Source organism: Alligator mississippiensis, chromosome 3, assembly GCF_030867095.1.
Source record: "Alligator mississippiensis isolate rAllMis1 chromosome 3, rAllMis1, whole genome shotgun sequence".
NCBI classification, from domain to species: Eukaryota; Metazoa; Chordata; order Crocodylia; family Alligatoridae; genus Alligator; species Alligator mississippiensis.
Window position 1 is genome coordinate 83,355,938 of NC_081826.1, and position 72,089 is coordinate 83,428,026.

Here is a 72,089-nt window from a genome sequence, read left to right on the forward strand (position 1 = left end):
ATCTACTGCATAGCAAAGCATCTCCATGTAACCATGTGCAGGAGCTATTGCACAGTAAATTAGTCTACTTCACAGTTAATTAGTACCTGTAAATACAAGTACTAGATTGGCACAGTAGTACTCGTATAGATGCTGACTGGGAGCAAATTGTATAGATGCTGACCGGGAGTAAATTAGCACTGCAATGGGGTTACTATCTGCCAGCTCCACTGGCAAAACAGCTCCAAGCCAGCTGATTGGGGCAGGAGGCTGGGAAACAGCTTCTTGGAAGGGGACTCTTTCCATATCCCCTGTCCCGATTGGCTGACCAGGGCACAGGGCTGGGAAGCAGCTGTCCCAGAGGTGGGGCAATCCATCCCCCTGTCCCCCAGAGCCCAGGCCTGACCCCTGTGCTCCTTGCCAACATGGGGATGGCACCCAGAGGAGCCTAGTGCTCCCCCTGGCTTCTGTAGTGGGGCAGAGCTTCTGTCCTGAACTTGTGCTCTGTTATGGGTGTAAATTTATTTTGTGCACCAAACTTCTGTTCAATTATGGATATAGACAGGTTTCTGATCACTTATCAAAAGGCTAATATCTGTACCTGGCCCAAAACACTGGTGTAGTAAGAAGGTCTACATCTCCACATGACTTATTTAGCTAGTTACAGTATGTCTACATAGCTTCTATTGAGTTCTTGGGAAGGGGGACATGCCCTATCTCTTCACTCCTATTTACATGTGCCAAAACCCAGAAACATGGTAGGGGAGCTGTCACAGTCAAAGCCACATGTAGTCCTGATCCTACAAAACCATGGAACAAGCTATGTTGATAGCTACCAACTCCATCTTCTTTATGCTTTGTGCCTGTTAGTGAGATACAAAAACAAATCATCTCACATCTTTCTCCAATGCATTTCCAATAAGTCAGTTTGACGGAACTCCCCAGTGATATTGAAGAAATGGAAGGATATACTATAACTATCCCTGATATTCTTCTAGCTGCACGGGTAGGAACATTGTATAGAGCAAAGTTTATTGGAATGCATATTATACTGAAATAGGGTGGCTATCACCCTCTTTTAGTTTGGGAGAAAGTATGTGCAGGGTGAATTTAGCATGTCCCAGGACATTTGCTGTCTGTTACAGTAATTGAATAATACAGGCATACTCAGCAAGAAACATTTTGTCTGATTTGTCCAAATATAATTACAAAAATATAGACCACTCTTTAGCATACATCATTTTCTCTCTGGGACCGTACCGTATGGCAGGGTAAATGAGTTCTTTTTTGGCCATTGTGTGTCGATATAGCATAGTAATCATATGCCATGTATTTTTGCTTAAGATATTAGAATGAAATTGAAGTTCCTTTCCTGGTTTTGTCAAATACTTGTCAGGTGACACAGGACATGTCACTTTGGGCCAGATCCACATAGATGCTCATGGGAGGGGGCTAACTTGCTTTGATTTCCATGGGAACAAACAGGAGTTTGGTGCCTGGACTATGGATCTGGACTTTATCTCAGGGCACAGACAAAAGTTATATTTGTTGTGAGATTAGACCCTTGAAAATGCTCTACAGCCATGCCCTTACAGAAGAGCATGGCTGCAGAGAATTTTAAAAGCCCCAATTGTGCAACAAATTAACCCGCATTAATTATATGGGAGTTCAGATAAAGGCACTCCAAAGTAGAGCACCCTTATGAACTTCTGTCTGATTGGGTGGCTAGTTTGATGCAGCCCAGCCCCACTTCCAAAACTGTCTGATGATGGGAGGGGGGAGAAAAGGGTGAAGGGAGCTTGGTCTAGGATTTCCCTCCATTCTTCCCCCCCTCCCATTGTGCAGACAGCACGAGTGCTGGGAGGAGAGGCTAGGGCAAGGGGAGAGAAGATCCTCATGCAATCATGCAGCTCCTCAGCTGGATCAGTGCCAAAATAGAGTTTGATCTCCCAACCTCCCAACCCAACAGTAAATGCCTGTTGGGTCAAGAGGGTCTGTCTTTATCATGGTGCTTTCTATAAAACACCATGAGTTAGACTGGGAAGTTGCATGTCTGTCAGAGTTCTCAATGTCTCAGTTTCCTATGTGCAACATAGGGATATTAACAATTTCCTACCTCACCAGAGTGCTACTAGAACACATTAATAAATATGTGGAGGTACACAGATAACTTAGTGAGGAGCACCAAAAACTGCTTATACATGAGTTAATAACGTCCACTTTTAGTAACACAGTTATGATATTCTTTATTGCCTAAATGATCATGTAATGTTGCTGTGAACTGTTATATAGCAGATCCTTCTCCCTCCCTATCCCAGGGAAGTATTAAATCCAGCTACACTTATTTGATGTAGAGAAGGAACAAAATACCAGTATCTGTAATGTGCTTGGTGATCCTCAGTTGGGAGATACTGTGGGTGTATCTGCACATGCGCTTTACTGTGGAATTGACCAATTAGCTCCGCAGTAATGCATCACGGTCAACATGTGCACCAGTATTAGGATGCAGTAAATTAATTAACTCTGTCATAAGATAGCACTGTCATAAAACAGTACTATCTTACAGCAGAGCAATGAAGTGTGATGAAACACACATGTAGATGGTGACAGGGGCTGACTGCGGCATGAGGGTGCTAAAGTGTGGATAATGTCTGCTGCCTAGCCACACACCTCCTCAGATTCTGCACCCTCATGCCCCAAACAGCCCCTCTGCTGCCTGATGTCACCTGGGGCTGATCCCTCTGAGCCTGCTGCCAGCCTGGGGCTGCTTCACTCAAACTGCTATAGTCCCAGGTGCATGTATAGATGCTGTGCCCAAGAGCAATTGACTCCAGCTCAAACAGCTCCAGGGTGCAGTGCATCACATGCACTCCCCAACAGGGAGTTTGGCCCCTCAAAAGGGGGTTCAGCACTCTCACAAGGCGTTTGGCCCCCCAACAAGGGGTTCATCCCCCACACAAGTGCTGCAGCCCCCGCAACAGGGGCCAAATAGCCCCCGCAGGGGTTACCACCACAGCCAGAGCGTCTCTATGGAGGACCCAGCCTCCGGTTGCCCCCGCTTTTTTATACTTCACTTTTTTTAGACCCCTGGATATCCAGCGCGGGGAACATTTTTTTTGTTCCTGCACATGCCTGTTGCCTCGCCTCAAAGGGGTTTGAGGTGGGGCAAGAGGCATGTGAGTGCTCATGTGGATGCGCCCGTTGAGATTTAAACAAGAGCTCACTAAATAGGGAACCATCTATAGCTAACCAGCAGGGTAATACTGGTGAATAGGGTATGGTCTTACATTCCATACATCTTTGAGGCCTACACACCTAGTTTAGGATGGGGCTATATGTTTTACACATCATATTAACTGTAGAAAATGTTACTCACAACCTTATTAAATGGTTTGGGTAAGGTTGGAGCAGTATGGGTACAGTGGAAATTCTAAAGCTCCTTACAAAAACAAATCCTCTACATTTCATACATCCTAAATCTGTAGCTGATGTCTATGAATTTTTTCACTGCCACAGAGATCATTCCATCTTTGCTCAGAACTAGACAATCAAAATGATACTGATCAGGAAGACAATATACAAGGGTTTTTTATTATTTTTTCTCTCACTCTGTTTTGTCTCTTTATCATCTCAGTTTTGTCAATATTGGCATTCAATGGCCATTCTGAAAATTATTAGCTGCTTCAAAGCTTTATTTGATTTACAGCTAATGCAATGCCAATAATGTAACTGACAATTGCTTTGAGTATTCATTTCTCTACCAATTCACAGACAATCAGATTCATTCCCACCTCAAGACCCAGTTATCATCACTCACCTTAGCCTATCAAAACAGTCAATCTACATAATGGGAAAATGTAAAAATCCCACAGTTAGAAAAGAGCTCCTTCTACTTGAAAGCTACAAGGACTATTCTATCAGCATACCTTGCAGACTTCAGTTGTGTATATTCACAGCTAGGGTCAAATAAAAGTTTGTTGAGCTCCTACTTTGTTTAAACCATTTGGAAAACATTTTTTTAAAGCTTAGGGTGTCTTTTTCTTTATATTTTTACTAGATGGATTGGGGCTGTTTGTTTAGATTTAAAACAATTGTAGATTAAACAAAACAATCTGTACTTTCATATACTGTTAGCCATTAGAAGGGATTCTTGATATGAAATAAAAAATGCTCTCTTCTCTGAGTCAAATGGTAGAAAGTCCAGATAAAATGACACTATAACCTAGAAAGAAAGTTCTTTTCTTGTCTCTGGGACTCAAGGAAAAAATCCTGTAAATGAATAGTGCATTATATTTGTAAAAATAACCAGGTATAATTTTACACTAATAATTTTAAAGGCAAGGCATCATTGTTACTATTAGCCAACACGTATTTGGAAGCATAATCCAAAGAAAACCCATCTCGGTCATTTCCTTTACATTATTCTTCCTTGGACAGATCCTTTCAAGCAGTGATGGGGATGGCACTGAGCACTAAAAACCAAAAGCTATGTTCACACAGGGAATTTCCAAGACTTCAGAGAGCCTTGCAACTCAGCACTGATCTGGAATGGTATCTAGGTTGTAGCCATATTGGTCTAGAGGAAAAGGCAATCAGGACTCATAGTAGAGATGATATCTTTTATTAGAGCAACAAGATTTCACTAGAGTCTGCTTTCCTGCCATCTAGGCATCCTGACTTACATCTGATTGCTACATCAGGTCTCTTAAAAAAGGCAAATGGGGGCAAATGGACTTCATATGGGTGCCTATACATAAGCAGAGAGTCTGCTCCAACCCACTGAAATTCCAGCACATTGGAGCAGACTCAATTCCTTGAATATGCTGGGCTCATCAAACAAGGCTTAGTTCAAGTACCTCCGCTGCCATTCTTAAGTACCGGGTCACTGATACATGAGACACAGCAGTGCATTCATAATTAAAGCCTTGCCCTCCCCACCCCTGGAGCACATGTAAGAGTGCCCACAGCTGTCATATTTTGGCTTCTCAGACCACCAGATTGCACCTACTTTATTTCAATATTGCAGGTGCCGCTATCTACATTAACTCAAAATGAATGTTCCCCATGCCCCTTGTAACTTCATAGTCCTCTTTTTAACTTTCCCCCTTTTATCTTTTTACATACTTTAAAATTGCTAGTAAAAAATACCTCAATATATAACAGATGCATGCAAGCACACTGCATTAAATTTATTGCAGAAATAGAACACGCTCAAAAATGACATTTTTTCCTATGCTCATGTGGTGAACACCTGCAGCTTTTTAACAAGGCATGTGGCTGCAGGAAAAAAAATATTGCCTGCTTTTCTTGTATTTGTTCTCTTTTATGAGTGTTTTTGAATCAAAATCATCTTTGGATACCTGTTTCATCTCATTATAGATGTATGTGAATATTCACCAAGGAGCTTACTGTATAAGACTGTTAACATCACAACAAATGTATGCTAAATATATCTTAAAGAAAGAACACTACATTAGGCTGTCCGTGGATGCACAATATAACTTTTTTTTTTCAAATGAAGTACCACGACTATAATAGCCTGCTCTGTCCTTGCAATACAACTGATTAATATAGGAAGATGCACTATTTTTTAGCAAATAGCACAATGTTCCATTGACCTACAATTCTTATTTCAGGTCAGACAGGCAGAGCTATTGAAGTCAATGAGAATCTTTCAACTGGTTTCAATGGTCTTTGAATTGCATAGTAAGAGAGGAAAATCCTGGAGACTTAACAGGATCCTAGGCCTACAGCCTCAAAGGTATTTAGGCTCCCAACTCCCATTGATATCAATGAGAGATAATAAAGCATCTAAATATCTTTAAAATCCTGGACTCTCACTTTTAATCACAAAATTTTAGAAATTTCAAGGATTTCCATTTCTGAAGGTATCTGAACATAAAGGACCACGTGCTACCATCATTTATACCACTGCAAATGTTGAATAATGCCCCTAATTTCTGAAGTTTGCCCAAATTTACACTTATACAAACAACAACAGAACACAAAGGTAAATATATTATCTGGCCAGAAACACAGATATTCTGTAACCATGGATTACTTTCTTATGCTTTTTTCATCTAGCTGTGAAATTGGGTAAAATGAGCTGAATTCAAAACAGATGTTAAATTTTACCTAAGGCTTTTCTGTGTAAGTTTGGTAGCCCAACATGTAACCACTAGACAACCACAGCATCAGTTGAGAACACTGAAGATTAATGAATGCTCTCAAGACTTATCTAAAATTCGGTCAATAGAAAAATATTTAGGACAGGCATTTCTACAGTTGTGACAGCTGCATGTTCAAGGGCCTTTAAAATTGCACTTACAAGTTTAGCGCATTTTGTTGTACAAAATCCTGGGTAGAATTTTAGTTCTTTTAAGAACTAAAAAGAGACAAATATCAAAAGTATTTATCCCTAAACTCTGGGGAACAGGAGAAATAGCTCTGAAACTGGATATGACCCATTACTGATTTTGATTGGCAAACCATTTACAACTGTGGAGGAGTGAACTGAAGATCAGGTTGAGTGAAACAAAATTAGTTCTATTCCTGAATCTACCACAAACAAATTGCATCTCTGGGCAAGAGTTGACATCCCTAGTGCCACACTTTCCCCATCTGTATAGACTTCATATTGTACTTTCAGGTCTATGGATGAAAAGAACAGCAGAAGTGCAAAATATTATTTACTATATATTTAAAAAACCCTTCTGATTTTGGCATTTATATTTTAAGTTAGCCTTGGACTTGGAAGGTGGATTTGCAGCTGCTGACAATTTACAGCTGCATGCAACATGAATCAGTATATATTGAGTGGAAGGGGCAGGATGATGATTCATGTATAGGAGAGGATTTACTGGGGCAATTTGGCTTCCATGTTCCACTCTAGCAAATGCAAAGCGGCCACAATGGACTTGATGTAGGAGTCACTTGGTGAAATCCTCTGGCCTGTGTTCTGCAAAAGGTCAAAGTAGATGATCATAGTGGTCCCTTCAAGCTTTAGACCCTGTGAATAAACTTGGCTTAACTGGCTAGTTAAGCCAGGTTAATGATTGCTTTGTGTCTCAAGAGCAGTACAAAGCAGCTGGAGTCTTCTAGAGAATTTGATCCTTCATTTTGCTGCTGCTGTCATCTTTATTAGTATAATGATAATGAGCTAATTACGTAGGTTCAGACAGAGCAAACAGTCCACCTCCAGTCTCTGTTCACTTCAACAAGGGCTCTTTGCAAGGAATAACTAGTCTATATAATTTGATTGTGACTGGACAATTCATGTGATTTAATTATTATTAATTTAGTGATAACATAACAGCTCTATTACCACTGTGGCACTGTCTCAAATGATAACTTTGTTTCTATCTTTGGGAAGCAAATAAGACTATAGTAGAATTAACATAATGTATAGATGTGAAAATAACAAGCAGGATTCTGATCCCCTGCCTGTATCTAAAATGGAAGTAAAGATTTAGGTCTCAACTCCATCTGATGAGGCTTGAAGGAAGGATGTGTACCAACAGCAACCTTTTAAATGGTTAACATGTTCATGATTTACATTTTGGATAGTTATGTCAAGCTTTTCATCAACTCTTGAAGCTGAAAAATAACTTTAGCTTTATGCACTAGTTTCACATATATTAGTTTGCTAATGGGACTGTAAGGATATGGAGCTATGAGGTAGGTTAATAAAGACGCATAACTGCAGTATTTCATTAAATTCATATACTATTTCAAGTCTATTTCTCTCTAATTTATCAAGTCTTGCTGGTGCTGCCAAATATATTGGGGGTTTGCTGACATGGATGGGAAACAGCTTGCTGAAGATCAGTCTAGCACAGAAGTAAGTAGCTGCATATACAGCTACGTGGATGACTAATGAAAATGAAGATTGTAAGTATATAAATGCTGCTGCTGCAAATCCAGAGGCCATTTTTCAAAATTTGGATCCGATGTTGACTTCACAATTTCTTACTGGGAAAAAAAATCAGTTTTACCATACAAAGCTTCAAGAACAATGAATTAATGAGATAGGTATATTCTTGCTCCCTTTTCTGCAGGATATTCAGATTTGATTTTCTTTTCATATCTGTAGATTCTTAAAAAGCCACCATGTGTTCAAATATGTACACTTAACTACTCTTGTTGGGATGATGCATCTGGAGTCTAAAAACTACTAAACAGCTTCTACAGTAGCATTCACTTATAATAAAAATATAAGCAATGTGTGAATACCCGCCTCCCTCCCAAAGATAGAACAGGAACAAAACTTTTTCCTTATTTGATGTTTCTTTCTTAGCAGGTAGTTAATAAAATTTAATGTTTTCCCCCCAAATTATAACCCAAAGAGAAGTTAAAATGAATACATTTATTTATTTAAAGAACACCTTTCACACTGTGGAGAGACCTTTAACAACTTTAATATGTTAATAACATTACTGTAATATATCCATATATTGCAGTAATGTTATATGTGTACTTATATATAATTATATATATATATATATATATATAATTTCAGTGATGTTATTAATATATGTATATGTGTGCATGTGTAAAAGTCATATATATATTACAGTGAGGCTATAAATGTATCCGTGCAGACTAACATTTAATTGTGGACAGCACTTATGTGCCTGGCAAATTGTTCTGCCTCTTTGTCCATCCCATCTTTCTTTTGTGTCACTTGTAGTCTGTTTTCATATCCTGCTAATTATATTGTCTTCTCACCAGTAAAAGACTTTGATTTCATTGCTGACAGAGGAATCTGAAGGAGAAAAACAATGTGAGGAGGTGAATTGAATCAACCACATGTAAACCATCTGTAGCAATTAGTGATAACACCAGTAGTTTTAGAAACTTGTGTTTTTGCTTCATCTGGCTGGGGCTCTTAAGCCTGACAGCAGTTACAGATCCATTTGTTAAAAACCACTTTTCTAACCATATTGTAAAATAGTTAAATCTCTGTTATCTAAAGCAGATCCTGAAATGCAGGAGTTTTTTTTTTTCTCCCTCTTTTTTGCTTTCCCAGCCTAAATAACCTTCCTGCTGTATCAGCCAGAAAGAGGTCAGACTCTGAAATGCTAGCAGTGCTTTGTGTCCTGCAGGTGGAAATACTGCATAGAAATGGAAAAACACAGATGGGAGATGCACGTTCTCTCAGCTGAAAAATGTAAACCTATAGTCACTGTGTTTCTTGGTGTCTTACTGAACAAACTTCAATTATATTCATGTTAAAGAAGAGAAAAAAATATATAGACTGAATGCCAGGGAAAGAAAAGAACCCAAAGGAAAAAACTCCCCACAAAGAACATGTTACATCTGGATTTTAGAAAAGCACCAAAAAAGCACATCTGGGTCAATAATTAGAACTTTATTATGATTGTGGGAGGAAAATGTTTGAAACAATAGAACCAGAAGAAAAGCTTAAGGGAACTGAACTACATATGTACCTGAAGCTGTGAGCCTCTTACAAAAATCACCACATAAGGAAAAGAAATATGAATAATATGAGGGCAGTCGTATGAGGGCTGCTATGGTCTCTACTCTGTACAGCAGAATACACGGACAGAGACTGATGAAAATGGGGTTCAATCACACTGGTTCATATGCTCTTAAGATTTATTTGGTCTGAATAAGCAGAACCACTAGTTCTTCTCTTGAGATCTGGCAAGCTTCTTAGTCCCAGGCTCTCTGGGCATTTGTAGACAACATGCAATTGTCATCTACAAACAAGTTTCTAAGATGTGGTAACTTAATGAGGATTAAATACCTTGTCATGTACAAATGCCCTCTGTTACCTGTTAATGGTAATAAAACCCCAAAGCCCAGCTGTCTGATGACTTCTCCCTAATAGTTTAAGCCATAACTCTAAAGTTGCAGGAACTCTGAGTTTACATTGAAGGGATACATCAATGGAAATAAATAGGCACATACTTTGTAAACAGAGGTCCAAAAGATATTAACTCTTTACTTTGACACTGATTTAGACAAAATAAAAATTGCCTACATTCAATTCTCCTGCTCAGTTTCCTCACTATTCATAAGGACAGAGTGTTCTGAGGATAAAGTCTCTAAAGCCCAGCATCTTTCTCTAATAGTTCATGTCTTCTTTCAACTCATGGAGTTTCTTTCCTCCAGATCAATTTCCTTTGTTTCAAACTGTCAGATGAGTCACAGTCAATCTCTTATGCTATTAAAGCATGTCCTTCTTTTTATCCTCCTGGCCAAACTTCCTAAATATATACACCTCCCTCTGAGTTTTCACTTTAACCTGGCTTTTTTGAAGAAAAAAAAACACTAGGCCTCAGCCTTCTCAAGAAACGTGGTTGAACAGGTTTCTATAGGCTTCAGCCATCCCAGCATCCCAAAGTACTCACTCCACCTCAGTGGTAGTCATCAAAATTTCATGACAGTCCATGGTTCTGGGTCTTGAAGACATACATGACTATTTCCCACTTCCAGTGAGGGCGTTTGGAAAGAAGATCAGGTAAGAAAGCAACATATGATTTAACGGGGAAATAGTTATGTATGATATTCTAGAAAATAATGCAGAAATCTCTTGTGTCTTTCCCTGTAATAAACCATTCTGCCCTTAAAGAAGGGCCGGACTTGTACAACTCATAGATTCTGGACGCAAACAAAAAAAAAAGTATCTCTTTCTTCTGTGTTCACACTTCGTCTTTGTTTTCACATATCTCTCTTATTTCCTTATATCTTTTTATGCATAAAAAGCTGGCTACTGTGATATTTATATTAGTTCATATTCATAAGTAAAAGGAGCTCTACTGTCAGAAATATTTTTGAATCTTCTAATTCAGTGGTCCTTGTATTAGGAAAATATTTGAGAATATGTATTTTATATTCAGAAATATTTACAATGGCAGTAATAGAGGTAAACTAGGAATTAAGTTAGGAAGTGAGGGTACAGGCAGCATGCCAAATGCAAACAGAGAAAAAGAGTCCTCTTAACTTGTTTCTGTACTCTTCAATAGATAATCCTTTAAGTAGTCTGCTATAGCAGCAATAGCAAAGTAGATCAGGTAGGATACCTGTGGCCTCATATGAAAGACAGGCAGTGGGAGTACGGCATGCAATACCATCACAGATGATGATGTATTTTCAGGTAGCTTCCTGTAAACCATATAGGTTTGAAAAGGATATAAAAACACATAACCAAATGAAATGGACTGCAATCAATCTACACAAGAAACTTACTCAGGTACACTGCAATATCTTCTTCTGACCAGATGCAAGCACAAGAATATTCTACCCAAGAGACTCCAGGTGACAAATCCACTCTGTATGGTGTACCTCACAGCCTATTCTGAAAAGCTCTGCTTCTTTGTCTCTGAGAAACTGAGGAACCACCTTATCACAGATCTATGCAGCCAACTGGAAAGGATCACCAGACTTGCAGAACTAAAAACAATACAGAACTGCCCAGATATAACAGCCATTTACCAGGAGGAGATCTTTTCATCCAGCCATGAAGACTATCACAAACACCGTCATATCTTAAAGATGATAAACAAAACAAAAGTTTCTCAATTTGCATGCTCCAACAACAGCCCTCCTATCAATGGTAATATCATGTTAACCTTTTTTTATACCCTACTACACTACTCAATAAGATACAGCTATATGGAGACCTCAAGGCTTTTTGTGCCCCTTAAAACTAAGGAAATATTTTCATGACCAGGAGCTATGCAATGATCAACTCACCACAGACCACACCCATACACAGCACAAGAAGAAGGATAGTTCCTGGACTCCACCTGAGAGCTGCAGCCTAACTCTGGACCCATTTCTACCTTTGTGCCCACTCTGCCCAAAAAACAATGATACCTGTGTTACAACCTCAGCCCTGCAAAATGAAGAACCATATTCAGCCTTAAAAAAAAAACTGATATTATCACACAACTGCCTGATAAGGCGGGTCCCACTGTTGTCATGGACAAAACAATATACAGACAGAAAGCCGAGACAATAAAACCAAGCCTGAGAACAAGGGCAGCAGATTCCCTCTGGTTGCCAGCTGCGACCACCAGCTTGAATACTTTGGATAATTTATTAATGATTTCCAACGTCTCCTGGAAAATGACAGCTGTCTCAAGGTAGCTGCAGGGGATAAACCCATCCTGGTTTATATACAGCCTCCCAGCTTCAAATGGCATCTCTCAAGCAACAGGCTAATTCACACGGAGGTACCTATTCTCACTGAGGCACTAGGCTTTGCAATGGACCAAGATGCAAGCTGTGTCCCCTCATCAGAACAGACCACATTATCACTGAATCAAGCAGCACAGATCATAACATCCAAGGTTCATTCACCTGTACCTCTACCAACGTCATACACACCATCACCTGCTTACAGTGCTCCTCTGCTCTCTACATTGGACAGACCTGGCAATCCCTAGATTGTAAGGATGAATGAACGCTGATCTGACAGCAGCTCCAGAAAAAACACGCAAGCCTGTGACAGAACTCTTTAACCTCCCTAGAGGTCCCATCACTGACCTTGGAGTAGCTGTCCTTAGACCACAACATTTTAGAAACAAACTTGAATGGGAAACTGGAGAACAAAAAACCACTCACAATCTGAATTAAGTGTGGTCTAAACAGGGACTATAGATTCTTATCCCATTATCTGAATTAGCTTTTGTGAACCCTTGTGCTTATCTGTTTATTACTTGTTTGCTTCCCCAAACCAGTGTTTCTCAACCCGTGGTATGCATACCCCCAGGGGTATGCAAGACGCGGGCAGGAGTATGCGGGTACTGCGTTTTCGTCTTTGCCTGCTTGGGCTGGAAGCTATAATGTGCTTTTGTATTCGGATCATACTCTCTATTTAATATACTGCATTGTGCATGTCCTTTCACAGCTTCTAATGAAAGGAGCTTGGGCTCATGAAAGCTCATGTTATACCTCTTTGATTTAGTTAGCTTATAAAGTGCAAATGGACTATGCCAGCTGTCAGATGTGGTTCAGCCAGCTCTCTTCCTGCACACCATTCCAAGGGGGTAGGGACCAAGTCATCAAAATGCCTCGTCTCTGAGGAAATGTGTCTCTTGAATATACACAGTCAGTTCCAACTAAATACACACGCTGTTTAAACACGAATTACCCACTTGGTTCCACAGTGTTCCTTAATTTGTTTCAAATATAATTTATTAACCCTTTCATAAAACCTAAAGAAAATAAATTTATAACAGTGCCTCTTATCAGTCTCACAGTCAGGGGCAGGGCAGAATCCAAGATAATTTCTCAACTCGGGAGCAGTGCAGGACCACTGTAGTCAGTTCTGTCATACCACCTCCGGAGCAAAGTAGCATCTTAGGCACAGCAGCAGCTTAAGCTAGAGGCTGTCTTCCCATTCTTCCAGCACCACTCCTGGCTGCCCCTTTTGGGCTGCCTAGAATCTGGCCCACCGTATTCTGCTGAGACTTTTAGATGATAACAGAGAGGACAGAAAAGTCCATCCACTCTCACCCACATCATTATGTGGCTACGTTTACTTTCTGTGCTGTGACTTTTTCTAAGCCAAGGGTAGCACTCTTGATATAACTGGCAGACTACATTGCCTTGGGATCATTAGAACTAGTAGGACATTTTTCACTGAAAATGTGGTTTTTGATATCTTTAAAAATTCTACCAGGAAATAAGCTGAGGAATTATTTTCCTACAGTTGGGCTAAGTATCCCCATTGAAGTGAAACTTAATGAGAGTTAAGAATGACATAAAATACTGGTAGTGTAAGGGTGATGTGGCTGTGATGGTCCAGAAAGTATGCAGGAGGAAAGGATTTCTTAGGGCAATATCTTTTATTGGACTGACTATGAAGCTGGGGGAGAGATAGACAAGCTTTTGAGCATAAGACATTCTTCATCAGGTCTCAGTCCTTGCCTTTACAAAAATTGTGCACATTTTTGCTAGTTTTTCTTATGCTATTTAGATCATTTCTATAATATTACAGCAGGCAGGAAGGATTCCCTGGGAGGCAAGTCTAAGGGAAGCAAGAAAAGCAGTCCAAGAGATCTCCCTGTACTTAAAGGAGACCTCATTAAGGGTACAGGCGCAAGCTATTCTGATGCAACAGAAGAATGGGAAGTGCAACAGGAGACCTGCCTAACTAGACAGCAATCTCTTCAATGAACTGAAACTCAAAAAGGAATCCTACAAATAGTGGAAACTTGGTCTTATTACTAGGGAAGAGTATAAAAGTATCACATGGCTTGTAGGGAGAAAATTAGGAAAGCCAAGGTATGATTTGAGACGCAACTGGCAAGGGACATAAAGGGCAATAAAAAGGGATTCTACAAGTATGTCAAGAGTAAGAGGAAGACCAAAAAAAACATAGATCTCTTATAGAATGCAGAAGGCAATCTAGTTATGGATGATGCAGACAAGGCTGAAGTACTTAATGCTTTTATTTTATTCCTAAATTCCTAATTATTTAGTACTTTATTTTAGTCCTAACAAATAAGGGTAGCTATGAGATAATGGGTACAGTTGGTAGCCAAGATATGGAAGGAGATGAACAATCTGAGTAGTGAAAGGATAGGTTAGAGGTTACTTAGAGAAGCTAGATGCTTTCAAGTCAGAAGGTCCAGGTGGGATGGACCCCAGGGTGCTGAAGGAATTGTTTTAGGTAATTTCAGAGCAATTGGCTATCTTCTTTGAAAATTCATGGAGGTCAGGTGAAGTCCTGGATGATTGGAAAAGGGAAAATATAGTGGCCATCTTTAAGAAAAGAAAGAAGGAGAACCCAGAGAATTACAGATCGGTCAACCCGAGTCTGATGACCTGGAAAGATCCTGAGCAGGTCCTTAAGCAATCCATTTTGAAACACCTAGAGCAGAAGGAAGAGACAGCTGACTGAGCAGTGAGGAACAGGTGGCTGAAAAGGAATAGCGCCAAAACTATGGAAGAAAGGTAGTACGAGCTTGAAGGCAGTGATGATGGTGCCTGTTTGGCCACAGAGTGTTGAGCCTGTTTGTAAGGAGGCAGGCTCAGGAGAAGCAAGCCTGTTGATTGGCTAATGGGGAAACCCATGTGCCAGGCCCTGAGAGACAAGGGTCAGGGGACTGGAGTGGGTGGAGTTAGTAAGTATATAGGCTTAGCTTCAGGGCCAAAAAGCCACTCTAGCCTGAATGTTATGGAGAGAAGAGCTCCCTGGAGAGCTAGATGAAGTAATGATTCACAAAAGGATAGGGTACCCCAGGAAGATGGTGGGAACTGGCTGGTAGGAATCAGGGAGGATCCACTCTATGGTAAGGGTATGTAGACAGGTTAGTTGTTTAGTTAAATGTTTATGTTGAATGTTTTACTTCTCTGAGGCTTGGGAATGGCTAATGGGAAGGTGGAAAGCCATGAAGGGTTACCTAAGTGGGGAGAGGGGGCGCTGTTGTTTGTTTTGTTTTGTAGAGGCTGGCAGCCCTGTAAAATTGTGGTGGGTGCTGGTGAGGCATGGGCCATTTTACCTACTGGGCCCAGGGACAGATTACCAGTAAAGGATAGCCTGAGAGGGACCAATGAAGAATGGTGATGGTGGATGTCAAGGAAGGCCTCCAGTCTTCAGACCTGCAGGCTTCATGGTCTGGGAGTGCAAGGTGGGATGAGGGGGCCAGAGCAGAGGGAGAGATAAGGACACACAGGGGTTTGGCTAAGGCCAAGTGGAGGGAAAGACACCATGTTTAGGGGACACAGTCAGAAGATCAGGCCAGACAGACGCTATCCATGATGAAGAAGGTAGAGTAAGGCATTGAAGGTCTCATCCTGGTCTCTGAGGGCTGCCTCCCTAATTAATATTAATATTCAACAAGGCTGTGTCAGGCAGGATCAGGAGGGTACTGTGGGGAGACTGGGTCAGGGTAAGCGGGCAGGTTTGTTTCGGTTGCCAGGGGGCACCATGGCTCCCCTCTGAGATGAGTTCTATAAGAACACCTGTATATGAAACTAGATAGATAGATATACTTTGTTTTAGCATAGTTTTAGGGTTACCTTAAATATTTCATATCGTCCCTACACATACAGAAAGTATGTGTAGGCCAGTATGAAATGAGTTAATAAAGTGTGTTTAATGTACTTCTACATTATTTTCATAGGGCATTTAATTTATCATGGTTGGGATTATCATTTGAGCTCTGTTAAGTGTTTTAAAATTAGACAGTTGATCTTGTGTGACTTGTTATCATTAAAGGATTTAGTAATAGTTTCCCCCCACTCCCTTTTTCCTTTCTGTGAGATAGTTAACAATTTACTCTGTGCTGTGCTGCTTGTGTGTGTGACAGAGTGTAACATTGGAAGAGGTTGGAACAGATGGCCCTGTTGACTGTGATTTTTTTCAATTTTGGAAGGACAGCCTTGGTAACTTAGCTAGTTAAGGAACTGTCCCAATTTCAATAAAATCCAAAACACCTTGCAATGCTGCCTGGCTCCCTTCTGTAGCATCAATAGCCCTCTTGTGCTACTTAAGTAGCAGTCACCATTTTCCTTCCAAATATGCCATCAAGTCAAAGGATTTTGCCCCTAAGGATTCCATTTTTACTTTTACAGTATTTTTTTCTTTAAGGATTCTCTCTCTTGTGCTCAGGGAACTCTTAAAAACCCTTTCCTAAGATAAGCAACTGGAACTGGATTAGAAAGAGCCATGCAGCAGCACTACAAATTTATAAAGATTATTTATAAAGATTCTTTTGGGGGTTAGATTACTTTCTGAGCTTTTGGGGGTTAGATTACTTTCTGTCTTGAAATCCCTTTAGCTTTATTTGTAGGCCCTGTCATGCCATGCACAGTACATTCCCAAAATAAGAAGCATCCTTGTCCCAAGCTGCTTACAGTGCGAACAGAAGAAAACAGATAAATGGTAGGAGAAGGGAACCATAATGGCTCCTTTCTCAAAGAGGAACTGAGACAAAGAAAAACTAAGTGATGTGCCCAGAGTCATGTAGGAAGTCTAGGGCAGAACCAGGGTCTTCACAACAAAATCACCCTCTTATTGTTCCTATAAATGTCAGATAAATTGCAATTGTGAAAGCAGAGTCTCCAATTCTACAACTGAATTGTGTTAGCTTCTTCTCCATATGCCATATTTCAAAGCAGAATTTAGTTAAATTATCCGTAACAACTGAAGCCGTGATCCAGGCAGGCATGAAGGGATCTAAATACCTTTGTGGATTTGGGCCTCGGTTCTCCAAACCCACCTGTATGTCTTATTCATGTTTTCTTTCCAAAGGAAAACTTCCGTTGTAAATTGTTGGAGCTGTCAGAAGTTGATTGGAATTATGCTTGACGAATATGGGAAGAGAGGGAAAAGAGTATTCAGTTCAGAACAAACTTCTCTTGTAAAACCCATCATAATTTGCAAGCAAAAAGGACATCTTCATTTTCTAAATGGGGCCTTTTAAAATGATAGGCAATAATGGGAGAATAAGTCCATTATTCATTTATAAGGGAATTAGCATAACAAAGCTGCTTAATGTGAGAGTTCAGAAAGCTCTGATTAATAAATTAATCCTTACATTTTACAATAGATCTCATTTTTTGTGAATAATTTCTATATGAAACTATTTTAATAATCCCATTTAATAATGTTTTTCTTTGGATACCTTAACTCTTTATGTGCTGTTAAATCAGATACCAATCCTCTGTTATACGGGCACATAGTGGCATTAACTTCAAAGTCAGTGCTGTCAGTCCAGTACACAGACTGGGGAAATGAACTCTACAATGTCCATGCAGCAAACAAAAGCAACTCCTACTGTGCTAAATGGCTAAGCAAGAATAATCTAAGTCAAACTGAACACTCATAAAGGGCAAAAGATGAATTATGGATCCCCAGTTTTATATAAAATCATCTGAGTATATAATGATTTTTTTTTCTTGTCTTGAAATCCCTTTCATTAAATGATCTTCTTCCAGTTTGCCTTCTAATGTGGGCAGGCTGCCTCTTCAACTCACCTCCCCGTTCTTAAAGTCTGCACTGTAATTAAAAAAGCTTTGCTTTTCTGAACAAGAGCTGTTCCAGATGAGGCACCTTCAGTCCCAAGCCACTGCCCTGCTGTCTTCTGAAGAAAAGCAAGGCATCTTTCTCAATCCCTTTCCTTTAAAAGACTTTTTACTTCCTGCCTTCCTTTTTTTAGCTTTAGCTTCAGTGAATCAGTCTTTTTTTTTTTTTTTTACTGAATAACCCATAAAGTGGTTTTATTCAGGTGTATGTTATTGGTAGTATTGTTCCTAAATAGATATAAGTAATACAGTTTGATAGATGCCATCAGTCTATATTAACAATCACACAATACTGCTTTTTCTTTCCTACAGCAAGATATTAATGAAACCAGCACTTCTCTGAGTTTTTGCTTTTCATGCTCTGCATGTTCTTCAGTCTGGTTCTACTCATGGGCTAAGTACAGACAGTCAAAAAGCCTGAGGCTAAATCAATTCAATCTTCACAGGTAAGTCTAAGCTGCATATATTGAACCAATAAGCAAGTGAACAAACATTCACATTTGATTCTGGAAATGCAGTCACATGCCTGTAGTGACCCAGCCCAGAAGCTGGGGGAGTGCTAAAGCATGTCTCCCTGCTCCGCTGGAGCGGACAGCTTAGGTCAAGGCTAGCCAACCCACCCTGTAAGCGGGGGTTTGAAGAGGAAGTGCAAAGCATCTTGGGATGCTGGGGGACTGTCAGTTAACTTGGCTCTGGAGGGGATCAGGGACAGAAGTTCAATAAACTGATTAACCTAAATCAGTTAAGTCTGATACTACATCCATCCAGGTTTATCTTATACTAGTTTCAGTCATTTTGAAAGAGATTTCTTTCTTTCTCATTTTTATCTTTAGTGCACTAAACTTCTGCTGTGTTATGGACCTGGACTGGTTTCCAATCACTTATACCATTTTATGTGTAATTTCTGTCCCTTGCTAGTTGACAAATTGTCGTGATTCGCTCTGAAAAGTTAGAAGTGGGTGTTTATGCTGGGATTCTTTTAACAAAGTTGGTCACAGCAGGGTGAAGAATGATGAATCCTTTACAGAATAATCCCTATGTACAATGCAACTAAACTTTGCTTCATTTTCAAAGCCTCTGGAAAAAAAGTTAATTATATAGTAATATAACACGGTAGAGGAAGAGCATTACTGATGACATTACTAGGCTCACTTTGAACAATATGAATGCCACTTTCCCTTAGATTATTAAAATGTTCATACAATGGTTTGGTTTCAGGAAATGGAAAGACTTCTGACAAACATCCATTGACCTTGCTAGTCTGGGGTTTCAGTCTCTGCCTAGTGACAGAAAGTCTCAGCCACTGGATTGTTATTTGTGTTGGGTAATGCAAGTGGATTCTGTTTTCTGGTCTACTGACTGCATGTCAACAGCAGAACACCCACCTCCATCTAGGTAATCAAAACAACAAGGTCTCATCTCTTACATTACTGACCTTTGCTCACCTAACAATAGTCTTTCCTTGTATATTTGCCTTAGCTCTTCTCATCACCTCCTTCTTGTATAAATTAAAAGGACAATACACTGGGATCTTATATAATACAGGCCAACAGGAAAAAAATCAATACATGCAAAAACAATAGCACACATCTAAGGTGCACAGTGGTTCCATACAAATTGCCTTTACTTAGGTACAAGCCAAGAGAAGCAGCTCTTAAAAGCATTTGACAGCTTACATTTCCTAATAAGTCTCAGACTGCAAAGCAGAGGGGAAAAGATTCTTAGAAAACTGCTCCTAATTCATGGTTAATGATGCACACAAGAAAACAGAAACCCCATTATTTGTTGGCATTACAAGTCTTCCAGCAACGAGCCTTAAGTTTGAATTTTATTTGCTGTTGATCTTATTATTCTAGCTTAATTTATAATTTCTGTTAGCCCAGAATATTTTAGAAGAGAGATGTGAAATCCTGTTAAAATATGTCTACCAAAGCAAGCTTTCCCTTTAAGAAAACATTTATAAAATTTGCCAAGCTCAGAAACCAATAGACAGCATTATTTAACCTCTCTGTGGGTGCATCTACCCAAGACATTTACTGTGGAGTTCCCTGATTAGCTCCACAGTAAACTCACTGTCTACACATGCAGTGCTATTAGGACAAAGTAAACTAACTCTGCCATAGGTTAGTACTTATAAAAAATAAGTGCTACCCTACAGTAGCTTTTTTTTTACTCCGTAGCAATGCATGTGTAGATGCTGTTGGAGCTGGCTGGGGTATGAGGGTGCTTCAGTGCAGGGACTGCCTGCAGGCTAGCTCTGCAATTAAGCACTCTCATGTCCCAGCCAGCCCCTCAGCAGCCCATTGAGCCAGAACAGAGCCTCCCCGGGCTGACAGCTGGGGCTGCTCCAAACTGGCTCAACATGACGCAGTCCTGGTCACATGTTCAAATTCAGCACCTGGGAACAACAACTGCACACACAGATGCTCCCTGTGTTACCCAATGAAAAGAAAAAAGCCTTGAAAAGTCCTGCTTTGGCAGTTGATTCATGCCCTTCCTTTTGGTCTTCTTCCTCTTGATATCTCTGCTGCTTATGGGGAATAAAAGCATATAGGAATGTCCTTTTAGAACTTCACTCCTGCTCTTGCTTCAATCACTGCTGCCCAAGCTTTTCCTTTAACTAATCATTTCACTTCATGCACATACTCTTAAAAAAGCATATCCCTGTTCTAATCACAATTCAGTGATCTTATGCAGATTATTGACTTGTGATCTCAGCAGCTCTGTCACCTTTCTTGCTTCCAAGAGGCTTGTTTTTTGGATTTTTTTTTGGGGGGGGGGGGAGGGGAGGTTCTCTCCTCAGCTGAAACTTGGTCTACACACACACACTGCTAACCTACAGCAGTAAAACCATCAACTCAGGGGAGGTTAGCTCACCACAGTTCTGAGCTCCGGCCAATCACTAATTGCAGATTTATTTGAAAAGGAGGCTCCACGTATTGGTGTTTATCTCTCTTTCTTTACTGAAATTTTGACAAAGGAACATTCTTCTCTGTATGGGTTTAAAATCTACCTATAAGATTTAATTATTCTCTCTGTGGCATTAATTCCCCAGACCCTGGAGACACAATTGTACTCATCTGTTGACTAACTATTTAACATGAAGCGTTTCATCAAATACCAGACTGGTCAGGGATCACACTCGTAAAATAGAAGGTAGAGCCTAATAGAATGACATTGATTCTCTGTCCTCTCCAAAGATGGGCTACAAATTAAAAGCAATAAAATACAAGTTGCTGCACATGACGTTTCATTTCTGGCTAGCTGGGGAGAGTAATACATGAGCCGCAGGCAGGTATATTAATCTCTCCAGCTAGCCAGATATTAAGCCTCATGTACAGCAGCACCTTGTTCTTTATTGTATTTCCATTAGGGCTTTCCTATAAAATTCTTCATTAAACTACAAAAATGTGAAAATGGGTTTAGTAGTTTCACAATGTTTGGCCAGTAAAGCTTAGAAACACTCTTCACATTAAACATTTATGCCTGGAGGCATAATTCTTTGAAACTTGACTCAAAGTCTTCCCCTGTATACAACAGAACCACACTGATTGAGGGAGTGTTGCACGTGGAGGGAAAGCTAAATATCAATGACCAAGGCACTCACTGATTCCTGTACTGGAAGAAGGTACAGAAGGTGACCTGCTACCACCTTTGTGATTCCTGCATTTTGTGGCATCCAGGGTCATTTACCACAAGTAGTAGCATCAGTCAGAATAACCTCTGGGCAGCTCTAACTTGCACCTTCCTACCATGGTTCCCTAGGGGCTCTGGGAAGGAAAGAATAAATAAAACTGTGCTTCAGCCATGCCCCTGCCCCATGCTTCAATCCTCTCTCCTCTATAGTGGAAGCAGGAAGAAAAGCCGGGGCATGGGTTGTACGGGACAGCAGGCCTGGGTTGTAAGGACATTCTATGGCACAAGATGCAGCTTTAGGAGTTATTTCTACCTGCAGAGCAGAACAAAAAGGGCTTGGTGTTCTCAAAGCTGAGCCTGAAATCTGCACTGCTGTAGCAGTAGAATTTTGATCTAAACTTTGGTTGGTCATTTGGAATATATTGATATAAATGCAGGGGATACAGTGCAAATCTGGCCTTCTTTCACCTAGCTTGGAAAAAAGGAAAAAGAAGATCCAGGATAGATTCAAGGCTGCAGCGAAATGTTTTTATGCTACATGACCTCAAAGGGCCAGAAAAAATCAATTTGGCAGAGTGGCTTAGTGTCCTACAAGCCTACCCACATTTCTGTTACTAGTTTAGCAAAAATAGCCAGGTTGGAAAAGCTCCCTTTGGATCACAGCAATCCCTAGTCTTTTGAACCCACTAATAGCAGGTGTAACTTAGTACAGCTTCCCAATTAAGTTATACTGGATGCATCTACATGAGACACTTTACTCAAGATTAGAGCAAATTACTGTGCAGTAAGTGTCACCATCTACATGTGCAGATGCTTACTTGTTCTAGAAATTTGTTCTAATCATGAGTAAATTTGCTACCTGTAAATACAAGTAGCAAATTTACTTGTGATTAGTTATTGTGCTGTATGGCACATATAGACAACCTACCAGGACCAAACTTACTCCCAGTCAGCCAGGCATCAGGGTGTGGAAGATTGCTTTCTGCCCCCAGGAACTACCTGCTGCCAGGGCAGGCTCTGTCACTGGGGCCCAGGTAGAGACAGTGTCAGTAGCAGAGAGCTCCCAGCCCAGCTTCCTAGTTGTAATAATGGAGTGGAGTCAGGGAGCTCCCTGCATGGGGAGGGTTCCCCACCCTGCCTGGAGCTGGCTGGGACCTACCCCCAACTGGGGCAGACCCTGGCCTGCAAGAAGTCTGGACTTCCCAAGCCCCCTATCCCCAATGAGGGAGCAAGGTCCAGGAGCTCCCTGCTGCTGAGGCAGGGGAACATTGTCCCTGCCTGGGCTCTGGTGACAGAGTCTGCATCAGCAGCAGGCAGCTTCCAGGGGCAGGAAGCAATTTCCCAGCTCCTGCCAGGAGACAGCTGTCTCCTGGCCCCATGATCCCTGCACCTCTGCTGCGGGCAGCCAGTGCAGGGCCAGAGGGGGCAGAAGCAGACTGATTCCAGGAGCAGCAAATCTGCTCCCTTATTCCTGAACATGTAGATGCCTGCCTGGGGTTGGTTTACTCTAGAGTAATTTACTCTAAAGTAAACCCACCTCACAGCATTTGCACAAGTAAACATGCCCACAAGGGATTTTTATGGTACACAGCTGGCTAAGGGCTGGGGGAATAAGCTGTTTGCACCTCCTCTCCCCAAAACTACCTGTGCTGAGCAAACAGTACAAGATTTTAGCCCTATAATATTATTTAGAAAGCCTTGTCTATGATTAGGTTACTTCTATTTAACCAGGAGCCTATACCAAAGTTTCCAGATCAAAAAGCACCTAAATCATGTTCACTGTAGCTTCTTTCTCTAATCACAGACAGCACTTTCCTCCTATTTAAAATTCTAAACACGATCAGTCAAATGAAGAGTATTAGCAGAGGAAAAGAGAAAATGAGGAATTCAAAATATATGTTAACCACCACCCCCCCACCCAGCATATGCAAAAAAAAGTCCTTCCATAAATGCAGCATAGCTCAATGTGACAAAAAATGAACAGGGGTGCACCAATAGAGATTTTGGGGACCGATACCAATAGCCAATTTTTAAGGAGGCATATCGGCTGATACCGATCCGATTTCTGATACAACTGTGTGCAGCTGGTAAATCCATGGTGGTGGAAGGGGAAGGGGGAGGGAAGGGGCTTGGGGGTGGCAGCTCAATGCCCCCTGCAGTGAGGGAGGAGGCAGGGGCAGGAGTAGGCGCTGCCCAGACAGAGCAGGCCAGGGTGCAGGACAGAGCTGCAGCTCATGGGGGCACAGCTCCTGCCATTGCGCACACCCTGGAAGGGCATGGGTGGGGGGCATGTGTCCCCAGATCTGTGCAGGGTGGGGCAGGTGAGCTGCACCGGGCTCTTCTTGGCGGGGGCTGGGCTCAGGGAAGGGGGCTACAAAAGGGGTTGCAGCCACCACAAATTTCACCATAGCCTAGCTCTGAGTGCCAATGCCCACTCAGCACAGGCCCAATTCAACACCCTGCCTCTACCCACATGCCAGGAAGAGCCGGGCTGCACCAGGTGGGCAGCGGCATTGGCACTAGGAGCAGGGCTATGGTAAAATTTGGGGTGGCTGCAGCCCCCTCCATAGCTCCTGCCCCAAGCCCAGCCCCCACTGAGAAGTGCCCGGTGCAGCCCTGGCTCCAGCCTGCAGCTGCAGCCTGCCCACCCCACCCTGCATAGATCTGAGGGCATCCCCCCCCTCCCCCCATGCTGTTCTGGGGTGCACGCAGCAGTGGGGTTCCCCCCCCTTGATGAGCCACGGCTCTGTCCTGCACCCCACCCCGCCCCACCCCACCCCAGCTGGGCAGCGCCTGCCCCTGTCCCTGTCCCCTCCCTTACCAGGTTGGGTGTTGATATGCCCCCTCCACACCTCTTCCCTCCCCTTTCACCACAACAGACTTACCAGCTGCACACAGCTCTCCACACTGCCGGGCTCTGCTCCTCGCTGCCTGAGTACTGCACTGTGGCTATGCACATGCACAAGCATTTATTGGCCAAATTATCAGCTGTATCAGACTGATTTCCGATACAGCCAATTTTCTTTATATCAGTACCAAACTGATATTGGACTGATGTATTGGTGCACCTCTACTAATGAACAAGAGATACTAAAAGCAGTTTAATCCAGTTTTATAAGGGAACTTGTTGGACCTAATTGGGTGGAGCAGTGAGAGGGTTTGGTTCACCTCTTCAACTCTTTCTGCAATTATAAAAGCCTCCCTTTGGGACCCGTGTTAGCTAGAGATTGACCCTTTTGTAAAAAAAAAAATCCTTAGCAGGGGTTTTGTCTAGAACAGTAACTTTCAACTGGGATTCCTCAAGAATCTTCAAAGGATTCTACAATGTGCCAGGAAGTAAGCAATTGCTGCTGCTCTCTCCCAGTGTTGAGCACCCATGTCACACCAACAGGTAGTCCTGCAGCTGTTCCCCACCCCCATGCAGCTCCTATGCCAAACCCATGCTCTCAGCAGCATGCTTTGCTGTACGTGAGTGAACAGGCAGCATGAACCCACATGGCTGTGCCTTTCAGCCTGGCTTTTGTACTCTCTGTTCCATGTTTTGGGGGTGGGAGGGGGCACAGGTACATATGATTCTAGTCACTGGAATCCAAGTTCCTGGAGAAGAAGCACTTTCCCCCTCAGGTACAGAGCAGGGGCTGGGAAGGGGAAGATGGTGGAAAAAGAACACAGTAAGGAAGGGCGTGCTCCCCCCCCGCCCCCCAGAACCTGGCACAAGCTGAATTCTAGCTGAATGGTTCTCATCCAGGGTGCTCCTAAATTCTGAAGAACTACCAAGGGATGTCTTGAGGCTAAAAAAGTGGAGAACCACTTGTCTGGAGTGCTGCCACAAACCTCCTGGGTAGACAGTCTTATTTAGGAAGTGTTTTTAATGAGTTTTTTTTTTAATATCTACTCTCTTTTTCTATGAGTCATGACACATTTAGACATGAAACATTTTTTTTAGGCACAGAACAAAGGACCTGCTGTAGCAGAGGAGCTGCTTAATTTACCCTATACCACAGTCTGGGGGGTGGATCTATGGGGCATGCACTAGTGCATTTGCACCCCCTCCCCTCTCCTGATTCCAAATCCACCCAGAGTTTAAAACCAACTGCCTGGCAGTAGCAGCAGCATTTCCAGTTAGGCAGTGCTGAGAGGCTCGCTTAACTTCACAGCTCATTATAATCTACCTGATCCCTTCTAAACTCTTCATTACATAGGTGTTAATGACATTCCCTTCTTTTTAATGGTCTTGATGTTCCACCAGCCAATCTATCTTTCATTCTGAAATTCTGCTATCTGTTAGCTATTCCTGATGCTCCTATTGCACAGCCCTGTAGATTGCTTTGACCTTCAATCTTAAACTGAATAATACAGCCCTAAGACCCTATCATATTAGTTAATCTTTTTGTTTATTTTTAACTGGAGAAAAATGTGGTGGGTTATATGTGATGATGCAGCTCACCATATGTACCCCCCCCCCTTTTCAAGATTCTATATCCACCCATGCCACAGTCAGTAGTAATCTCATAGTCATGTTGGCAAACTACCTTTACTGGAAGGCACTGGATATTGATAATAATACTTCAAAATGTTCCTACTGTAATATATCAACATTATATTTGGTATATGTATAGTTCATGATACTTCAAATGATTCTCAAGAATTTAAAATACAATAGGCAATCCACTGTGCCTGACCCAACTGTACAATGTTACTCTGTGCTGGGGGACACCAGGCTCCTCCTAGATCGGTAGCAATGTTGGGTGTGTCATTACCTTGCAGTCCCTGAAGGTCCACAAAACATCAAGTCCTGCAAGATTCAGTACTCTTTGGATTCCCACAACCATTTGTATGGTTCCAGTAATTCAGGGTTTGCTTAACAGGACTAGAGCAAACAAATGGTGTAAGTGTATTAGAGGTGCTTTAATAAAGGCAAACACAGTTCTTGATCAAGTAATCTAAGTCACTTCAGCCACCACTGAATGTATTCCCTTATTCTTTAGATTTTCAGCATTTTTAAGAACATGTCAAGCTGTTATGTTTGGAAAATAAAACCTTGAAATTATTAAATGAGTATAACCATTATAGCAATATATGAAGTCACAGACAACCTGGAACAGTAGAGGGTGAATTACCTGTTCATCTCGGTGTGGTATTAATTCAGACACCCAGTAATGATAATTTTAAAGTTATCCTCTGGTATGGCCAACTTCAAGCCTTGACATTACTCAAGTCAAATAACAGCTTGCTTCTAACACTGAACAAAAAGGCTTATTATGGAAAGGAATTAGATTATGGGAACTGAGAATAAGTTAGGCAGAATGTAATTGACTGATTTAGAATTTAAACAGATACTAGTGTTAATAACCACCCTATGGCTACCAATGCTAGGGACTCTTTAGCGATATCCAATAGGCAGGACATTAATTTTTAATCTTCTTCCTCAGTCTGGATTTTCAGCTTCATATTAAATTCAAGTGTTGGACCTAAATTGGACATTTTGGGGCATCTGGATAGGACATTTCTGGTATGTCCTATCCAAGTGCTGAATTAGTGTAAGCCTGTTGTGCTAATGATATCTAGCAGAATCCAGCGCAAGATGGTATGACTGGAGACATCTGTAGTATGTGTACATATCTGGGACAACTGCATACCCTGTTTTTTGTTAGTAGTGCTTATATAATATTCTTTCCCTTCAAAAAGAAAAAAGCATCTCATGTTGTACACGTGTAATATTAAGGCATCATCTCTTCTCCAGCTGTAACTGTCACTTTCTAACTGAAGTGCATCGGCAGAATCTGCTATACAGATGTCTTGAGAAATCCTCTGCCACCTAAACGGCTAAATTTGACATGCCACATCAAAACTCTCAGCAAAATCAATGAAGATGAAGAAGGCCATGCTCTTCATTTCCACATCATTTTCCCGATGACACTGGCAAGGTTAAACTTGTGATGTTAAGCTTCCTTTTTCCCACCCACTAGTTCTTAAGTTAAATATATTCCCTTTACTTTTGCTTCTTTGGGATGACTTTGGGGAGCCCTTAACAATATATGTCAAAATATAAGGGTTGCACTGCATTGTGAACTATTTCTCTGCTGACTCATCTGCCACAGCTAATCAAGGGTTTTTGGTCTACATGATGCAACATTTTAAACCTGTTAGCAGAAAAGAAATACTCTTTGCTCAAAAGCTTTTAAATTATAGCACATGGTGGGTGGTTGATAAGAATTTTTTTTTTCTAAAATGGAAACTCTTTTCTTGTTATTGTTATCTGGTCTCCTGTTCTATTTATCAAGTCACAAGGTTTCTGGTTTCTATTAACATTTTTCTGTGCTGGGGAAATTGTTTCCTATTTAGAGAATCTCACACATTTTCAAGTTTATTTCACCTGCACCTGTTAGCTACAGACAAGTCTAAGTTATTCTTTTCTTGGCACACCATCAGAGTGAGAAAAACATATGTCCTAAACTAAATACATTGGAAAGGAGGACAAGGGAGTAAGAGTTTATCATGGTTTTATTGTGCCTACTGCCTTTAAGGTCATGCTCATATTTTACTGTTAGGAAGAAAGATGGCAACCCCTTCCTAGAATTTTCTACACCTTACGTTCTGCCCATTTCCCATTCCTGGTTTGGTTCCCTTGGAATCATAGTACTTTTACTTGAAGCCTTTATCAATGGCTATTCATTTTAACAGTTCTTACACTCAGTTCAGGTTATCTTAAATCTTCTTAAATAAAAGAATACTATTTGGCAGTATTACAGAAATAGATCAAATAATCTATTGTGAACATCTACTAAATCCAGACATATCCTGGATATACCCTTCCATTGGAAAGGCAGGCATGCAAATAGTAAAACAAGGACTGTAGATCTCAAAACAGCAAATTTCAACCAACCTTACTTACTTACTAGTGTCCTACAAGGGCAGAAAATAAGGTCTAGAAAACTCTAGGAAGGGGTTGCCATCTTTCTGCTTAACAGTAAAATACGATCATGACCTTAAAGGCAGTAGGCACAAAAAAACCATGATAAATTCTTACTCCCTTGTCCTACTTTCCAATGTATTTAGTTTAGGTATCATAGGTACACAGATTGTAGGATAAAGGTATCCAGGAGAGCTGGAAGTTCATAAATGGCATAGTATTAGAGGTCTAACAAGAAGCTATTTCAACATGGTGGAAATATAAGAAAACATATAGGAGTGCAACATGGCCACATAGGAAGATTCTTAGCTCTCTCAAAATCAAGAGATTCATACAAGCAATGCTCCCCTGGCACATGTTACCTTTATTGCCCAATTAACTGGTTAATTGCACAATAAATTGAGACATTCTACATGTATAATGTAATTATCGCACAATAAAAATGGCTAACAAGTCACAAAGATGGCCAACCACCCACAAAGATGTTGCTTAAAAAGGGTAGAATTTTTTTGGCTGGTTTCTATCAACGTTTATTTTGAACACATGGCATGTCACACATTAGGTGCATTTCTGGGCTCCAAATGTTAACAAAGATGCAGAGAAATTGGAGAGTATCCAGAGGCAAGTGACATTTATAGACATTGGAATGAAAGCCCTATGAGGAAAATTGATGAGAGGACATGATACCATTTTTAAAGTATTTAAAAGCCTGCCTTAAAAAAAGCGGGATAACAAATCTCTTTGCCACAGAGGGCAGGACACAAAGCAATGGGTTTAACTTTCCTAGCAACAAGAACCATAGGATAGTGGAACAAACTTCCTAGGGAGGTTGCAAAATCTCCTTCATTGGCTTTTTTTAAGAGGAGTTCAGATAAACATCAGTCTGGGTTGGTTTAGGAAGAGCACCACCCTACATTCCTGAAGGGGGGAACTTGAATAGATTACCCTTGAAGTGCCTTCCAACTCTATAGTTCTATGATTCCATAATATTTCTAAAAATGCTGATGATAGGTGGAGAATGAGTTTGCAAAAGAAGATCCTGTTGCCCATTGGACATATACAGCAGAAAACTCAGTGTATATTATTTCTGACAAACGGATCACTCATCTCCTTTTGGTATCAGATGCACAATCCCCCACCTCAGAACAGACTAAAGTTTCTTTTCCTTTTTCTTTGAGACAATTTCTCCCTCCCCCCTTTATTTTCCTTTATTTTGCAGTAATGCCCAGAAGCATTACCCATTTGTTACTAATCCACCCATTTATGGTGACACTTTGTGAATTCATTATTTGACCAGGCCTCCACACTAGCTCAAATACAAAAAACCTCACACAGGGGCCAAATACCTTTTCCCTCCATAGGGCTAACAGTGATAAGCAATGCCAGATAGAACTTAGGGATACTTTAGGAGACTCTAAGAGTGTATCTTTTAAGAAGCCTTGCTGAAGATCACTATAGCCAAGCTTCTTAAAACACACTTCTTTTTGTATCTCATTTAGTACCTGCAAATAATAGTTTCAGACACTTCACCATTGTGTTATATAGCAGTTACTTAAATTGTAAACCCCTTACATTAAACTGAGCCAAGGATTTTACACAAGTCAGTCTTTACACTGAAATCATGAATATTTAGACAAGATATGAAAATCATATCAGGCTGGCTAGACATAGTGCTTCATGTAATATCAAGCTGTTTCAGCTAGCTACTGATTTTTGATTGGGTGTAAGACTATCATTAGAGATCGCACTTTCACAAAAAGGGAGCCTGACCTGGTATCCAACCAAAATTCCTCCATTTCCTTCTTCTTGATCTAATAGTTTATGTTGCATTAACAAGATTTTATATTTTTCTCTGGTGCCAGGCTGTATCATTCCCCTGTGTTGCTGATGCCATTGTTATGATGTCCAAAACCCAGCTTAGAGATGATTTCACTTTGGTAATGATTGTGGTAGAAATGATTGTTTTAATATATAGATAGATTGTAATCCTGCAGATATAAAGACTGTTCACAAACTCACCACATTTGTTATATATTTTCCCTGAAAAAAATTATAAATTTTACTTTGCCTAGTGAAATGAACACAATGGAAAAGAATCCAATTAAGGGCTTTCCAAGGGGTTGGGGAGGACTGTTTTAGAGTTCACTCTTACCCTCCTTGGCTAGAAGTGTTAATGGCCACTTCTTTCCAGACAGATGGTTTCTTCTTTGATCCATCCAGCAAATCCTTTGTGGGATTTGGGGTTTGAAGGTGAGAAATGAAATTGCAACTTGATCTATCAGTTTCTTTTATGTGTGCTTACTCAGGTGAGAATATTGATCCCTGTGAAAGCCTGAGTTAAAAGGTTTTGTTTGGAGGACCAGCATAGCACTATAGAAGAACTATTAGAATCCAGTTTCCAAAAATCCAGGGGTAGAATTTTTGGTGCTGCAGTACCAGTACTACTGAAAAATGACTTCATATCCAGTGAATTACACAGATTAAGAACATAGGATAAATCATTTATTGGGTCACACTCGTGATTCTTAACCAGGGTGTCATAGCATCCGTAGTGTCAAAAATGTCCAATCTGTTGCAATTTATGAGAGTTCTTTGCAGCAGAAGAATTTCTCTAGTATTTTTGTGTATTAAAAAAAATGAAAACTAAGAGCTGGCATTTTCTGAGGGGTGTCTTGGGTATAAAAAGGTTGAGAACCACTGGCTCAGACCACAGTCTAGTAGTTTGTCTCACATAGTGGCTGAAAGTAGATGCTGAGGAGAAGAGAGAAAAGAATGTGTCCAGATATTTTTACTCCCTGCTTTCCTTCTCTTGCAACTTCCAGTATTCAGGGGTTTAGGAAGGAAGGATTCAAAGGCTACCTACCTATTTGCCATACTCAAAACCAACTGATAGAGCTTTCCTACAAGAATTTCTCCAATTTCCCAACAGCTCCACAAAATCTTGCAGTAATGAATTCCACAAGCTAATTAAATGCACAGTGTCAAAAAAGAATGTACTTTTGCTAGTTTTAAACCTGCTACCTAATAATTTCATATTAGGCCCCCTAGTTCTAGTATTGGGAGAGATTCATAAATACTAAATCCCCAATTATTTTATCTGCACCACCTAAATATTTTGTAAGTGTCTATCATAGTCACCTTTCAAGAATCTCTTTTCTAAGCTGAAGAATCCTAATGTAGTCTGTCCTCATATGAAAACCCCTCCAGGTTTTGTGTGTGTGGGTGGGTGTGGCAGCTTTGATCCAGGTAGTTCTCCTACATACACACACAGCACCAGTCTCAACACAGAGCCTTGTTTATTTCTTCCATTTCTGAAAAAACGATCATTATGAAAACTGACCAAACTGACAGGCTCCTGGAATACTTTCAAATCGGGCAGCAGAGGACAAGCTGGGTCAGCAGTATCCCAGGCATGTTCTTCCCACCCTGAACCTGATAGAGATGCTACACATGAATCTGTGGCTAGGACTGGTCAAAAGATGTTGGACCTGTTACCCTTCTTGCCTCATTCTCTCTGTACTTAGCTCCAGAAAAAAAACTTTGGTATAGCTCTCTTTCAAGTCCAGGGACCTCATATTTCAGGCTGGATGCTTGGGAGCTCTGCCAGCTTAGGAAGCAATTTCAATGTGGCTTCAATCAATCTGTACTGTCAGTGAACTTACACAAATGCAAATAGTTGCCAGATGGATCTGGTCTCCTGCTGAGACGCTAGGATTTGCTTTGTCAGGGACAGAAGCTTTGATCCAGGTAGTTCTGTTGCCCTCACTTCTCAGGTAGTTTTTTTCCTGTTATGCCCTGAGAAAACTCAGTGACTGAGTGTTCCCCACCATGGATGGAGTTCCTTTAAGCAGGACAACTGGAATTAGGGAAGTTTTTTGTTTTATTTTTGGGTAGTGAATAAATTTGCATTTAAAACTCTATTGAGTGTTTGTATTTCTTTACTGGATTATCATTTTTCAGATTCAGTTGCACAGATATACATAGACCTACTAAGTAGGTCCATTGAAACTTCGCTTGAATCAATTAATGACCATTTGATGGAGTTTATTACTGGAAATAAAAAGGAAAAATCACCTGAATTAATCTATAATTGCTCTTTTTCTTCACCTCTATAACATTTGCTGGGACAGGAATTGTCTCTTTCTAGGTCTTGTACATAGCCTAGCCTAATGGGGCTCTGTTCTCAGGCTTGGCTACTAGATGCTATTGTGATAAAAATAATAATAATTTGACCTTGCTAATGAAGGAAACAAATATATTTATACTTAAGGATTTGTCTCCTGTTTTTTTTTCCCCTTTAGAAATCTAAATTCTTCTTTGCTAGTCACTCAAGAACTAAACATTTAGCATCAATTCATATGAAACTTGCTTTGATCTCTGTGTAAATAAACAGGCTCTTTTTCTCCCATAGGATTTGAAAATGATTTCTTTCATCAAGTAGTTTGTCACATCTCTGTGAACATCAATACTGTTTCCTTCAGAACTTCAAACAAATATTTTCTGCACATTTACAGGAAACATACTAAATACTATAAATGGCAACCTGCCTCACACCTGATTCAACACTTAGAAAAACGTGGGCACCTGAGAAACACAACTGTCATGTGATGTTCTACCAAATAGGTGAAAAACATTTACCTCTCTCCATAATTGTGTCAACAATCATCCACTCACACATACAGGCATATAAGTAATATTCTCTCCCTTTCAGGCTACAGACCGGGGAGATTATTGGTATGCTGTAATAAGTTTTTACAACTAGATAGCACTTTCTACCTCCAAGAATCCCAAAACACTTTGAAAACTATATGCTAACAGCTTTACTGAAATGCCAAACACCTTAGGGGCAGAAGAATGGCACATACTGACATACAGCTAAGTGGAATGAGGAAAGGAGACATTTGAAGTCCAAGTCATCAAGGTAAAAATTCACCCTTATGAAAAGTGCCACAGAGCTTCTAACACTCAGGGCAGAAAGTAGAAATTAGGCTTTCAAAGATAAGATTATATGACATAATATTTTAATGCTCACCTCACATCAGGACAAAAGTCCAACTATACCTTACTTGGGATTTGAACCTAGAAATCTAGTGAGACTAGTAGCTCGATTCGGCTCTCACTTAACATCGGTTTTCATTGGCTATAAATCCCCTAATCTAGCACTATTTCAGACATGATATGTCAGGCAGGGTGGGATGGCCTAGAAGTCATCCAAAACCATTGGTTATAAAATGGGCTGTTTTCTATGGAAAGTATTGTTTTTTTGTTGTTGAAAGTACAATTAGCAGGGGATGTTTCAAACCAATTCTTATTTCCTCAAACAGGTCACGAATTCCTAATTGTCTGATAGTGCCCTACACCACCATGTGGGCATTATGGCTAGGTACAAAGGTTCAAGAAGCCTGAGGCAGAGTTTGCAGTAACTTTTGCAACTTTTTCTACGTGCCCTAGTTCACCGGTGGCAGTACGGGGAGAATGGAGGTGGCCTGCACTGGCCGAGGCCAGCGGGCTGCGGGCACTCACAGCAGGTGGCTCAAGGATTCTGAGCCCAGCCGAGCAGCCAGCTGCCCCTGAGAGGCCAGCACAGCCCCAGCGCTGCCCCCCTACCTGCTGGTGGCTGTCAGTGGGGGCAGGAATTGATCCCTCTGCCATGCAGGTCCCCTCCCCACCCAGCTATGCTGGCTCCAGTCTGGTGCTGGGAACTGGGGTGGAAAGCAGGGAAGCAGAGTCCCCAGTAGTGTGGCCTCCCCCCAGTATGCTGGATCAAGGCCAGGGAGTGTCAGGCTGAGTCTGCACAGCAGGGGGTACTACTCCGCACCCCTCCCCACTGCCCACGTGCTACTGGGAGCAGCAGCTCAGATCTGTGTGGCTGTCTGAGGTGGTGGGAAGTGGGAGAGAGGATGGGAGAGTAGAGCCCCCCGCTGCACGGGCCTCCCCCTCTGCTGTGCTGGCTTGGGGCCAGAGCCATGCAGCAAGGAGGTTCCATTCCCGACCTCTACCTTGCCTATCCATGCCTGCCTCCCCTACCCCCACCTGTTCATAGAGTGATTTGCTATTGGATCTGGGACAGAAGTTCAATATACTGCTCTAACTTCAACTGATTAAGTCTAATAATACATCCATCCAGGTCCATCTTAGATAAGGGTTCTACCATTTTGAAATCAGCCTATGTGTGCTGAACTTCTCTTCTGTTACAGGTTTAAAACAGTTTCTGACCACTTATACTAGTTTATGTGTAATGTCTGTACCTAATCTATAACTTTTAGATTCTTGGCATATCATAAAAGTCATTTTCGTATGGTTTTTTGCGAACCCTGCTGTTCTTTTGGTTCCACTAGTTTCTAAAGCCAATTTCCATTGTGTCCACGTTTTCTAATGCCCTCCCCCATCTTTTTTTTTTTGCATTTCATAAACTGTAAAATAATTTGAATTGCAACAAAGTTACAAATTTAAATGTCTGAGAAGTGCTGCTTTTATAGTATTTTAATATCCACCAGATAAATCCTTGATATGCTTTGTGTATCCTGCTCTAGAGTTCCCATTTTTAACAATGTTATTTGTGTTGGAATTGTATGTTTTACATACAATTACATAAGATCCTGCTATAGAACTCTAGCTTGGTTAAGTTATATGAATATTTAACATCTAAGCTTTGAATGAAGGAGCCATCTATTATTCCTGTCTTAAGACGCAGTTAATATTCCAAATAAATACACAGCTTCTGAATAGGTACACAACTGGCCTTTAGTTAATCTTTAACCAATAAGATTAGGAAAACTCAAGCCTGTTTGACCCTGCACTGCATTTGAATTTACAAACCTTCTAAGAAAGCTTCCAACTTTGCTCAGCTACAAGCAATTTTTCAGCAGCCTTTCATTTGTCACTGTTCAAAATGAAATCCTCTCCTACTTCTGAATGAACAAATTCATGAAAAGAATGAGCAATGTATTACAACATTTTATATACCTGACCAAAAGAGCTTATATAAACCTTCTTCCTTGTTTCTCTCTTACTTGATCTAGCTAAGTAGATGGAGCTGTTGGGTCACAGCTGCCATTAGGGTTTTGTTCATTTCATTTCTATATAAAGCACCTTGTACAGCTCAGGCACTGAATGAATAATAAATTATAATATCATAAAAGAATAAATTTATGACCTTCCCCAGTCATCTTAAGAGCCAATTGACTTCATTTCCCAGCCTGATTCAGGGGTACCAGGGTCAGGCACATTCGGGGAAGCAGCATGCCAGAAGTGTCATTACATTCTGGAATTTGCAGCTATTGTAATTTAGAACATCCCTAAGATGGGATAAGAGCAAGCTGTTTCCAGGATTGCGGGAAGGGACACAAAACTTGGTATCAAATCATGTTTTCCTCAGAAATTCAGGCCCTAAACTGGTGTGCACATTCACTTATTAGTAATTAGTATGACTTATGTAGCACCCTTCCCTAAAGGTCTGCTGAAATTTCTACTATGACCTTACTGAATTGCTTGCATGTGAAAAGATAAACTATGGTTTCGTTTAACTTCCTCCAAAGCAAATACAAAAGGTTGTATCAGAGATAAGAGAATGATAGTCAGCTGTATTAGTCTGAAGTCAGGCAGAGAAGTCAGGGTAGGTTTGTGCCTTAAAGACTAACTAAATCAGAGCTGTATAGGCTTTCCTAAACTGTAGACTAGTGCTTTAGTTTGTCTATAAGGTGCAAATCAACCCTGCCTTCTGCCAAAGATTAGCTACCGTATTAGAGGGACCTTTGGTCTGTTCCACTATAGTAACTCCCATCTACCAGAAACATTAAAAAGTATGGCATAGTTTATTAAGATATCTATTCTAAACTGTTTCATCTTGATTATAGAATGAATAAAGGATTTTAATTGCATCTTGAAGCCCAAATCCTATATTTCACCAAGAGGAAAGAACAGATTTATACCACACTTTCAAGAATTCTCTAAGTAGGCTTAGCACTTGTGTGTCAGCCTGAACCGTCTGGTTTTAGAACTGATCTGTTAACATGCACATTTGACTTATTGATGTATGTGATATATTAATTGGCATGTGCTGGGTATGTTTCCCTTTCTTCAAAGAAATGTAATATATAAGCTGCATTCACTCTTCACTCACTTTGAGAGATGTGAATTAACTCTGTGACTGGAAGTGCATGTCATTTGGTAGTGCTGAAATGTAAACAAAACTAGTGTCACTGTTTGGATATAGGCCTGTTTAAATATGTGAGTATATTTTGCAAATATTTTGACTGAACTGTACATTCCCATTACTCAAATGAGTAATGTTTATTTTAATTTGTTTCCTGTAGATAGGCAACTACCATAGTCTTTCTCAAGTTTTCCATTTATCTTTCGTGTGTATCTACTGCCTTCCTTTTTCCCACTTAGCCTTCTGTGATGTATTTGTACTGGGTTTGTTTATCTTTGAATATGAAAGATGTTTTGGACCTACCACCAATAAAACCCCTTCAAGTCTATTTTGTTTTTTATTAGGGGTTGTTGTGGGGGGGCGGGGGGAGGGTTTGGTGTATTTAAACAATATGTATAGACTGCTGTATTTGAAAAGTTTGTTTTGAAAGGGTCCTTTTAAGGAGGCAAGTTTCCAAAGAATCTACTTGCTTAGGCCTAGTTTATCTATGCCCGTTAATAGCAGTAGGACAAATTATCCTTGGAGTATCTCCACTAAAGTCAGTTGGGTTATGCCAGGGACATATCTTGCCAGATAAATTTATGATGGGTACTATGCTCCTGCCATAGTCATGAATCAATGCATCTCTCAGACAGTGTGGATTCAGGGAGTGCAAATGTTAACCTTTTTAAAGAATGCATTATGAGTGAGAACAAACGTTTATCCCTCCGCTCTCGCAGCCTCCCTTCCCCTCCTCCCATTCCAATTCTCAATACAGCTAACAAACTGGGTCAAGCTAGTGGGTCAGTGACAATGTAGTATTCATCCAGCCATGTGGTGTAAGCTATCCATACAGGATTATAAGCTTAGGTTTCTCAAACCTATTTAATAGGCCCTAATAAAAATCTGTTTTCAGTGAGAAAAAGGAACAAGGCAGCCAATAAAAATGTACATATTTCAAAGGTGAAGCTACTTTTGAACTGGCAGATGTAAGTTAGGCATGTGCAATCTTTCTAAGCACAGTTCTGGTAAAGGACCATCAAACTGAACATTCTTTGTTCACTCCTGTTTAAAGAAGAACAAAACCCTCAAGTCCAGCCATATACATTACGCCATCTTTATGATAAAAGGAGAGGAGATCAAATCTTTTATTATGCCATTTGGTATCAGTCACATCATGTTATGGAACACGAGTGACTTGTCACAACATAATACACTGGAGAGAAAGGAAAAAAGGCATTTTTCTCACCTGTGTTTAAAAAACACAACATTTAAAACATGCAGCTTTAATTCATTTACTTCTGCTAAAGGACCTGCTATGAGCACAGATGGGAAATTTAGTCTCCTCCTGAGTCCATGTCTGTAGGTCCAAATGTTCTTCATCATTCCGAAATTATGCATATGGACACGGCAAGATGTTTATACATGAAAAGATGGTTGCATGTAGATACATATGTTTTAGTTATCCATAGAGATATACACATACACTCTGTCTATACCCTAATTTACCTATATTTATATGTGTGTGTATATATACACACACTATATAGCTCCTTATAAGTATATATATAAATATATAGATATGCACATACATCATATATACAAATAATTTTTCAGCCGTGTAGTCAGTTGAAGACTTTAGTTCATTATGGTCTTTATACAAATGTATTCAATTTTCTACAGTTTATTTGCTTTGTATTCCCATCTGATTGAAGCTGGAACACCACAAACTCCTACCCATGGCCACTATCTGTGTTCCATAATTCCCTTTCTCCCTCCTGTTGAGAGTCTTTTTCCATCTTGATAACAACCTTTCTCTCTTTAAAGCCCATTTCTGTCTTAATGAAGCCAAACCTATCCTCTTTAGCAATCTCTTGTGCCATTCTCAGCACTAATTTTCGTTGTATTCCAGGGCATTTAAAGGGCTCAGTAATGGTCTTTCTGTTGCTCTCAGCAACACTTCACATATAAGATGTAAGCATCACTGCTGCTTTAGGAAGTATCAAGGCTCCATTGAGTTCGCTGCTTAGTAATGCTGAACATTGGGGTATCCAAAAGTGCTTACTATTTGGCAACTACATGATTTTTTCACTTGTGACTTACCTTCCCAATCATGTCATATCCTCTGTCATGCTGAATCGCCATTTCAGGAAATGTCACCTCCTTGAACAGAACAATTATGGATATAACATGTCAGTGCCAACACAGAGTAATTCACTAATTCACTGGCCCTTGAAAATGTCATTTCTAGAAATGCTCCTTTCTTAAAGCTTGAATGTTGTGGATCTACTGAAATGAAATGAATCAAAGAGGGAGAAATTAATAGTACTGAATGTCTTATTTTCCACGTCCCTCATAGAAACCATCTGTTCTAAGTCTAAGTCCAGAGGAGAGCCACACGCATGATCAGAGGACTGGAGAATAGGCCCTATGAAGAAAGATTGAGACCTGTGGGACTCTTTAGCCTGGAAAAGCACAGGCTCAGGGATGACCTGGTGGCTGCCTATAAGTACATAAGGGGTGCACATCAGGATCTGGGGGAACGTCTGTTCAACAGAGCACCCCAAGGGATGCCATGGTCCAATGGTCACAAACTCCTCCAAAACTGTTTTAGGCTGGGGAAAAGGAAAAATTTCTTTACCGTCCAATCCCCCAAGGCCTGGAATAGGCTCTCTCCAGAGATGCAAGCACCTACTCTGGACTCCTTTAAGAAGCGTTTGGATGCTCATCTTTCTGGGATCTGTTTACCCTAGCTGACTTCTTGCCTTTGTGGCAGGGAGCTGGACTCAATGATCTCCCAGGGTCCCTTCCAGCCCTGATGTCTATGAAATCTATGATGTCTATAAGTTGATCAGTAAACGCAATTTTGTTAATGATTCTACAGGAAATGGTTTAGCACTGTTGGGCCATTCTAGTGCTAAGTGTGGTCTCAGGACACAGCAACCCTTTTAGTCACACATACAACATTTGACTTATGATATGAAATTAGCACCAGCAATATGCATTAAATACAATGAACCTAATTTGTCTCTTGCTTACAATGCTTTTATACTGGACTCACTCCTGATTTCAGTGGCATAGGAAGGGAAAAGAGCTCATAATAAAACAAATGTGTAGCTGTGTGGCCTTTAACTGATTCAGCAGAGAAATGTGCAATGAACCTTAAACTGCAGTGATATTGGACTATAACATTCTGTTCTCCAAACCTTAACAAACAACCATGACTTTGATAACAATGCCATAATACTATATTGTTCCTTATTCCTGTTTGGAATGAAGATTTGGGGAGTGAATTCAGTGTGAAAAACCTTAGAAAACATACTCAGTTGTTTCATCTTTCCTGAAAGTATAGTTGGGATAAAAGTGAAAGATCTCTAACCAGGTATATTTTTAACCAGCTTTTAGTTCCAGTACCACACAATACAACTATTTCCATTTGGATGATTAAGAATTTACTGCTACTGAAAACTCAAAATTATTCACTGCAGTCCTTGAATTAAAATGATAGTGCCCATTTTAAAAAGGAAAAGAAAGAAAACATTATTCAATGGGATCCCTGTCCTTGACTTCAGTATCTTAGCCTTAAAAAAAAACAAAAAACACCTCAACCAAACAAACCAGGATGACAGCACCTCATACCATGAAACATAGTTTGCACTTGAGGGTCTAAAGAATGAAATTGAAATAACTATGTGGTTTTTTTCCTTCCCAGAGGTCATTCAATACCAGACAGGTTATTCACAAGACTGAAGCTCATTGCTATTGAAATAAATGATCTTGATAATGCAAGGTAAAAATCTACCCATTTCTTTCAATCATTTCAAATTCAAAAATGAATTTATTTTCTTGATAAATATTTGGCCTACCTTTACATTAAAAAAAATGTTAAAAACATACAAAATCTTGTTTTATCAGGTCCATTTTTCAACTGCAGGTAGACTGGTAAAAGTAAAAATGCACAGATAAAAGCTGCCTCCATATTTTTCCTCTAACTGAATGGGGGGGATGGAGAACAAAGTCAATACTTGGCTGGAATCATGAGCATTTTGTTGGCCGAGTTAATCAGTCAGGAACCCTGCAGCTGGTCAGTTTTACCTCCCTGATAAATGTCATGGCTCACTGCTGTCAATATGAATTACCAGAAAAGGTTTCATGAAAACTAAGGATAACTGGGTGAACCTTTTCCTTCCAAATGTATTATTTTGCCCAAATTAATTCCAAGCCTGGATCAGAGTAGTTTGCTTTAATTGACTGGACAATTATACAGTTGTATTCAGGAGGTCAACCAAGCATAGAAATGTCTGTGACTCAGATTATAGAACACCGGAAACATTTTCAGGGTGTTTAAGTACGTGTGAGTGTTGTGCGTGCTAAGTTGCCAGTAAGTTTATTTTGGTTTCTGGTAGGAAGCAGTGTATCTTAGGAGACACAAGCTTCCATGTACAAATGAAAGCAGGGAAATAAAGCTTGAAGTTACTCTGAAAAGATTTCATGCTGTGATTCACTCAATATGCATTGTGCAGCCACAGAAGAATTGTTAACAGGAGGACGCAAAGGAGGTCCCTCCATGCAGCCTCTCATGCATGACCAGAAAACCACAAGCAGGAGGCAGCTACTGATCACAGGACTTTTAAATTGCCCATTTGGGACAGAGGGAGAACACTGAAAATGAGAAGTAAATCAAAAATTAGTTTTCGTTGCAAAGAACAAAGAGTTTCATTGCAGAGAACATGTCAGAGGGCAATCCAGGAATTAAGGTTTTATTGGCATTTGCTACCTGAAATAATGATGAGAGGACACCTTTCTGAAAAAAAATTCAGACAGGGTGTTCTTTTCCAACATATTCACAAATGCAAAGCATTGTACTTGGGATGGAACAATTGCCTGTACAACTACAGATGGGGGAGGAGGGTGTCGACATGAAATATTTACTGCAGAGTTGCCTAATTAACTGCAATAAACAGCTCGGTGTCTACACATGCAGCCCTATTAGGTCACAGGAAACTAATAAACTCCACAGAAGGTTAGTACCTATAAAATATAAGTACTATCCTGCTGCAGAGTTTTTTACTAACACACCAGTGCACATGTAGACACTGACCCAGCTGGCTAGGGCACGAGGTTGCTTCAGTGCAGGGGCTGCCTGCTGGCTAGCCCCACACTGAAGCACCCTCGTACCACAGCCAGCCACTCAGCAGCACATTGAGCCAGGCTGGAGCAGCCCTGGGCTGGCAGGCTGACCCTGCCAGCTGGGATTGCTCTGACCTAGCTAAACATGCTGTGGTCCTGGATGCACATGTAAATATGATGCCCAAGAGCACTGGAGTTTATTGCTTCGCATTAATATGTATGGGTAGATGCACCCAGGAAGGAGTAGTTAGGCCAGGAATTGGCAACCCCTCCGCACATATGCCAGTTGTGGCACCTTGAGACATTTTGCCATTGTGGCAGGTGAGCAGGCTGGGGTGCCCAGTGGCACCTGAGGTGGGGTCCAGCCCACGCAGAGATGGGCCACAGCTGCCCTGCCTGTGAGGGGGCACTGCCTGGCTGGCACAGGATGCTGGGCTCAGGGGGCTTCTAGCTCTGGGCTCAGCTTCCCTGCGCACCGGTCACAGTGCAAGCAGGGTGGAGCCTCCCCCCAGTGTGAGGACCTGCTTACAGGAGCCCCCTAGGTCCCGGGAACAGCTGCCATGGCTGCCCCAGACTGCCCAGGCCCTGGCAGGCCCTGGCCTTGCCACCCGCAGCTCCCCTCTTTCCTCCCACCCCCCTCTCCCTTCCTCATCACAACATGCTTAACAAGAAAGAATTCACAAGTACAAAGGCAGTATATGAAGTTTTATTTATTGTCACCAGGTTGAGAATTTTTAGAAAACCTGGTATTTACTGTAACATTTATGATTATGATGCAGCAACATTTATGATTATTAACTGTATTAAATATGCAGTACATCTTGCCATGTATTCTCCCGCCCCAGTTTTGTTTTTGTGGCATGCTGGCAGTCCGGCACATTACAAGGTAGGCATTGTGATTTTTTTCACCACTTCGACCAAAAACCATTGCCTACCCCTGAGTTAGGCTGTAGGGCTACAAGAAAGAACCTAAGTGTCACAGTGGACCATAAGCTGGATACTAATCAACAGTGTGCTCTTGTTGCGCAAAAAAAAAAAAAAAAAAGGCCAGTAACATACTGTATTAATAGGCCTGTCACTAGAAAATTAAGGTAAGTGATTCCTTTGATATATTTGGCACTGTTGAGGCCTCACTTGGAGTACTCTGTCCAATTTTGGGGCCCTCGCTTTAGGAAAAATGTAGAAAAATTAGAAGGTGTCCAACAGAGAGGCAAAAGTGTTTAGAGGCCTGGGAAGCATGATTTATGAGAATAGTCTGAAAGTACTAGGATTTATTTAGTCTGGAGAAGAGAAGAATGAGCGGGGATTTGATTACAGTCATCAAATACCTGAAGGCTAGAGGATGGAGGTAGGCTTATTCTCCGTGGCTGCAGGGGACTGGACAAAGAGAAATGGTGTTGAATGCAGTAAGGGAAGTTTAGTTTGGATATGAAAAAGAACTTTCTCACAGGGAGAGTGTTTAAGCACTGGAACAGGCTACCCAGCGAGGTTGTAGATTCTCCGTCCTTGGACATTGTTAAGATCAGCTTAGCTACTTGATTGGGATGGTTTTAGTTACAGATGATCCTGCCCTGAGTAGTGGTTTAGACTTGATCTCCTCAAGTCCCCTCCAACCTTATTATTCTATAATTCTATATCCTTGTATATTATCCACCAGATTGCATTCAGTTGTGCCACCATTAAATGTGACTAGATGTAGACAGGATATGGCAGATGTAATATGGAACAAACAATGTAATGGAATGCATTTTCAACTTTTAAAGTCCTGTTTTTATCCCACAGTATAATTTTAAGCAACGTTGCCATGCTTTATGTTTTTATTTGCAAGTGGGGGGGAGGGGAGAGATTTTATTTTGAGAAAAACTGGAAGAAAAATATTCTAAATCAAAATAAAAATTTGAAATTTTGAAATTTCCTATAACATCAAAGTTAAAAAACTTATTTTTGGCAACTTAAAAGTTTCATTTTAATAATGTTTAATTGTTTGGGTTTTAGTAATGCCATTCAGTTTTTATTCATTTAGATAAATACTATAGTTGAGAGGAAATGAAAATCAAATTTTTGAAACTTAAAATATGATTTCTCTGACTCATAATACAGCCTGACAGTTTCTAAAGTCCCTGTGAAAGAATTTTATAATAATCTTTGTCAGCTGTTTCCTTACAATATTGAAATGCTTCATTTTGCTTCCCACTTCTTTTAATTGTTGATATCGTACAATAGATAAAATCAAACCCAACATTATTTTTAAGGGGAAAATGTCAAAATGATCATCCTGAAAGTGTTGAAATGGGACTTTTCTGGCATTATCAAATTTCTTTTCATTTTTTTCTCCTATCAGCTGTGGGTAAAACCTTTTCTTTGGAGGATGAGTATAGAATTCAAAAGATCTTGACAAACTGAAGAAATAAACACTAGGCAGAACAAATTCAACAGAAACAAATGTAAGGGCCTAGGAAAGCAGGGAAAAGCACAAATACAGAATGAGGCAGTACTGGCTAGGCACTAAATGCAGGGGTTTGATGGAGCACAGATCCCTCATGAGTGAATATGAAGCAGATACATAAAAAAGATGTAATTTTGGGCTTCATTAAAAAGGAATATTTGATGTAAGACATAAGGTAATAGTACTGCTTTATTTAGCACTGCTTAGGCCTAAAATAGAATAGTGTGTGCTGTTCTGAGCATCATATTCTAAGAAGTATGTGGAGAATCTGAATTGAAATTACTGTGCAGAATGGGCATACATCTACACATATGTGCAGGAAATATGGCAATTTATGCCTACTTGAGCATAAATTTGATACATGAATTATGCAGGTATCAAATTTATGCCTGATTAGTTGCTGCACAGTAAAACACATGTAGATGCTTTACTGCTAAGTAAGCCAGGGGACCTTCCTCCTGGATCTGACCAGCCATTCTGTTGACTCAGGTTGGAGTAACTCCAACTGGATTTAATTTGCTGTGGAGGGGCTGGCTGAGGCAGAAGAGTGCTCCAGCACAGGGCTAGCCAGCAGGCAGCCCACATACTAAAGCACTTTCATGCCCCAGCCAGCTCCATCAGTGTCTACACATGCACTGCAGCAGAGTAATGGGAGGTAAAGTAGCTTACTCGAGTATACCCAGCAGCCTGGATCAGCTTGGGGCAGGATAAAAATCACATCTTCTGAGTCCTGGGCCAGTGGTTACAATACACTGAACTATATTGTCTCTCTCATTATATTATTATGGTGACTTTTTAGAGAGATATGCAATGCACTGTGTGCATTATGTTAAGGGATAGGATTTTTTTTCCCCCTTTTGAGAAGTATAACAAGAGTATGTGCCAAATTAGCACTATTAAGATTCCCTAGGGCTTGTAAATACTAAATACCAATCATTCCTTTCCACATGAGCAAAATAAGTAGAGATATTTAAATAAATGACCCTCCTTTAGTTACATCTGACATTGCAAAATGAATTGCCATTTATTTAATGTACTAGGACTGCAAGAATGAAGATTTCAGTGTAAGAAAAATATTCCATAAGCATGCTCCATAAATTTCACTTATTCATTATGTCTTATTAAATCTTTATGGAATATTATCTTGGCAAGGTTAGAGAAAAGCAAGAGTCAAAACAGATACCTGCACTATGCATAGTAATTGCCCTACTAACTGTCTACCTAAATTGACTTTCACCTTTCCTTGGTCATTTGAAGGACCAAGAATTTGGTATCAATATTAGGGAAGAATTCTTGAAAATATTTTGGAAAATAGAAATGTGGTGACTCACTGATTTTGTTCATTTTTCTTTTATAGACTTCTCTCCTCATGTAACAGTAAGTCAAGCCTTTCATATAGGGCACATATCTTCCACTTAAGCATCCAAAAATATATATGCACCTGGCACACAGATGTTTGAATTCTATTGTCTGCTACAGCAGAGATTTTTTTCCCCCCTGAAGTGTATTAGCCAGAGATGTGGTCTATTAATCCTTTTTATGCTCTAACCTGTCTGAATCCTCTTCTGAGAGGTCTGAGGGGTAATATACAATTAAGGGAAGTTTGCTAGATTTATTTTTTGAGGAAAGTAATCTAGATTCTCATTATTTGTGTCTGTATAAGGTAAGATTTTGGTCTATCATAATGCCTCCAGCAATACTTACAATAGATATGTAGTAAAAGTAGCATGGAAGACAACTCGGGGAGAACGTGGTAAAGGATAAACTTAAACAAACATTTTTGTCTGATTTTGCTGCTATATGGAGGTACTTATCAATGCTTCACTCTTCCTTTTTGCAATTTCAGATATTCTAAAATATATGGCACCTGCTGTTTCATGCAATACATCTTTTTTTTTTTTTTTTTTTTTTGCAATATAGTGGGAAAATAAGAGTATTTCATTATATTCAGCACTTGCCCAGCTACAGAATAGGGGTAAAGCATCAGTGATGTACAGAGCATGTTCTGATGAGAGAAACTTGACACGCATCCGACCAATTGGAAAAGACTCTTTTAGCTGACACAGAAGAGCTTATACCAGCAAATCATGAGGGGGCTTTAGTTGGAATTACAATACAATACAATGTGTGTTTATATACATGTATACAGTCCAGTTATTAAATAGATGAAGGACTCTAAATATGCCCTTGTATTTCACCATCAGCTTTGCATTTGATTGATCTATATCTGAAAGCTGCCATGTCATGTATTTCTTTATCAAATATATTTCACTTGTTCTACAACATATAGATTGACTGAAAGTTTTCTACTGACATCATTATAGAAAGGGTTTTCTATAGTTTTAGTTTCACACACTAAATCCTGCACCACTTATGTGAGGAATCTTACTGATATCAGTGCAACTCCTGTAAACAGGAGTTAGTCTTATACAAGCAAGCTTTTATAACTTCATGAGGAATTAGTCTCAACATTTTGTGGGAGCAGCTGAGACTCCAATCAGGTATCACCCTTGGACACCCAAGACAACAGAACAGAGCCTTAGGATTTTGCTAATTGAAATATTCCCACTTTTAATGCCATTGATTATTTAGCACCACTAATTCGTGAACAGTGGTAGTACTGAATAGCTGCCACCAGCATCACCGAAGTTCTAAGTTGGCTTACAGAAAGTCATGTTTGGCCTGAGCATCCCAAATATCTGGCTGAACTCAATTTAATCTTCACATGGATGCAGGGACAGAAAGGTAGTTAGTTGTGCTCATTTGAAGGCAGGCAGAAGGCAAGGTAGAGGTGTACCTTATAGACTAACCAAATCAGAGATGCATAAGCTTTTGTGAGCCACAGCTCACTTTACCAAATAAATACAAAAGCCAGGGTCACAGTGGATAGAGACTGCCACAGTGGTTCAGTACCACAATTGAAATCTAGTAAAGTGGCATCCTTGTCCTAGCACTACTTTATTGTGCCACAGACTGTATCTTAGAACAAGTGGCACACAGCTGTCACCAATATGACTTTCCCCAATTTTTTAATCCACCCCTGCACCCAAACCCCTAAAACTCATGTCCAGCATCAGCTTAGATGATGTCCTTCCCCAACCAGATCAAGTTCTTATGGTCACCCTCACCTATCTTCAGTTTGTTAATTGGCTACTGATTTGACTGTTACTGTCAGTGCAACCAGACCTGGCCATATATACATGTCATTGCCAGTCACTGAAGTGGACCCCAGCTGTCCAGGCAAACTGGGGAAAAGGAAATAGATTTACTTTCTGAAAGGTAGCATCAGGTTGAAATGATCATGGCCACCTGAGCTTTCCATTTTCATGGCCATTTTTTCTTTCTAAATGGCATGTCAGCACTGCTGTCCTTAAGTGTCCAGCCTCTCAGTCCTTTGACTGATATTTTTAGGGCAGTTTATGCAACTGCCACAGGATGGATTTACTGCAGCAGGGTGTTAAACTGTCACATAGCTGATTTCTTTGTCTTTGGGCTTTTGGAATCAATGGCTGCTTAGGGAGAGTGACACACTGCCTGAAAATAATTCTGATTCACATTTTCTGGACTTTTTGGGTGACTTTGGAATTAGCTTGCTCCCTTTGTGCTTCTTGGCACCCTTTGTATTCTGCCACTTTATTTTGCCAGAGAGAGAGAGATTAACGGATTTCAACACCAATTGCTGTTTTCTTCTCCCTTTCATACTCTATGATACTTTTCCCAACACATTCACTACATGAACTATTATTTCAACATTTTCCCTTGCATGTGAACTACCATCAAAATTACTGTCCTATCCAATAAATGAAATTAGGAATCTTTACTCTTATAAGTACTATCATTTTGACATGAGAACATGCATCACCTATATTTATAGAGCAAATATGTCTAAGACTAGTATTTTGATCCAAATATAATCACCCTGATTCTGACTCTGAAAATAATGGCTGTATTGTACCTGACTCAAAGCTCTCACAGGACAATAAGGAGGGGTAAGAAAACATAAACATACATGCACCCATGACTATTCAGGTTACCTACATAACTAGATAACCTGCCCAGACAATGGATTTGAGTAAAAGGAGTCTGCTGGCAGTGTGTACCAGATCTCCTCCTTTATAACAGATGTCTGGGAAGGGTAGGGCTTGAGAAAATTTTGACTCCGCTTCCTAATGTAATGTGAAGTGTTATAATTTGCCTCTGGGATAGGAAAACCTTGAATTATTATCCTCAGACCACAATGGAAAGAGAAACAGGATTGTTTCTAATGGGATACCAGGAAGGGACAAGGTGTTCTAGGTAGAGCTGAGTGAATAATTTTTTTTTTTTTGGCTTACTAGCAATCCCAAAATATTAAAAATAATTTTAAAAAAGAATGTTTCAGGATGTCTCAAATATACATATTTTGTTGGAAATTAAAAATATATCATTGTCAAAATTATTTTTAAGACTCGTTTATTTATTTATTTATTTAAATGAAGATGGAACTTCTAAAGGAAGTGAACATTTTGAACATCAAAACTTTTCATGGCTAAAAAATGGAGATGAAATGTTATGACTTTTTTCAGGGGGGCAGGGGGTTGGTCTCAGCACAAACAATGGAGTGACACCAATACAAATCCATTAAATATTTTGGTGTTGCCTTATATTTATTTTTATCGAAAACATTTTCAGTGATAGATTTCAGAGAACCAATTCTGGGGGGAAAATATTCACTACCTCTTTCTCAGGGGTACACCTTAAGGAATAATGGAGGTCAAGATTGGACTAATTTATTATCTGGTTTCAAACAAAAATAAGAACAGAATAAAAGGCAAGCCCCATCATGAAAAGGAAGACGGTATGTTTTGTAGAGAAAGAAGAACCATATAAAAAGAGAGCAGATAATATACATTATATTGCAGAAAGGAAGAGATTTTGGGTTAAAAAAAAAAATACTGCAGGGACCCAAAAAAGGGAATGAAAACAATTCCACATTCAGCTGTTAGGGGTAATATTTGTATTCCAGTCTATCATTTTGACTAAAGAACTACCGTTGCATGTCAGCCTCTATACCCATCCTTCATCTCCACTGCCATTGATTTGCTCACCTAGCAAATTGCTTGCAAAAATATGAGATGTTTACAACTAAACCTGAATATAAACACCTCTAATAGAAACGAGTGAGACCATATAACATTTGGCTTCATGTGATAGAGGTATGTGCCCTTGTACAGGGCTGAAGTGTAAGAAACTTCAAGATTAAGTCTCAGATCTTTCCTGTATGTATATATAATAAGGTTTTATGCTAAATGGACAGGGGTGGGTGCAAGGGGCATCTACCCCAGGTGCCAAGTTAGGAGAGGCTCTGGAATCACCCCCCATGCCTGCAGATCCCCTACCCCAGATGTTTTGCTATGCCACAAACTTCAGAAGAGTTCCTGGCTGCTGTTGTTTTAGCAGCAACAGAACTAGTGCATGCAGAGCCCACGAGCTGCAGCAACTCAGCCAGAACCATTCAGAAGTTCCCAGGGGGTAATGGTGCTGATCCCCCAATCCAGCTCTCACATCCCATGTGCCCTACCGCTCCATACTTCAGTCCCCTCCCCACCAGCTATCAGAACTGTGTGCTCTCTTGCCCCTACCTCCCCCAGTTCCTGAAGGACTTGGCCCAGGCACCAACTTAGCTTGTGATGCCACTGGTCTTAGGAGCTGAAATATTTTGACTAACCGAATGGTTAATAGCAGGACAAGCTTCCCCACATACCTTTCCAATGGATATCAGCCCTAACCTTTAACTAGCAAATTTAAGAGTGATAGCAATTCACATTTCAGGCATTTCACATCCTGAACTTTTTGCTGAGATTGACAACTATGATGGTTTTTGCAATGTGTGCATCTAGCTATTACAAATGGGATGGAGTCCCACCAATTTATCTTGTATGGGCTACTGCAAACCCAATTAATAATAAGTGAGCAAGAGGCCAAGGCAGAACTTACAAATCAAATCTCTACATTTTAAAGGCAGAAAAAGGCTTCCTATTTTAATTTATGGATCTGAACCCACCCCATTATTTTGATCCCAAATTGGCTATTAAATTGAAGGGGTGGGGGTTTTTTCATTATCATTTGGAATGTGAATAAAAACTAATAAGAATCTCTGATGATAAGATTTCATCACCAGAAAATATTTTAAGGTCAATTAAACCTCACAATTATTTCCATCATATTGTACCAGATCATAGGATAACACTCCCCAGTCCTGTCAACATCAGATGCTATGTCGCCATAGCAATGCACTCCCTCAGTATAGCGCGTCACTACAGTGATGTAGCAGCTAAAATTAACTGTGCGCCACGTGGATGGCACAGTACAGGTGCCATCATTTAGTACTTCCAATAATGAATACCATATACCGGTATTATTATCCTTGGTCTATCTTGAGCAGCAACTTTCAATGATTGCCAGTGTGGGTCCAGATTTAAAACTGATTTAGTGACACAGGAAAACTGATAAAAGGATTACTCCTGAAACCCCAAGTCATCCCTCCCCATCTCTGACTCCCAGCAGAGCTTTGCAACTCCACTATTAACTTTTATAATGGCCCTTTACATACTCTAATATTCAGCAGAATATATGAAATATTGCCTTGTTACAATTGTGCTGCACATAAATTCAGAAATGCAGGGAGACAGGTAAATAAAAAGCACAGATGGCACTACGAAAAATCTTTCAATAGATCTTGAGCCAGACAGTATTCCTGTACATTTTATATTGCAGGCGTGTGCAGTAACTGTAGACCATCACGCTGCACAGATGGAAATGCAAGTTTGAGGGCTATTGAGCATGTGGATTTTCCCAGTGTGTCACAATTACTGAAACATCTGTGTTAAATAACTTCAAGCTGATCCACGGTAAAAATTGGCAATGTTCAATAACTCTCAATATCCTTTTTTCCCCTGTGGTGAGATGGCCTGGTGATTGCAAGTTGGACTGTAGCATAAAACATGCAGCTGCATTAGTTCAGGACTTCTTGTTACCTACAAAATCCATATGCTTCTCTTTATTTATTTCTATCAAGCCTGCCATGGCTCTCATTGCCTTCAGCTAGAATTGTGGATATGTAGAACCTCTGAACATTTAGCCATATGTGCATATATGTGTTTGATTTTGTATTTGCTTTTCAGAGAAAAACATTACAGGTTTTGTACAACTAGTGGAATAATTTGAAGAGCACAAAATGGGAAGACCGGAAAGGGGAGTACAGGCAGTTCACTTGTAGGAAGAAAGATACAAGATTGTGATGATCACTCATAAACTATTTCCACTAGGCCAATAAAGATTTCTTAGATACATAAATAGTGAATACTGGCATAAATGGCAGACATTTGCGAGATGGAATCAATGTGAAATTGAACCAGGGTCTGTCTTGCACTGAAAATGAATTAGTGAGATATCAATGGTGAACAGATTGTTCACATACAAAACCATCAGCCAAATCTTGCTGCCACTACTTTTTTCAAGGGAATTTTGCTTCATTAAAATCAATGGGATTCGGCCCATCAGGATAAAAGACAGGAAGACCTCTGGATTATTTAGTGTATCCCTTGATATCGCATCATTGCTTCCTAAGATATTCTCTCCAGTGCTTTCTTAGTTCAATTTACTATAATTCAGTTTGACATCCACCATTTGCCTTAGAAGTCTATGACAATTATATGGTGTAAGAGGTGACCAATAGGGCAATCGAATATTCAGTTTAGATTTAACTTTCTTTAATATCATTGCAATCTCCCCAAGAATAGACTGACTATCCTAAACACTTCCTCTGCACTGTTCAGACCCTTCAGATATTGTTGACTAGAGGTGGGCTTGGACCTGGCCACCGCTGCATCATTTCCCTGCTGTGCCACAGGGAAAGCACCCACTGCTACCATTTCTCTCAGTCAGGGCACAGGGAACGTCTCTATTACCAAATACTGTTTAAGTCCCATGAGTGTGGGCTGATCCAATGCCTCTGCAAGCCATATCCAGCCTTCAGGCCATAAGTTGCTGATTCTTGCAGCAGACAGTCAGTCATTTAGCAAACCTATCCACCTCTGATTCTTTAATGTCTCCTTATAAAGAGACTACCCCAAGGTTTGAAATTCTTTGAATTCCCCTCATTTGTCTACAACTTTATACATAGTGAGATGCAGTCGGTACAATATTCTAACTACAGTCCTATCAGAGACAATTAGAGAGGAACTATCTGTCCCGTTCCCGATCTTTAATATGACACCTTTGAGAGAATCACTAAAAATCATCTCGGTTTTTTTCTGCTGCCATGTCTTATTGCCAGTTCTCATACAATGTGTTGTCAAATATATCTCCATCCCAAAATGCATTTGCAACTCTAGTATGTTTCAATACAGGTTCTTTCCTATTTGATTCAGAGCTGTAAATCTTCTAAAGCAAGTATATTGTAGCAAAAAGAGCCATTGTGACGGAAAGATTGTAAGATGGAAAGAAAGACATTTTTCATTTTTGTCTGAACCCTTTCATCACTCCCTTGTGCACACCCACCTGATATCATCCAACAGTCCCTGCCTCTGAGTTTCTCTCTTTGCCAGCTGGCACAACTGCCAAGTTGTCAAATGATGCAGCTCTTATATCCCCATAGCAACAAGCTTTCTGGCCTGAGTGACAGGTTTTCCATATTGTTGACTGGAAAAGGTCCCAAATAACTTTAAAAGCACCTGGAGTTTTTTTGCAGAGCAAATATCTTCTCTTTTTTTCTTTCCCCCTCCCCTCCTACATATTAAAGGAGGGTTATTTATACTCATTGCAACGGATGGCCTGATGACAGATGCGTGTTTGAAATTTTCTTTAAAATTCCACAAATCTGTCCTTTCAGTAGCTTTTTATGTTCCACTTGAAACAGCTGTGAATTTTAACATCTTCCTTAAATTAATTAAAAAAAAAATACTGCTAAGTAACACACTGAGCTCTTAATAACAAAACCAGAACAAATATGTAATGTTATGTGACATATTTGTCATGCCTTTAGAGTTAAAGAAAAAGTGCAAACCAAATTCAGAAGAACAACTGAAAATAACTTTGTGAAAAAAACATTTTTAACCTGAACGTGCCTGATAATATTACACTACTTCTAAGAAATCTTGCAGCTATAACAGTATGCAGTTAGGATACTGATGGCACATCTACAGGGCAAAAGGTGAATACATGCACTCCCTGCACATCAGCTTCCCAAATCAGGAGCAGTGGAGCTGCAACACTGTGCCTAGTCTAATTAACTCACCTCAGTAGGAAGGTCTGTTAGCCCTTGCTCCACACTATGCAAAGGTGATAAGAAAAGTTCACATGCTGCTACGCGTATTGAAGCTAATGCATACACATACACAACTAGCTCAGGTATCTCTGTACAATACTGCCTAACACCATGGGGACATACCCACAGGTCATTCATTGATGGTTCTAAAGGAAAGGGGGCAAAGGAACTAGATTCACTTTTCCTAGCTTCAGGAGATTGTCTGAAGTTTACATCAACTGAAAAATTTTCCCTAAATTCCTACAATTTTAACTATTTCTTTTGTTAGATTACTTTTATCCTACTTTGCCTTGTGAACTCAGATATAAGCCTAGAACTATACCTCCTGGGGCTATGTTCTTAGCTGGTCTCAAAGCAGGGTCATTCTTAAAAGAACAATTGGATGCCCTAAGAAGCCTTGAAGATTCATTATATGGTACCTTTCCTAATACAATGCCAGGAAATACTGGCCTGGCTCTGATCTCATTTACTCACTCTGATAGCATACCAATGATTTAAGTGGAGTCACCCCAAATTTACCCTGGTATAACAGGTCAGAATTTGCTCTACTGGTTTCTGGATGAGTAATAAAACCAGACTTCTGTATAACCAAAGGTGCAACAGTCCTTTCTTGGGAGACATGTTAACCCCAATATCTTCCAGCAGACCTCCAGCGCAAGTAATTATATTCAATTACTCATCTTCTTTCTGTAGTATCAGCATGTACTATCACAGGGCTGCTGAACTCTACCACAAAGATGCCTACTCTTCAGTTGTGAGTGACATTATAGCTACAAATTCATATTTTGTGAACTTTAAGGGTGCTTCAAAGCTTAATTAGTTAATGTTTGCAAAGAGCTTTGAGAAACTTTAATGAAGCGATGTTGAAATGTGTAAAATACACATTGGTATTACTAACATAATTCCACAAGCTACAGTGTCTTTTTAATAATCCAGATCTAGATGTTTACTATAACTGCAGCGAGAGAAGCAAAAGCATTTGGTAATGATTAGTAATTTACCTTAACACGGGCTGGTAACCCTGGTTGATGTATAGAGAGCAGACTGCAAAGAGAAGCTGCCTGCAGGGAGATGGGCTGCAGAGCAGTAGGCCTGCTAATTGGCAATAAGGAACTCCTGTGCCCTGTTAAGAATGGGTGACAGCAGGTGACCACAATGGGCGGACCCTAAGGTATACGTAAGTCTGGCTCTTCTGTCCACCAATGCAATTCTGATTATCTGGGTGTAAATGTTTCCTCTGCCCAAATTATTTCTTACTAGGTTGGTGTAGAACATATTATCTTCCAGTAAGCCAGCTATCAAGGGCAGGATGTGAATCTCATCCCAAGTTCAGTAAAAACTGTTTTTATGTAAAAAGCAGTGTATTCTCTTAAACAAGTTGGTATCTTCTTCAATATTTGGAGAGGCTCAGAATCCAATACTCTGTTGTATTAAATAAGGTAGGTCTTCCTTGTGGAGAAATGATATCTGTGCCAAATAGTTATTCTTTTACTTCCTGTTTGCTTGTCCTCATTGCATTTAAAATATTATCATTTTTAAATGCATGAAATCAGTTATTTTAAAGAGCACATGGGCTGCTGCCAAAAATAGAACTATGCTTTCTGAATTGTTTCCTCCAACATGCTCTTCTTTATGTATCACTGAGCCACAATGTAACCCATCAGTGCAACAGACAAGCACACCAGAAATTCACTGTAGTGGTATTTGGCCTGCAATGAAAACAGATGCACAATGCCACTTAAGGCCTTACATGAAAAATCCCACCCTCCCCGAAATGAACTGCAGAACTGTAGGAAGACATAAAATATTCATATTACATAAAAAATTGACAACATTTCTTGTATTTGAATATTACATGTACCTCATTTTTTAGGCAAGTCAATAGATACATGATTTAGAACCAATATAATCAGTCAAACAATATAAGCCAATCCAGCACACAGAAGTACAACAGAAGCCACTCAAACAAGGGCTCCTCACATTTCCAGACCAACCATCCTACATCCATCTGTATTTATAGTGCTCAAAGATTGTGTTTGGTAGATACCAATCTCACATACATCATCTAGCAACAGGGGTTTGGGTTGTAGCCATGTTGGTCTAAGGACTGCAGGCAGACAAGGTTCCTTGGGTGAATTTGATATCTTTTATTAGACCAACCCAAATGGTTGAAGAATAGTTATTAAGCAAGCTTTCGGGTTCAAAAACCCTTCGTCAGGCTAAGGAAGCTTCAGCAGTTGCTGTGTGCTCTTCCTGGATGGAATGAAAAGTAAAGAAGCCAGGGGCTGGGCTGGGCTGGGCTGGGGAGTCAGTTGCCAGGCAGATTGTAATGTATCAAAAATCCAATGTCTATGTTTAGTCCATGATCTCTAGTATCCAGCAGGTTCATCAACTAGAGATCATGGACTAAACATAGACATTGGATTTTTGCCCCTGGCTTGTTTACTTTTCATTCCATCCAGGAAGAGCACACAGCAACTGCTGAAGCTTCCTTAGCCTGATGAAGGGTTTTTGAACCCGAAAGCTTGCTTAATAACTATTCTCCAACCATTTGGGTTAGTCTAATAAAAGATATCAAATTCACCCAAGGAACCTTGTCATCTAGCAACATGTGTTTGTTGCAATGGCCCTGTCAGGAAGTTTTCTCCCATTACTTGTTTGTTTAAATTAGTTACGACTTCATTAGCATATATAACAAGACTCTACTTTAGTTGGATTTGTATTATTCCTTGCAAGTAAAAGTTTTAATTTGGGGGCACAGCTTGGGAAGAATCATAATTATTTGCCTCTCAGCTAAGGTCTTTCCTCTTGTGCAAGATATTCATTTAGAAGATGATGCACTTGTTGGGTGAGCTACTTAAGTAATCAAAAGGTTAAGCTGGGAAAAATCAATGTAGCTTCATTTCTTTGTTCTCCAGTATTAAAACTGACTGCATGAAAAGTTTCAATATCTATGAGCAGTTCCTCTGGAGACAGTCCACACCATTTGCCGGAACTGATTAGGCTCATTATGCATCGAGGTTGGTTTTGAGACAATTTGAGAGTGACATTTATAAAGATGAAATTCCCAAGTTTAAACTTACAAGTCAGAGAACTGCTTCTTTGAGATGACGATTCTTATTGCCATGCCTGCTATTGAAGGTCCTGCTGTGCCAGTCTGTTTCTGTGATGACAGGACAAGTTCTTGCCTGCAGGCAAGACAGAACTTCGAGAATGATCACGTTACTTTGTGTCTGGTGAGCAATGTGGAAGTGGTGAGGTTTTGAATTGAGGATGCAGAAATGCTGCAGGGAACTAATATTTAATAAAGTCATCCTGTTAGATTTGTACTCTGCCACCAGTCAATCATATTATGTGAGCTCCTATGTAATTCTCATCTATATTGCTAATTAGTAAATGTTCCTGTATTAAAAACTATTTTAGTATTTTGTGTAAATATAAAACATGTAGTAGTTGTGTTTGTTCCCACTTTTCCACCATACCACACCATACTGGGGTTATAGTATGGGAAATTATGGCAAAGCAAAGGAACTCTGACTCTTGCCCAACACCTGCCTGCTAGAATTCCCCCTTGAGCCACAGCTAGCTAAGTTGTTTTACTCTGGGCAAAGAGTCAGCCCAGCACCCAAGTGTCCTTGGGACCAGTACAATGCTAATGTTCATTACAACTAACTTTGCACTTTCCTGCTTGCTGCAAGAGCTGCAGAACAGCCAGTCACCAGACTTACAGCCTACGGTTTTGTTTCATTCATTCCAGATCATAACATTTAGAGAAAACAAGATGACTGATGAGTAACAACATTTAGAAGATCACTGGGGAAAATAAGTACAGTGTTTTCTGCTTATTAGAATTGGGCAGAGCACTTTTTATTCTAATAACCTTCGAGTCTAGTAAGTAGCAGCAAAGTCAAAGGCTTGTGTGGAGTACCATCAAGAACAATTTTGATACTTCTTGGTATTTAGTCATTGATTCTAATAGTTGGTAGGGGAAAAACTTGTATGCATAGACTATGGTTTAAGATTTTGATTCTAGTAAGTGGCTGATTCTATAAAGCAAGAGGAAAATGCATGTGGTACAAAGCCCCTGGCATTTAGTTTTGGGGGGTTGATTATAATATGTAGCTGATTCTTTTAAGTGGGATTCTAATAACCAGTGGAAATTATACTCCAACTACCATCATCAGCAGCAACGTTTAGCCTAGGAATAATGTCATGACTCCAACCAGCACTCCTTGGCTTATGCCTGATGTTCTGTTTTACACAAGCATTATTTCAGTAAATGACTTCAAGTCATTCTAAATACTTCTGAGGTATGACTGCAGTTCAGTGGCATCTAAAGGCAGACAAGAAAGAAGAGTATTTCAGCTTTGTGGTTCCTGCCCAGCATGTTGTTTTACACTAGGCAATGACCATGTAGTATGTTTCCTGTTCTGTATGCCCTGTTGAAATGCTGAACATGAAATTTATCTTGAATACTTGTCTGCCATGTTTTGTTTCTCTAAGAAAGTATTCAAGGACTTCAAATGTAACCAGTTTAACCAGTGTAAACAATTCATTTCTATTTATTAATTTTCTTTCTGTGTTACCATTCCTATCTTTTAGAAAACTTTAGGATAAAGCATTATAACGATGCCCAAACTTGACCAAGAGTGTAACGTTGGTCTAGTTTTTTGATCCCCTGAGCTGATATCCTCATAAAGCCAGGGAAGGGAGCAAATGCTAGGACCTTTATATACATGCAAGAATAAATAAGACTGGTCTTCAACTATTCTAATTTTGGTTGAGTGTTAACAGCCTTCAGGAGGTTTGTTGTGCCATGCAGTACTTGCCATGCCACAGAATACAGCAATGCCCAAACTACCATTCTTGCCCTAAACATTTTTGTGTCCCCTGCTCGTCATGGTGTAGAGTAGCCCCATGCTGAGCGACTCCTCGCTGCCTGGTTAGGCCACTTTTATGACCTCTTTGTGCTCTCAGAGTGGTGCATAAATTCTCTGTCAGGACCCAAGCATCTTACCCATTGTCTGGAGATACTTCTGGAATGTGGTTCCTACTATCAGTCACTGTAGACACAATTTTTCATGCAGCTACATCACTTTTTAAATTGGTGCTCTTTCTTGCCCTCACTTCTCAATGGTACATTTTAAGAGGATAAAGGCATACCAAATCAATACAAGAGGTTCAGGGTGTGATCTAATACCTGATTCATAGTCTATATATCTGTAGCTACATGTGCATGCTTCCCTCTCTGTCCTCTTGTCCTTTTCTTTTCACCTGACATAAGACTTAATAGTTTCCAGACAGAAATCAGAGTCACTGGTGCATTCCAAGTGCTATGTGCTAACTGGTGATGCAAAGCAGCTGTATGGCCATTTTAACCAACAAGTTAAGACAGATTTATAGCTGCTTTGTGTCAACAGAGTGGTATGAAGCAGCTGGCTTGTACCAGCTCTTTATCTCAGGGTTTAACATTTCCCCTTCTAACAGTGTGGGGACAACTATTTCTAGGATTCAGTACTCTTTTCCAACTAAAGAAATTAGCTGGGGAGAGAAGCCCTAATCTGTGAAGCAGTATATAGTTTTATCCCTTGCACTGACCAAAAGGTTCCATAAATCCAATGGATCTTATTCCCAGAATATTTCACCTGTGTAGCAGGATTTCTGGATGATATAGAGTCACTATAATGCACATCGTCCCTCCCAGCTAGCTGCCAGGGAGAAGTCTGTTAGGGAGGGAAAGAGTCAAGCAGTGCCTCACGTTATACCCATGATGTTTTGCTTTTATAAGGGCCCCTGGGTTCTTGGAAGCCATTGGCTGTGCCAAGGGAACAATCCTATGCTCTACCATCGTTGGATCAAAAGAGTACTGTGCATTTTGCTCCTTCCTCAGCTGCTCCACCACTCCTTCACTAAAGCCAAGGAACTGGTGCAATTACTTCCTCCCATTTCTTTTTGAATTATTCATTACTTCTGTTTCAACAATCTGGCTTTTTTGGACCATTTACAGAGACAGCATCAGCATTGCACTCTCAGAAAACAGTGGAGATAAAAGCACTTGAGTTAAATATGGTGGCAGCATTTCTAGCTCTAGAAATGGACAGATCTGAAATATCACTTTCAGAACCATATGGTGCTGTCAGACAGTGCAGAATGACAGCTTGGAGATGATACATAAAGGGTGGTGTGCTGAAGCAAGCAAGGAACTCTACCTCTTATTGCAGCTTTTAGCTTGAGGTACAGATGGCACAGCAAGGACCCATTCTGGAGAATAAGCAAGCACTCTCTAGGGCTGATTTTACCCTCTCTAAGGATGCATTTACACATCACCCTACAGCAATGTAGTGGTGCGCTACATCTCCATATGGCATGCTATGGTGATGTAGCAATGACGTGTCTCCACGTGATTGCCAACTACATCACCATAGCAGCACACTCCCCGGGTACAGCATGCCGTTACAGCGATGTAGCGGTGAAATTTACCCATGTGCTTTGCAGACAGCACAGTGACCACTCGTACTGCACCATGCTTTAGTACTTCCAAAAGGAAGTACTAAAGCACGGCGCCATAGCAGTGTCACCATATGGCAAGTCCTTAGTAAAGTAGGACTGGGGGGTATATCCAAGGACAGTAAATCCAGTCCCCTGCATTTGCAGGCAATCATTTATCAAAGGAATCCTCAAAATAGTCTCTTTGAAGCTTGACACACGAGTACAAACTATGTAAATAGAAACACCAAGAATGCCCTACAACAGGGCTCAGTAATCTACAGTCCACAGGCTGGACATGCCCATAAACAGGAGCAATCCAGCACAGGAGATCAATGGCACAGAGATGCATTGCATTGCCATCCCTCTGCAGCGTTCCCCTCTGCTATGGAGCCTGCTGCTCTGCTGCATGTGTGTTTACCCTCAATTTAGAGTAAAAATAAGCCACTGGCCACTCCAGGGGTCAGGTAAGGACAGGTAGCCTGTGGCAGGGGACCAAGTCATAAAGGGCAGCCTGGACTGGAAAAAGGTTGCTGCCCCCTGACCTACATCATGCTAGAGGCAAAAGCAGGGGAGATGGGGGCATTGCTACTGCACTTACAGGGAAGTAATTAGTTAACAGATGCTCAGACAATCCCAGGAAGAAAACTAGGTTACAGAGGAAAGTAAAAGTCCCTGTCAGCCTTGCCAAACTGATCCCTAGGGTAAAATTTCTTTCCTGGCATCACAACCATTGTGTCCATTAAGCAGCTGTGAGCTCTTCAGATTAGTGTTGGTCAGGAATTTTTTTTTTAAATGTATTCTTAGAAAATATCAAATTGTGGAAAGGCAATTTTTTTTTGTTGGAAAGGTTCTGTTACAAAGTGTACTGAAAAAAATTGAAAAGTGTGATCAAACTTTTCAGCATGTTTGTCCACAAATCTCAGCTTTTAGTTTAAAACAACCTTTGGCTTTAGACTTTAATTTAGTGTGCAAACAAAAAAAGGGAAATAGGAAAAAAAGATCAGAGCCAAAATAAGACATTTTGAAATAATCAGAATAAACAAGTTCAGTTAACTTGAATCTTTTCTTTCAGTTTTTTTTTTCTTTTTGGTGGACAGGGTTTGTGGCAATTTGTGGAAAGTTTGACTTTTCATCACACTGTGAGACCAAAAAGAAATGAAAAGTTTGGAAATTTTCATGGGAGAGGAAAACCGTATTTAAGCTGGCTTCACTTCAAATGCTCTTTTACCAATACATATAAAACCCCCATAAAAATAGGTACTCATTGTATATTCTTTGCTACAAACTTCCATTCAGCAATCACCTATCTGATGCACCTAATGGACAGCAAGATTTTTGCCAGCACAGTGCAGAATCTCTATCTTGTCTTTAAAAAGGAGGTTCCTCTGCACCAGTGGTTCTCAACCTTTTTAGACTCAAGGCACCTCACAATAAATTCAGGGCACCACTTATTAGGCTTGAGGCACTCCTTGGAAAATGTCATCTCAATTTTCTACTATAGAAAGATAATAGAGCAATGTTTCTGTTGTAAAGAACTCAGCAAGACTACAACAGGTGCTTTTAACACTATGGATTCCTATTTGAAAACTCTGGGTTTATCTTGTGAATCATGTTTTCCCACCTTAGAGTGCTAACACTGTGTAGCGCCCCATAGCACCCTTACAAGGAACTCAAGGCACCCCAGGGTTTAACCTGGTTGAGAATCATTGGTCTACATGCATAAGCCACTTTTCTCCTTATACACGCAGGCCAACAGATCCATTCATAAAGTGCTGCAATAAGGCTGAACTGCCACAACCACAGTGTAACAGAAAGATTTAATAATATCCTACACTACATTTAGTTTAGACTACATATATTTATAGAGAGTCAACAACAGCAGGTATAAAACTGTTGGATTAATACTATTGTAATATATGTATTACAAAATGCAAGATACACTTTATAAAATAAGCAGATTTTTCCTTTTAAGAAAGGGGAAAGGTACTAGAAGCAGCAAATATAAATAGTTTGATTTAGTTACTCCTGTAATATTCACAAGGTAAAAACAGCTTAAAGTGACACATTTTCAATTAAAAGCATATGGATCCTTGATCTCCAAAGGGAAAATATAATTATACATGGCAAGAAAGACATGATTTGGCAAATTTAGGATCGATGTATGCAGAGGAGGGAGACTGTTAATGGAAACACTAAACACAAAAGAAAGATAGTTTATTTAGTTGTTTCGAAAGAAGGCTAAGAAGGGGCTTGATCACAATCTACAGACACCTACACAGTGAAAATATTTATGATAGCACAGGGCTTTTTAATGTATCAGACAAATGCATAATTAGATTGAAAGCCTGGTAGCTGAAATTTGGATAAAAATAAGGTGCAATATTTGTTAATGGTGATAACTAAATAATCTAGGGATGTAGTAGATTCTATATTACTAGAAGTTTGAAATTTTTTAATCAAGATTACACGTCTACCCAAAAAATAGACAGAAGTTATGGGCTTGATGCAGGGATCACTTGGTTATAGTCTGTATTCCATTTTAGGCACATCATGATCCTAGTATGCATTTTGGCCTTAACATTTATGAAAATCATAAACTATCCTTTGGTATTGAATAAGGGCATGGCTTCTTAGTTCACTTCTAGTGGTACACAGCAGGACTGTGAATTGGCATCAGCAAATCCTATAGGGAAATCTAGGAAACTGCAAGTCAAAAAGTGCAGCCACAATGGTCAGGAGAAATTAACAGAGCACCAGGAAACACACAACTTAAATATCTGATCTGCCGAAGCACTGATTTGTGTCATTGCATAAACACTCTGTAATCTGTAAAACGGGAATAATGACACAGTTGCTTAGAGGAGACAGAGTGTATGCTGACTGAAGGAATTTTTCTACTGGTATTGCTATGTCACTCACCTAAATGGCAGGATCTAAGCCAAGCAACGTTGTCTTCTGTCAGCATAGCTGTAGCTACACTATAGGTTTAACATAAGGTTAGCTAAAGCATGTGATTTTCTTAAAGACCCCTAGCCACCATAGCAACTGTGCAGTATTGCCTGGTCTAATTTATAATAAAGGAACATAAAAATTTGACAGGCTCTTTATTTGTCTGATTTTATTACATCCAAAATGGATGCCCTGAAATCTTGGTTGTATAATCTCATGAAACATAACCACGGTATAAGAGAAAACTATGTCTAATGTATTTCAGTTTTAATACACTATGACATTATATTTGAATGTTCAAATATGTTACATTTACCATAATCTGTGCATAAAGGCTGTAAGGCACAGGTCAGTGATAAATGAGTCTCTTTTCCTTTTTTTATATCCTTTTTTAATTCTTTAATTTTCTATTGTTTTTATTTTCTTTCCTGGTGCATCACAAATAACCTGCCAAATATTTTGCTTTTTATTGAAATTGACTTGCAAAGATTGACAAATGAAAATGTTACATATTGAATAACTTGTTATATCAAATTGACAGCCTTATCTATTCCATATTATCATTATCATCATCATTATTTCTAGTTAGACATTGTTTCTTTCAGCTTCCCATATCTCTGCAACAGCACTTTGGAAAATGAATCTGCCAATGCATGCTTACTTATGAAAATGAATTCCATATTGTCATGTGCACACAAAGAAAAAAATAGGTTTTGCATATAAATGCAAGTATTGTAAATGGAAAGGAAGTTGACATTTTTGGGCTGGATGATGCCTTAGCTAAAGTCATTACAAAAAGGGGTATTACAAATTTGACCCATCTTATGAGAGAAACTGCAGGCATTTTCGATCAGATAGGCTGAATGTTCCCCAGAGCTGCTTAACCATGCTCAGAAATACTGCCCCTTTTCAGGAATCCAGTAGAACCCAGTTCAGTGGCTAACTTGTAGACTGACAGTGATCATCCTCTCCCTGCTCTCCTTCAAGCGAATTGATCCAAGAAGGGAAGAATTACCCCATGAGTCACAGATGCAATTTTCTGCAGCTTGTGCTTGGCTGTACAAAAGGAGGAATGCTTTAATTTCCCTCTCTCAGTAGAGAGCCATATAATAACTGACCATGGTCCAGCTCAGGTAATCTGTACAAGGCCTATTAATCTTCTGTTTAAGGATGAGCTGCTTGTTGGCTTTCTGTTTAACATGGTCAAAACTAGGTAGGGTCCAACTCTGCCATCTTCACACTTATTTCAAAGGCTGTACATCAGAAAGGTAGTCTGCATACAATGTTTACAGACAGCACGGAGGCATCCATTACATAAAGACTTTTTTTTCAAGTTTGCAAAATTTAGCTATGAATACAAATCTGTAACATTTTCCAAATCACAATTTGGAGGATTTCATCTCCCTCATTAAACTGAAAATCCTACCTAGTTTATAAAAGAAAGAGTAACAAATGGGAATAATTTAACCAAAGTCTATATGTAATGCATCTAAGAGATATCTTTCTGTCATGCTGAGACTTGATTACAGAGTAAGTGCTGTTAGAAGGGCCATATGTTCCATTCACAATATGGCTTAGCCCTCTGCAAACACAGCAGGAGTGAGCTGTGGCTTGGTAATTTGTCCAATGCACGTCATAAATTGACTTAGATAAGTGATTATGATCCTGATTCTCCACTGCCTTACACTTTGGGCAGTCACTTACAAAGTAGGTGTAAATGGTTACAGGTTTGACTTAGTAGCAATTCACATGCACTTTGCAATTATTTTGAATAGGCATGAATTCAGAAGATCACAGCCCCCTCCTCCTTTACTCACTGCCCTTTACATCCTGCCTGCATATTGCTCAGGTTCCTGTAATTCTTTAATGCCTCCAGCAAAGAGTGGAGGATGGAAGGGAAGCATAAGGTAGGTACCTACATTCAGGTGTGTTTGCAGGGCTGCAGTTTTGTGAAAAGAAGTAAAATTAGAAAATAACACCTCATTTAAATGAAATCCCCCTACCAACACATATGTGAGTCATATGTGGAAAGTTTACACTGAGTCTGTCCATGCTGGATCTCTTCACAGCAGAGTGGTCAGTGATAGTTTATGCACAAAATATAGTAAAAGAAAGTAAATAAACCAGACATAAAATCCACAAATAAACAAATAAATAGGGTGGACTAATAGCTTTACTAGCTACCTAAGTACTCTGCCGTATATCTTTCCCCTACTTTATTTCTATCTTTTAGTAAGTAATGGAACATTTTTCAAAAGCTCTGAAGCTATATTTACACTGACTCTGCCCCAATCTTGAGGCTACTGACAAAAATAAGTGTCCCTTCTGAATGCTCTGTTCTGTGTGCACCAAACCCAGAACTGAGGCACTGCTAGATACCTATGGTGTCACTGCGAAGAGACAGAGACATGAGAAGCAAAGGCATAGGACGACCCCAGAACAACCTCATGTCCTCAATTCTGGATCTGGAGCATGTAGAGTTGGAGCAGGTGCATGAGGCTTATTTTTGGATAGCAGCCTCAAGAACGAGGCAGAGCTGATATAGATCCACCCTTAGGCATTTTTGAAAGTTACGCTTAGCCTGCTAAGTCACTTACGCACCACCTTTTATGAAAGAATTTTGGGTTAGACACTTGTTAAAACACCTGAAAGTTCCTAGTACAATCCTGGTTTACAGCCAGTACAGCTTGGTACAGACAGTCAGAAAGCCTGAGGCTGAATCAATTCAGTCTTTGCAGGTTAGTCTAAGCTGCACAGATTAAATTGAAACAGAAGTGAACAGACGTTAAACTTTGATTCAGGAAATGCAGCCACATGCCTGCAATGGCTCAGGCCAAAAATCAGGGGGCACTAGAGCATGGCTCTCTGGATGTGTGTTCACTTCCTCTTCCTGCTACCCCTGAGGTCTCTGGGATTTACAGTCCAGAATTACAACAGCAGGACTCTGCGGTGTTTCTCATCACTTCCTCTTCCTGCTTCCAGGTGCCTCTGAGATTTGTAGTCCCCAATTGCAGCCAGCAGTAAGTTTGAGCAAGGGAAAGAGTGTTTAACACCCGCCACCCGGCTGGCCCCAATCTCCAGCTAGGGTTTGCCTGGGGGGTGGGGGGGAGCAGTCCCCCCCTGTAGACTGGTCTGCATCCTTAGATGGGCTTGTCCCCATGCCCCCACCCCCTTGTCAGCCAGCCAGGGAGTGGAGAAGTGGGGCCGGCCCTGCTCTCTGGAGCACATGGAACAGCCCAGCCCAGCCCAGGGCTGGAAAGCATGCTGAGGGACTATGATTTAACTTGAATCAGGAAGGGGTCTGGGACAGAAGTTTCATAAACCGGTTTGAACCAAATCAGTTAAGTCTGATACTATGTTCAACAAGCTTTAACTTAAACCAGTTTCAGCCATTTTGAAATGGGTTTATGTGCACTGAGCTTCTGTTCTGTTACAGGTTTAAAATAGTTTTTGATCACTTCAACCAGTTTATATATAACTTTTGTCCCAAATCTATATGAGAGTCTTGACACTCACTAACAATAGTGCCACAAGATTACAAGTTAGGGTCACTTCTGTATTTATTTTCTTTCTTTTGCTTAAGTAGAAAAAATGAAGTAAATCCTACAGCAAAACTCAGCAGGTTCCCTTCAAAAGGGCTTTTCTGAATATTCTCATCAATTTTAACCTATAGAAAACTCTTTAAGTCTCATTTTTTAGTTTGGGGTTCAAGCCTAATCTTTCAAAAATATCTGTTATACTAGATATACTTATCCTGAAAAATGGAGTTTATCCTCACTTCATCTCCAGAACATCATAGATTTAGACAGACTACAAAAGTGGGCAGATGAGAATAGGATGGGATTCAATGTAGATAAATGCAGGGTGCTGCACCTTGGGAGAAGGAATCTACCACATACATACAGGCTGGGGAGTTCCCTTCTTGAAAGCACAGAGAAGGGAAGGGATCTTGGAGTCATTATTGACTCCAAGATGAATATGAGCTGCCAATGCCAGACTGCAGCCAGCAAGGACAGCCATACCTTGTCATGCAGACAAAGATGCATCTCAAGCTGGTTCAGAGAGGTGATACTCCCCCTCTATGCAACTTTGGTCAGGCTGCAGTTGGAGTACTGCGTCCAGTACTGGATGCTGCACTTCAAAAGGGATGTGGCCAGCCTGGAGAGGGTTCAGAGGAGGGCCACCCACTTGGTGAGAAGGCAGCAGGACAGGACCTATGAGGAGAGACTGAAGGACCTGAATCTGTTCAGCCTCAGCAAGAGGAGGCTGAAGGGGGACCTGGTGGCTGCCTACAAACTCATCAGGGGAGATCAACAGCAAATAGGTAGATCCCTTTTCTCCCCAGCACCACCTGGGGTGATGAAGAACAATGGTAATAAGATGATGGAGAATAGTTTTAAGTTAGAGATCAGAAGGCAATATTTTACAGTTAGGGTGGCCAAAATCTGGAACCAACTTCCCAGGGAAGTGGTCCTCGCCCCTACCTTGGGCAAATTCAAGAGGAGGTTGGATGATCACCTGTCTGGGGTCTTGTGAACCCAGCATTCATTCCTGCCTGTGGCAGGGGGTCAAGCTAGATGATCTGTTCAGGTCCCTCCTGACCCTAGCTACTATGAAACTATAAGGCATGGCTATTGCACTATTGCAATGTATATTCATAAACTGGTCCAGAAAGATTAGAATGACAAATTTGTAATAAAATCCCAAAGTCAGCAATGTAAATTAGGGGTGAGCAACTGGGGTATCAGTCCCAAGAGACCATTTAGAGGGAGGTAAAGAAAATGGTAGCCTCTGAGTACCTCAGGCAAGTGGTCGTGCTGTGGCAGAAGTGGCCTGTGTACCAGGAACCTGCAACATCGGTGGCAGCAGCCTGGTGTAGTGTGGAGTAAGACTCCTTACCCTTGGGTGCTGATCACCTCTTCTTTGTCCACATGAGGAAAACCAAAATTTATAGTTACGTGTCTCCCTGAATGAACCAAATTTTCCTGAGTTCATATGACCATTAGGAACTTCAGCTCTACTATTCCTATCACAATGCACAAAACTTTATGATTTGATAAATGATATTCATGATTCACATGAAAGGTTGATAATGTACTGTCTTGAATGTACTGCTGATGTACTGCTTGTGTCTCAAAAATACCCTACAACATGAAATATCAGTCTCCCCTTGATATTCTGCTCTCAGAGAAAATGAATATAAGTATGTTCCCCTGACTCAGTGCATGATTCAGAATATCACAGAATTTTTGTTGTAATTGGCACCACTTGAGTTTTTAAGGGCTCCAACATCAATTTGGGCAGGATGAAAGGAAGAAAATTAACATGAGGCTATTACGTAAAGCTCCATTTATATGAAAGGTCAGTTTCACCAAAGGTGGCACAGACATGTGTAAATTGTACCTACTGTCCTTTGAGAGGGTAGTCAGTCTGACGCCTTGTTGGCACAAGAAAAGGGTTTGTCAGTATAGCTATTCCAGCACACTCTCCTAGTGTGACTGGAGATGCACAAGTAATAAATTGGAACATCTCTATTGGAATAATACAATTAGATACATGATTGTGATATCAGCTTTAGTGAGTATAGCTTGTTCCAAAAGGATAGATACATGAAAATGAAAGATAAGTCACCCTGCATATCAAGAATTTATACACTTGCTCAAAGGTGCAAGAAGAAATGAGCAACAGATCTGTTGAATGGAACTGGATAAAGATAGAAAAGAGAGCAGAGATTCTGTGATGTTGGCCTGTTACATATGGTGCATCTACACATTGCCCTACAGTGCCATAGTGACATGCTACGATGCTGTATGGCACGCTACAGCAATGTAGTAATCATGCAAATCAACATGTGATCATTAGCTACGTCATTGTAGCAGTGTACCTCCCCAGTATAGTATCTTTTCTTCTTGAGATATCAACTTTCATGTCTTGATTTGGTTTTATATGGGTGCGTCTACATGGTGTCATATAGAGACATTGCTATGGCGCTGTGCTTTAGTACTTCCTTTTGGAAGCATTAAAGCATGGTGCAGTATGGGCAGTTACTGTGCCATGCATCTGGCACATGGTTAGATCTCACCTGTATGTTGCCACAGAGGTTGACAAGAAGGGTGTTCCCCAGCCTATAGGTGTGTTGCTGGTTCCTTCTCCCTAGATGCAGCACCTTGAACTTGTCTTGGTTGAATTCCATCCTATTCTCATCTGCCTACCTCTGTAACCTGTCTAGATCTAGCTGGATTCCCCTCCCCTCCAGCGTGCCCACCTTGCCCCACAACTTGGTGTCGTCAGCAAATTTGGACAGCGTGCATTCCACACCCACATCCAGATCGCTAATAAAGATGTTGAACAGTACAGGCCCCAAGACCAAGCCCTGGGGGACTCCACTGCCCACATCCCTCCAAGTCAAAAATGACCCATCCACCACCACTCTCTGGATGTGGCCATCTAGCCAATCTGCCACCCATCTGACTGTGTAGGCATCAATGCCACAATCACCACATTTTTTTAAGAGAATGTGGTGGGAAAACATGTCAAAGGCCTTCTTAAAGTCCAGGACAATGACATCCACCCTGACACCCTCATCCAGGGACTTTGTGACCTGATCATAAAAAGAAACCAGGTTAGTCAGGCAGGACCTGCCCTCAATGAACCCATGTTGGTTGCCCCTGAGCATTACCTCCCTTGCTGGGCCCTTGCAGATGTGCTCCTTGATAATTTTCTCAAAGGTCATCCAAAGGACCGAGGTAAGACTGATTGGCCTATAATTGCCAGGGTCCTCTTTTCTCCCCTTCTTTTAAATGGGGACCACATTGGACCTTTTCCAATCCTCTGGTACCTGGCCAGTGCCCCAGAGGCTCTGGATAGTAAATTCCAGCAGGCGATGATCATTGTTGCCCACATGGTAGAATACCCACAGACCCCTCACCAGGTTGTCACCTGTGGCAAGGACCGAGTCTAGCAAGGCATTTCCTCTGGTGGGACTATGCACCTCCTGGGTTAGGTGGAGGTCCTGTGTCCTGGCTAGGAACCTATGTAAGTGATCAGACCGGACTGACTGCCCCTCCCAGCAAATGTCTGGGTATTTTAGGTCACTCATGACAACCACATCCCTTGACTTTACAGCCTCTGTGAGCTGACCTAAGAATTCCAGGTCCAGCTCATCCCCCTGGTGAGGCAGTCTGTAGTAGATGGCCACTATCAAGTCCCTTTCCCCACGCCTCCCTTGCATTCTTACGCGGAGTGCCTCATTTTGCCCCTCCTCTGACCCCATCCTGAACATTGAGGACGTGCATTGCTCTTTAATGTATAGGGCTACAGCCTCCCCCCCCCCCCCCCCTTTTCCCTGCTGTGTTTCACCTGCACAGCCTGTAACCCTTGATGTCCACTGCCCAGTCATGGGTAGAATCCCACCAGGTTTCTGTGAGCCCCACTAGGTCTGGGTTTTTGGTAGCTAGCAGGAGGGCGAGTTCCTCCTGCTTATTCCCCATGCTCTGAGCATTTGTATAGAGGCATTTGAGGCCTCCTGTAGATGCCCATGCCACCCCCTTGTTCCTAAGCCTGCCCTGGCCTCTATCACTTACCTGGGTAAAAGAAATATAAACTAGCTATAATGGAGGATATTTTTATTTCCCAAGAAATCTATGTAGATAACAACTTTCTGTTTCAGAAACACAACTAATGAGTTATCTATTTTGGATATGGCTCTAGCGTATCAGGATTATCTGGTTGCAATTAAGAAGATGATAAAAAATGTGGAGAGAAATGGTTATAATATGATAGAATTAATTATTTGGGGGTGGGGAGAGCATGAAAATAGCAAAACATGGACCATGAACTTCAAGGCTAAATACAGACTTTAAAAAAGGCAGAATCAATCTAAGTTGCACAGTTTTCTGTAAGCAGCATAGGTTAGATGAGTAGTAAACAGAACACGTTTGCCCTTTGGTGAGTGTGAGGCATACAGGCTGCCTGTACTGGCTGAGTCCAGCAGGTTGGGGTGTTCCTACATACCTCCCAACATGCCCCAGGGGCTCCCTGGGCTGCCAAAGACTGCCGAGTATAGCGGAGCATTTGGGCCACCCGTGACTGGCTACTGAACATGGACAATCATTCCCCTCTACCCTTTGCTACACATGAAAACTGTGAAAGCTTGGCAAGTGTAAAAGACAATGGCTGGGGCAAAACTGGATCATGGTAACAAGACTACCACAAGAATATCAAACTCTGTTAATGGTTTGCAATCCATTAGGCATCGAGACAGTTGAGTGCCTGTGGTTCCCAATACCAGACCCATGCCATAAAATAATAAAAGTGGTTAAAATTGTTGGCTGAGACCTGACCCACTTATCACATCTGTGTGTACCTAAGAAAGCAAGAAAAGTTTGGGTCAGTGTAGCCAGTGAAGGCAAGGAAACTAGATATGCATTTCAGTTGACCTAACAGTTAAAGAAAATGAAGACTAAATACAGTAAGAGTTCTGTTATCTGGCACCTTACAAGCTGACATACTCCACTAACCAGCATGCTGGCTTGTAAGATAAAGTGAAACTGGAAGTGCCCACCTTGGCACTTCCAGTTTCTCCCAGCCCTCATTGCTCTGGGCAAAGCAGCCTGCACTGCCGACCCCCATGGCCCGGGGGCATAACAGTCTGTGTGGGGTTGTGTGGGACCCACCTCCCTGTCCCAGGGGGCCCATGCGGCAGGAGGGGCAGCAGTGCTGCGGGAGGCGTAGAGGGATGCCCCAGACGCGGCATGAGAAGCAGTGGCCGGTGCCGCTCAATTAACCGGCATATTTTGTTATCCGGCATCCCCTGTTCCCGGGGGATGCTGGATAACAGAGCTTTTACTGTATGTATTTCAAGAGAAACTTATAAAAGGTACAGGAAGGGATGCCCTGTATGTGACAAATTTACCCTGCTCACATTAACAGGCACAATATATAAGGTATAATGTATGTCTGGAGTTTTGGTAAACAGACAATACCAAGGCAAGCTATTGCAAGCTTGCCCCATTGATAAACACATTTCCAAAGACAGGCTTGGTGACAGCCCATAGGATCCTGTTGGATTTACACCTGTAAATTGACCTATAATTGCAGG